The sequence below is a fragment of the Rutidosis leptorrhynchoides genome, chromosome 8 (assembly GCF_046630445.1).
Source record: "Rutidosis leptorrhynchoides isolate AG116_Rl617_1_P2 chromosome 8, CSIRO_AGI_Rlap_v1, whole genome shotgun sequence".
NCBI classification, from domain to species: Eukaryota; Viridiplantae; Streptophyta; class Magnoliopsida; order Asterales; family Asteraceae; genus Rutidosis; species Rutidosis leptorrhynchoides.
In genome coordinates this window covers 65,809,128-65,881,216 of record NC_092340.1, presented here as the reverse complement: position 1 = coordinate 65,881,216, position 72,089 = coordinate 65,809,128, and positions in this window count along the sequence as shown.

Here is a 72,089-nt window from a genome sequence, read left to right as displayed (position 1 = left end):
TCGAATATTAAGATGTTTCTCCGATCCTTTGGGTATTTCATCCTTTAAATTTCCCTCTTTTAAAACTCCTTGTTGCGCCTCCTTTATTTGAGTAGTAAGGTTAGTGTGAATCATTATATTCATAGCTTTTACTCGAATGGGTTCTCTGTCCTTTCTACTCAAGGCGTCGGCTACCACATTTACCTTCCCCAGGTGATAACGAATCTTAAAGTCGTAATCATTCAATAATTCAATCCATCTGCGCTGCCTCATGTTCAGTTGTTTCTGATTAAATATGTGTTGAAGACTTTTGTGGTCGGTATATATAATACTTTTGACCCCATATAAGTAGTGTCTCCAAGTCTTTAACGCAAAAACAACCGCTCCTAATTCCAAATAATGAGTCGTATAATTCTGCTCGCGAATCTTCAATTGTCTAGAAGCATAAGCAATTACTTTCGTTCGTTGCATTAATACAAAACCGAGACCTTGCTTTTAGGCGTCACAATATATCACAAAATCATCATTCCCTTCAGGTAATGACAATATAGGTGCCGTAGTTAACTTTTTCTTCAACAATTGAAACACTTTTTCTTGTTCATCCTTCCATTCAAATTTCCTCCCTTTATGCGTTAATGCAGTCAAGGGTTTTGCTATTTTGGAAAAATCTTGGATGAATCTCCTGTAATAACCAGCTAGCCCTAAAAATTGGCGTATGTGTTTTGGAGTTTTCGGGGTTTCCCAGTTTTCAACGGTTTCAATCTTTGCTGGATCCACCTGAATCCCTTCTTTGTTCACTATATGACCGAAGAATTGAACTCTTCCAACCAAAATGCACACTTTGAAAACTTAGCGTACAGTTTTTCTTTTCTCACCAACTCTAGCACTTTTCTCAAATGTTCTTCGTGCTCTTGATCATTCTTCGAGTAAATAAGTATGTCATCGATGAAAATAATGACAAACTTGTCAAGATATGGCCCACACACTCGGTTCATGAGGTCCATGAACATAGCTGCTGCGTTAGTCAATCCAAATGGCATAACCATAAAATCGTAATGACCGTAACGCATCCTAAAAGCAGTCTTCGGAATGTCATCCTCTTTCACCCGCATTTGGTGATATCCAGAACATAAATCGATCTTCGAATAAACCGACGAGCCTTGTAGTTGATCAAATAAGTCATCGATTCTCGGTAATGGGTAACGGTTTTTGATGGTAAGTTTGTTCAACTCTCGGTAGTCGATGTACCATCTTTCTTCTTGACAAACAGAACAGGAGCTCCCCATGGTGATGTACTTAGTCGAATGAAACCACGCTCTAAAAGTTCCTGTAACTGACTTTGTAATTCTTTCATTTCACTGGGTGCGAGTCTATATGGAGCACGAGCTATTGGTGCAGCTCCTGGTACAAGGTCTATTTGAAATTTAACCGATCGATGTGGGGGTAATCCCGGTAATTCTTTCGAAAATACATCGGAAAATTCTTTTGCGATGGGAACAGCACTGATGTTCTTTTCTTCAGGTTTAACTTTCTCGATGTGTGCTAGAATGACGTAGCAACCTTTTCTTATTAGTTTTTGCGCCTTCAAACTACTAATAAGATTTAACTTCGCGTTGTTCTTTTCTCCGTACACCATTGAAGGTTTTCCTTTTTCACGCATAATGCGAATCGCATTTTTGTAACAAACGACCTCTGCTCTTACCTTCTTCAACCAGTTCATGCCACTTATTACATCAAAACTCCCTAACTCGACTGGTATTAAATCAATCTTAAACATTTCATCACCCAGTTTAATTTCTCTATCCCGACATATATTATCTGCTGAAATTAATTTTCCATTTGCTAATTCGAGTAAAAATTTATTATCCAAAGGCGTCAATGGGCAACTTAATTTAGCACAAAATTCTCTACTCATATAGCTTCTATCCGCACCCGAATCAAATAAAACATAAGCAGATTTATCGTCAATAAGAAACGTACCCGTAACAAGCTCTCGGTCTTCCTGTGCTTCTGCTGCATTAATATTGAAAACTCTTCCACGGCCCTGCCCATTAGCATTCCCCTGATTCGGACAATTTCTAATAATGTGGCATGGTTTTCCACATTTATAACAAACAGCGTTGGTATTACTTGCTCCGACACTATTCGTTCCTGCATTACTTGTTCCGACACTATTTGTTCCTTTAGTTCTATTAAACTTTGATCCATAGACCTCACACTTTGTTGCGCTATGACCATTTCTTTTACACCTGTTGTAAAATGTCGTACAAAACCCCTGATGATTTTCTTCACACCTATGACATGGCTGTTTTTGGTTTTTGTTGTGGTTGTTGTTATTGAGGTTGTTGTTGGGATTGTTATTGTTGTTGAAATGGTTGTTGTAGTAGTTGTTGTTGTTGGGATGTTTGTTGTAGTTATTGTTAGGATTGCGGTTATTATTGCGATTGTTGTTGCAGTTGTTGGGATAGTTGTTGCGATTGGGGTTGTAATTGTTATTGTTGTTGTACTGGTGACTCTTGTCACCATTTTCCTCCCACTTCCTCTTGAGTTGTTTCGTGTTGGCTTCTTCGGCTGCCTGCTCTTTAATTCTTCCCTCAATCTGATTTATGAGTTTATGAGCCATTCGACTTGCCTTTTGTATGGAAGCGGGCTCTTGTGAACTCACATCTTCTTGAATCCTTACTGGTAACCCTTTTACAAACGCGTCGATCTTCTCTTCTTCATCTTCGAACGCTTCCGGACACAATAGGCACAACTCTGTGAATTGTCGTTCATACGTGGTAATGTCGAACCCTTGTGTTCGTAACTCTCTAAGCTCTACCTTGAGCTTATTGACTTCGTTTCTAGGACGGTACTGCTCGTTCATCAATTGCTTGAATGCCGACCACGGTAGTGCGTAAGCAGCATTTTGTCCTACATGTTCAAGATAGGTGTTCCACCATGTTAACGCAGTACCTGTGAAGGTATGCGTATCGTACTTAACTTTGTCCTCTTCAGTACACTTACTTATGACAAACACCGATTCGACTTTCTCAGTCCACCGTTTCAATCCAATTGGTCCTTCGGTTCCATCAAATTCCAAAGGTTTACAGGCAGTGAATTCTTTGTAGGAGCATCCTACACGATTTCTTGCGCCGTTAGCTGCATTGCTAGATTTAGAGTTATTATTGGTATGTAGCGCAGCATGTACTGCGGCTATGTTTACAGCAAGAAAGGTACGAAATTCCTCTTCGCTCATATTCATGGTGTGTCGAGTAGTCGGTGCCATTTCCTTCAAAATAGCCAACTGAATCGAGTTAATCATACAGAATATTAAGAGTAGTCAATAGTATTTCGTTAGCATAATATGAACTCATTTATAAAAGCTTTTTCTTCATATTAGCATTTTATAAGTTTAAATTCGGGTACTACCTACCCGTTAAGTTCATACTTAGTAGCTAATATACAATTCAACTACTACAATTCCATATGAAAAACTGATTATAATAATATATCACATATAAATATTCTTCAAACTTACAACATCACTATATTACATATAACATGAAATATAGTACACTTTGATACATGATACTTTTGAAGATAAATCTAGTTAATACGCAAGTTGTTCATCAAAGGAAATAAAGACACATAATTCATAAGTTCGGAAACAAGTCATGCATTCTGGTTTTACTAAGACGACTTCCCATCCTTGGTCTTTTGGAAAATTACCGTTATGACCATTGGCTAGGCAGCATGTTGTAATGTCGTAAAAGGACGAGGGTTTCGTAATGTCCAACAACCCCGTAATAATCTAAAAAACTTGTTTCTCACCACAACTACTGAATCCGTCACTTGTGGGAAGGTTTTATTTAAAAGTTGCAATCCGATGTTCTTTTTCTCACTTTGGTAAGAAGCGAACATCACTAACCCGTAAGCATAACATGCTTCTTTATGTTGCATGTTAGAAGCTCTTTCTAATTCACGAAATCCTATGTTGGGATATGTTGAGTCAAAATAGGTTCTTAACCCGTAGCGTAAAATTACATTTGGGTTCCCCGCATTTAACACTTTAAAGAAAACATGGCGTAACTTACGGTCTCCCCAATGTGATATACCCCACCTATCAAAGGAAAGCCTTTTATAAACTAAGGCATTTGTGGAAAGTCTTTCAAATGTTTGACAAGTTAATTTCGCCATAACTAAATGTGCTGATGAATTCTGACCGACTCTAGACAAGATTTCCTCAATCATATCCTCTGGTAGGTCTTCTAAAATATTCGGTTGTCTACCCTTAACGTCCATTTTGTTTTTATACTGTAAAATAGACAAGGATTAGATTCGTAAAAGATAATTAACAAACAATACAAGCAATATTTACATAGAACATAAAAGTACAAGCACACTACAATACATATAATACACAACATGATTACAACCCTCTAATTTGAATCACTGGTTTCTTCTTCTTCGGACTTGCTTCGTTTTCCTAATTTTCTAGGAATATATGGTTTTACTCTAATACGAGCCGTCGTTTTCCACAATGGTTTAGAAAAACCTGGTGGTTTAGAGGTTCCCGGGTCATTGTTACATTTTAGGAAATACGGATGTTGCCGATACATATAAAGTTCATCGGGGTTGGAATCGGGTTTCTCTATTTTTATACCTTTTCCCTTATTATTTTCTTTCGCTTTGTTAAATTGGGTCGAGGTAATTTCTATAACATCATCGGAATCCTCATCGGGATCCGATTCATCGGAAAATTGGTAATCTTCCCAATATTTTGCTTCCTCGGCGGAAACACCATTGACCATTATTAACTTTGGTTAGTTGATTGAGGATTTTCTTTTATTTAATCGATTTACTATAGGTATCAATATTTCTTCTTTCGGAACTTCTTCTTCTTCCGGTTCCTCCTCTTCCGGTTCCTCTTCTTCCGGTTCCTCCTCTTCCGGTTCCTCCTCTTCTGGTTCCTCTTCTTTCGGTTCCTCTTCGGGAATTTGTGAATTTTCACAAAATATATTTGACTCTTCATTATTATTAGGTGAATCGATGGGATTTGTACTAGTGGTAGACATCTATCACACAATATCAAATACATTAAGAGGTTAATATATCACATAATATTTACATGTTAATAATATATAGTTTCCAACAAAAGTGTTAAGCAATCGTTTTTAAAGAAAATATGGTCGAAGTCCAGACTCACTAATGTATCCAAACAAACTCGATAAGACACACTAATGCAAATTTCTGGTTCTCTAAGACCAACGCTCGGATACCAACTGAAATGTCCCGTTCATATTGATTATAAACGTTCCATATTAATTGATTTCATTGCGAGGTTTTGACCTCTATATGAGACGTTTTTCAAAGACTGCATTCATTTTTAAAACAACCATAACCTTTATTTTATCTATAAAGGTTTAAAAAACATTACGTAGATTATCAAATAATGATAATCTAAAATATACCGTTTACACATTACCATTACATAATGGTTTACAATAAGAATATATTACATCAAAAATAAGTTTCTTGAATGCAGTTTTTACATAATATCATACAAACATGGACTCCAAATCTTGTCCTTATTTTAGTATGCGACAGCGGAAGCTCTTAATAATCATCTGAGAATAAACATGCTTAAAGTGTCAACAAAAATGTTGGTGAGTATAGGTTTAACCTATATATTATCAAATCATAATAATAGACCACAAGATTTCATATTTCAATATACATCCCATACATAGAGATAAAAATCATTCATATGGTGAACACCTGGTAACAGACATTAACAAGATGCATATAAGAATATCCCCTATCATTCCGGAAAATCCTTCCGACATGATAAAAACGAATTCGAAGTACTAAAGCATCCGGTACTTTGGATGGGGTTCGTTAGGCCCAATAGATCTATCTTTAGGATTCGTGTCAATTAGTAGATCGGTTTACTAATTCTTAGGCTACCAAGCAAAAGGGGCATATTTGGCTTCGATCATTCACCCATATAACGTAGTTTCATTTACTTGTGTCTATTTTGTATAACATTTATAAAACTGCATGTATTCTCATCCCAAAATATTTGATTTTAAAAGTGGGACTATAACTCACTTTCACAGATTTTTACTTCGTCGGGAGTAACACTTCGTCACTGGTCGATTCACGAACCTATAACAAATATATATATATATATATATATATATATATATATATATATATATATATATATATATATATATATATATATATCAAAGTATGTTCAAAATATATTTACAACATTTTTAATACATTTTGATGTTTTAAGTTTATTAAGTCAGCTGTCCTCGTTAGTAACCTACAACTAGTTGTCCATAGTTAGATGTACAGAAATAAATTGATATATATTATCTTGAATCAATCCACGACATAGTGTATACACGTCTCAGGCTAGATCACAACTCAAAGTATATATTTTTTTTTGGAATCAACCTCAACCCTGTATAGCTAACTCAAACATTACTGCATATAGAGTGTCTATGGTTGTTCCAAATAATATATATACATGGGTCGATATGATATATCAAAACATTTGCATACATGTCTATGGTATCCCAAGATTACATAATATATTAGAATACATATATAATACAATATAAGTTAGCTAGGATATGATTTGTATAGAATTGTTACAATATTTCCCGTAGCTACAACAATCAAAAAAATATCCAATCTTGTTTTACCCATAACTTCTTCGTTTTAAATCCGTTTTGAGTGAATCAAATTGCTATGGTTTCATATTGAACTCTATTTTATGACTCTAAACAGAAAAAGTATAGGTTTATAGTCTGAAATATAAGTTACAAGTCTTTTTTGTAAGAGGTAGTCATTTCAGTCGAAAAAACGACGTCTTGATGACCATTTTGAAAAACATACTTCCACTTTGAGTTTAACCATGATTTTTGGATATAGTTTCATGTTCATAAGAAAAATCATTTTCCCAGAAGAACAACTTTTAAATCAAAGTTTATCATAGAATAGAGTTCAATATGAACATGTGTTTTACGGTTTTACGGTTTATCATAGAATAGAGTTCAAACGGGTTTGTTACTACGACGGCGTATGTCCGGTTTTACGGTAATTTTCGTGTTTCCAGGTTTTAAATCATTAAGTTAGAATATCATATAGATATAGAACATGTGTTTAGTTGATTTTAAAAGTAAAGTTAGAAGGATTAACTTTTGTTTGCGAACAAGTTTAGAATTAACTAAACAATGTTCTAGTGATTTCAAGTTTAAACCTTTGAATAAGGTAGTTTTATATATAAGAATCAAATGATGTTATGAACATCATTACTACCTCAGGTTTTGTGGATAAACCTACTGGAAATGAGAAAATTAGATCTAGCTTCAAAGGATCCTTGATGGCGTGAATGTTCTTGAAGCAGAATCATGACATGAAAACAAGTTCAAGTAAGATTTCTGATGGGAAAATAATCACAACGGACAATCTACAAAGAGGAAACAAACCCGTTTGACCAATACTTTCCCGACCCGTATGAACCCGTGAGGAAACTAACAACAAGCTATATCAAAACCAACCCAAATCAGTCCTCAAAAATTTTCCAAATCAGTAGCCAAACAATAATCAAGCACACACTAAAACACGAGACTTTTTACGTGGAAAATCCCTCAAAATCGAGAGTAAAAACCACGGGACTCGTAAGCCACTTAAATTCCACTATCATCAACAAAGAGAGCAATACAATAATCCTTCTCTAGATCAACTAGAGTTATACAACATCATCATACTCTTGAACAACAATAATCAACAAGTATATGAAGAAATTAAAGACAAAAGATGAATGATTCACCCAATAAACTGCCCTCTGTTCCAGCAGCGAGAACACGAGCTACAGGCCTCTTTAGATGAATTCAACAGTTGAAAACCTTGGAACTGATGTCAGGAAGACACAGCCCAAATTTGATGAAGATCCAACGGTTAGATCTCCGGGGATCATCGATTTTCTGAACTGCTGTATTTTTAGACGGAAATTGAGAATCTCTCTTTTTCTTTTTGATCTCTCTGATCTATCTACTCTCTTAATGACCAAAAACTACACACTTTGAGATATTAATGATGCCCTCCAATGTTGACCAGGTCAAACAACATCTTGGACTTATTTTGTTGGGCTTGGGCCATTACTTTCACATAAATGGAAACAACATAATAAACCCAACAAATCTCCCCCTTTCCAATTATGTGGAAGAGTTCGCCATCTCGGCGATCGAGCAACATACCTTGAGCTTCTCACTTGCTAAAGACTTTGTGAACATGTCGGAACCATTATCATCGGTGTGCACTTTATCAAGTTCAAACAGACCATCTTCAAGACGTTCTCTAATTCAATGATACCGCACATCAATATGTTTTGTCCTCTTATGAAACATAGAGTTTCTAGCCAAGTGAATCGCACTCTCATTATCATAAAGAACCACATATCGTGATTGCTTAAACCCAAGGTCTTGTAGAAATCTTTTCATCCACAAAAGTTCTTTGCACGCTTCTGTTGCTGCCATATACTCAGCCTCGGTTGTAGACAATGCAACACACTTTTGCAACCTTGATTGCCATGAAAGCGCTCCCCCTGCGAAGGTCATCAAATATCCAGAAGTGGACCTCATGTTATCTTTGTTTCCTGCCATATCTGAGTCTGTATAACCAACGAGCATCGGCTCTCCTTTTCCAAACGTGATACCCAACTTAGAAGTACCTCTTAAGTATCTCAGAATCCATTTAACCGCTTCCCAATGCTTCTTACCCGGATTTGACATAAATCGACTAACAACACCTACCGCATGAGCTATATCAGGCCTAGTACACACCATAGCATACATCAAGCTACCAACCGCTGAAGCATATAGAACTTTATCCATCTCCTCAACATCCTCCTTTGAAGAAGGGCAATCTCTATCTGTTAGCTTAAAGTTGGTAGTAAGAGGAGAACTAACCACTTTAGCATTCTTCATGTTGAACCTACTAAGCACCTTTTCAATGTATTGCTCTTGTGATATATGTAACGTCTTAGCACCTCTATCTCTAGAAATCCGAATGCCAAGAATCTGTTTTGCTGGCCCCAAGTCTTTCTTAGCAAAAGACTTGCTCAATTCTCGCTTCAACTGCACAATTCTTTTAATATTTTTACCAACAATCAACATATCATCAACGTATAACAACAATATGATGAAATCATCATCACTAAACCTCTGAAAGAAAACACAATGATCTGAAGTTGTCTTTCGGTAGCCTTGCTTTCCTATAACTGACTCAAACTTCTTATACCACTGTCTCGGTGCTTGCTTCAACCCATATAGACTTTTCTGAAGTCTACAAACATAATTTTCTTTACCCTTAACTCGAAAACCTTTAGGTTGCATCATGTAGATTTCCTTATCCAAATCACCGTGAAGAAAAGCAGTCTTGACATCCATCTGTTCAACCTCAAGATCAATACTAGCAGTTAATCCAAGAACCACTCGAATAGATCTCATCTTCACAACCGGTGAGAAAATCTCATCAAAATCAATACCCTTTTTCTGGCTGAATCCTTTAACAACTAACCTAGCTTTGTACCTTGGTTGTGAAGTAAGCTCATCTGTCTTCACTTTGAACACCCATTTGTTTCTCAAAGCTCTCTTGCCTTTAGGTAACTTCACCAACTCATAAGTATTATTCTCATGTAAAGAATTCATCTCATCTTGCATAGCTTCACCCCACTCTTTCTTATGCTCATCTTTCATTGCTTCTGAATAACATTCTGGCTCTCCCCCATCAGTAACTAATACATACTCATCAGCAGAATATCTAACAGAAGGATGACGGTCTCGGGTAGACCGCCTAAGTGGGACAAATGGGGGCACATCTGGTACTTGAATCTCTACCTACTCCGGAGCATCACCAACATCAGTACCATGTTCATCATTCTGAACATCATCTCCAACATGTTGTGGAGTAACTGGATCCAAATCAACAAGATCAGTACTAGGTTGAGGAACTAAATCTGTCTTATCAACATCTTTTAACATCTGATCTTCTGTAAAAACAACATCTCGGCTTCGTACAAGTTTCTTCTGAACTGGATCATATAACCTGTACCCAAAATCATCTTCACCATAGCCGAGGTGTAACACCCGTTTTTCAGTTACACGTTATTTCGAGCATCATTCGAAATACGAGGCATGTAAGTGTATATTTGGATCCCAAATAAAGTTGGAGTTGATGTTCTAAAACCTTACCATTGGATAGTAAATCTCATTACGTTTCCAACGATATTTGATTCGTCGAAAATGGAGTTACGGTTTGAAAGTTACGACCAAAACAAGTTCAGTTTCAGACTCAGTTCATTGGGACTCCGTCCAGACTTTAGGACGCCGTCCAAAAATGAAGGTTAGGACGCCGTCCAAGCTTTTTGGACACCGTCCAGAAGGCCTGACGGGCCAGCAGCTCTATTTTACTCAAATTAAAAGGGGTATTTGGGTCTTTTCACTTGGGGTCGGTTTGGGATCATCAAAAATGATCTAAAACTCCATTTGGAGCTCATTCTCACCCACACAAAACACTCTCATCTTATTTTAGAGAGAGAGGGTTAATTTAGAGTGAGAAAGCTTGGTTTGGTGAAGAAGATGAGCATTTCGGGTCAAAGCTCGAGAGTTAAAGTTGTTCCTTTCGTTCACGGCTACATTTTGGTAGTATTGGTAAGTCTCAACTCCGAATTTCATTGTTAAGATTCTTGTGTACATTTAGGGTTTGAGCTTGTTATTTGTAAAACCCTTTTAGATGATGAAGAGGGTTTATGGAAACCCACTATTTTGATATTTTGCGGGTTTTAGGTTGGTTAATGATTTAAGCATGTTTAAGGTTTGTAAGTGGGGTATAATCACTAGTATTAGCGATTTTAGGAGTGTTGGAACTTGTAAGACCCATTTGGGGGTAAAATGGGTGAATTTGGGTTATGTCGAGATAAGGAAAACCCTAATAGCTATGATCTAGGGTTTGGCCATGTGAATTGAAGTTGTAAGTGTTAAATTGTGTTGATTAGTCATTAATACACTTGTAAATGATGGAAGAATTGTAGATAGTTCATGTTTGGCTAAAATGGTATGTATAAGTGTTGAAATGGGTCAAATAAGTTAAGGTTGACCTAATTGGGTGAAATGGGTATGAAACACCCTAAGTTTGTGCTAATTGGTGTTAGTAGACTTACATCACTAGTTTTAGTAATTAAAGATGAGTCTTGGCCATTTTATGGGCGGTTTTGGGTGTGAGTGAGTATTGTGGTTAATTCCACAAGTTGTGTATTGAATGTGTACTTATGTATTAGGTACCTTGCTCGAAGCATACGGAAGTGCTAAATCACCACCGACGTGATAAGGTGAGTGGAATAATTATATGTGTAGGTATATAATGTATCTATTTGTTGTAGCGTGAAATGTGTAGTGTCGAGGTGCTAAGACACCATGTTTCACGTGAAGAGTGTAGCATCGAGGTGTTAAGATGCCACTCGGGTGTAGCATCAAGGTGTTAAGATGCCACCTAGGAGTGTAGTGTCGAGGTGTTAAGATACCACTCCGTAAAATAATGAGTGTTGCATCGAGGTGTTAAGATGCCACTCGGGGTGATGTGCCGAGGTGTTAAGGTGCCACCCTAGGGGTTAGTGGTGCGAGGTGTTAAGTGCCCTAACAGATGTTATGAACACCGATGGCGTTTTCGCGAGCGCCGTTCCCTTGTACTATTGGTTAACCATGGTTATTTGTGTTGTAGCGTAAGCATATTATATTTGTTCATATTATATATGCTTTTGTTATGCTAGCTTGATTATTGGAGGTTATAGCTTGTAATTGTGATGATAAGCTAATTGTGTTGCTAGCATGTATGCGGTATGTGAGTAAGTGTTTGCAAGTAGGTATATTATATATGTATGTGTATAATTATTGCATTCACTAAGCCTCGGCTTACCCCTCTCGTTGTTTACCTTTTTACAGGTATTGTGTTATTGATGCTAGCTAGTTGTTAGACTATACGTGCAGGAGCGGTTGGGCTTGATGGGGTAGCTTTCGGATAATTGGACGCGGATGGGGGTTTTGGTAGTCCCCGGGATTATGCTCTTGGTATCGGGTTGGGTTGTAGAGTTCTAATCCGTCTAAAGAGATAAATGGGTCGAAACTGCTACTTTATTTATAAAACGGGTCATTGTGAGCCCGGGGTTGTAAAACTTGTTTTTATGGTGGCAATATCTTAGTTTTACTTAATATGTCATATTGTGAAAATGGTTTCGTTGAAAAGTGTCGGGGAGCGAGTTTTTCACTCGCGTGTAAACAAAAACTAATCAGTACTTTTTAGTTCATTGGGACGCCGTCCCAAATCCTTGGACGCCGTCCCAGTTGTAAAGGCTGGACGCCGTCCCGATTTCTGGACGCCGTCCAGATGGGCAGTCACAGATTTTTTTTTTTGTGTCGTGTTTTTGGTAAATCGATGTCGGGTTGTTACAAGTGGTATCAGAGCATAGTCTAAGGGAATTAGGTGACCTTAGAATAGGTGCCTAGTCTTAGACTTATTGACGGTTGTGCGTTATTTGCGGGACTTGTAGGATTACGGGTCGGATTGAGATTTGTTAGTGCCTTAGAGTAGGTGACTAACTAGGACTTGTTTTTGTCCAAAGTGTGATGATGTGGGGCCTTATTTCGTGAGTAAATTAGTGCCTTAGATTGCTAGTGCCTAATGTAAGTAGTCGAACTTGGACGTTGTTTTAGTGATAGTCACCTAGGTTGTAGGTTGACTTGTTGTTGCGGTGTACTTGTGTACATTTATTATTATATTGTATATAGGTGTATATATATATACAGGTATCTATTTCGTGCGGTGTCCTAGGGACGAATCTATTGGAGAGATTCGAATACTTGGTGGTTTGAGTGATCAAGTTCGCGGTAAGGACTTTGGTCATTCGGGTACTAGGAAATATCGCGTGTTATTTTGTGTGAATGTTGCGTCAGTCCGGATAAAGTACTTTGCGTGACCATGTGAAAATGGTAAGGTACGCATTTGTAATAGTGACCGATCACCATTATTATGAAAGTGTATCTTGACACTAAACATGACATGACAAGTACCGAACGGAGGAGACGTGGCATGGTTGGGGTAGAACGGGATGAATTATGAATCTTTTATTGGTTCCTAGGATATAGTAGTCTCGAGTGATGTGCTTGTTATCACATCAGGTTCTTTGTGAGTCGGGAAGTGTACGATGGAATCGGTTAGTTAAGTGAGCGAGCTAATTCACGAGTTTGGTGCGTGCTTAGTCACCCTAAGTAGTGGGTGCATTATTGAGATTGTAATTGGTTTTAGTTACCCATCGTAACTAGGATGACCGATTTACGCTTGCGTGTGTGCGACGAGGACTTGAATTCCGTAATGGAATGCGACAAGTCTAATGGTTGTAGTTTTGAGTTACACTCGGTAGAGTGTGTGGTTAGAGAATCGTGTTAGGATTCTTGTTGTGAGTCGCCTTGGAATTGGCGAATCGAGGAGTCTTCGGGTCGTTAAACTCATGGAAGTGGGACCCGTGTAATGTTGATTACGTTAGTGTGTTGTAGATTATAGGGCAACATTCCTAATGGAATATCCCTTGTAGTAGTGGTTTTATCGAGATGTGGAAGGGTGTAAGACTTGGTGTTCTCAAGCATCTCCTTTGTAACATCCCGCATTTTTCCGTTAAATTATTTTAATGCCGTCTTTTTCTGTTTAAATAATACCCTTCGTATCTAGATTCGTATCCTCTGTTATGTAACATTTTAAATATTCTCGTTATCGGATTCTAATATCTCCCGTACTCCCGTGTAACTTAAAATATTCGTTTGGTCAATTCCCGCACCCGCACCCGAACAAGAGGGACTAGTTTTGCCAAAAAGACAAAGAAGTGACTAGCACTTTGACTAGTCAACTACCTCCCCATCTTCTTTTTCATTTCATTTCTCTTTTTCTTTCATACTTCTCTATTTTCTTTCAATTCTTCAAATCAAAGAATCATCATCTAAATCACATCTAGCAAGCTTCAATCAAAACAAAATACATATTTGGAATCCTCTCTTCATCCTCTTCAATTTGATACCAACTTCATCTCATTTGGGTAACTTTCTAAAATCACTAATTTTATGTGTTCTTGAGATTTTTGAGTTATAAAGTTGTTAATTAGTGTCTATGGCTCATTGTGATGTCGTGTATGTAATTTGTATGCTCGATTCGTTATTTTTGGTGTAACTAGTTCAATATGAAATTACTTGCTAAATCCTTGATTTTGGATGAACAAATGTTGTTAGATTGTTAAAGTGCATGTTTTAAAAGTGTTACTAGTATCATTAGCTTCATTTTGATGTATAGGTTGATTAAGGAAACTCCAAAAAACATGATTATTGATTTTGAGATGTTTAACTAGGGTTTGATAGTTCTTGACATGAATTTTTGGATGCTTGAATGCCATGGAATGTTAATTATTAGTGTTTAGTTGTAATGTATGTTTCATTACCTTCAAAACGGCATATTATATGTGTGAATTGGTTTCCCGAAACTCAAATTGCATTTGAAGAACTTGAAACCTTAAAAATGAACGTTTAATGATCACTTGATGAGTTTTCGGCTATTATAAATGATGTTTTTGTTTGGTGAAACATGTTTAGTTGTGTTCCTTGTCAAAAGAGCTTTCCAACGGTATAAGATACGTCTTCTAGTTGTTTACGGTTTGAGTTTTGCGTTTGTTTGAAAATTGACCAAGTCTTGAACAAGTGAAACAGGCCTGGGACCAGGCCACGGCCATTGTCGCGGCGCGACAGGCCTGGCCGCGGCGCGGCATAAGCCGTGCCCAGCTTCTGTCTCCAATGTCCGTTTCACGTGAAATGTTTGCCATGTTTTAGACTTCCAATTCGCATGCAACTTGTTCTAACATGCTTATATATGAATAACTAGCATAGAAAATTTGTCCGAGACCCGACCCGAACATGTTGACTTTTTCGTTGACTTTGACCAAGTTTGACTTTTTGTCAAACTTAACCAATTAATTATGCAATCTTTCTAACATGATTCTATACTTGTATCTTGCATAAAACTTGACATTTTGACTCACATGCTTCATAATCGAGTCATAACGAGCCATAGGACTAATTGAACATCTTTGACCGTTTGTGTTTACCGTTATTGATATAACCTATATGTTTAGGTCAAGACTAGCTTTGTCTTTGCACGCGTTTACTTGTCGAAGTACTTTATTAACTCTTGCACTCAAGGTGAGATCATAGTCCCACTTTTTCAATCACTTTTATTCTTTACATCGTGGGCTGAGAAACACATACATTTCATACTTATTTACTTTTCATGCTTTTACATTGTGAACAAATACGAATACAAAGATGCATACGAGTTTGAACAAAAGTCCTCAATCCAATTATCATTAGTTCCACTTGCAGGGTGTAAGTGTAAGCGTGTAATTATGTTGTGTGGCCATACGGGTTTAACAAACCCTCATTCAGACGGTTCGCTACCGTTAGTGAATGAAATATAATTTCAACAATGTATAGTGTAAGTTCTAACACTAAATTCAAAATTCAGAGGGAAGATTCGGTTAAGCCTTGATAATTGGGTGCTCGTGATACAAATACTATTTTGGAATGTGAACGATTCTGGTTGAACAATTCTTAAAGAACCTTGTGGTTCAATACAATTTACTTGCTAAACCTATGATTTCACCAACGTTTTCGTTGACAGATTTCTATGTTTTTCTCAGGTTTTGCACGATATGTGATACATGCTTCCGCTCATTATTTGATACTTGCATTGGATGTCGAGTATACATGCTTTTCAGGGAGCGTCTTTTGACTTTACTTTAAACCGTGTCGCCTAGATTTCATTTGTACTTATAACCTTGTAACTTAACTTTTGGTTGAACAATTCTTGTAAACTTTGAAACAATCTTTATTTTGAAATGAAGGCGACATATTTTGGTCAAACGTTATCTTAAAGACTTATAATCAGGTAATGGGACCCACGTAGCCGACGCCGTCACTTGACGATTTGTCGGGGTCGCTACAAGTGGTATCAGAGCCTTGGTTGTAGGGATTTAGAGTTCATTTGTGTCCACCCCGAGTCATAGGGTACATAGGTGAATCTAGACTACAACCGGCATATAGACTGAAGTAGGAATTACTTGACTATTTGTGCATTTATACTCGAACTCTTCTATCATATCTAACTCGTATTCGATCTTGATCTTACGTTAATAAATTTTGTTGACGCGCCACCTTGACTTTATGAAGTAATGTTAAATGCACATGAGAATCAGGGTAATATAATTTCCGGGATTATATTACGGTGATTCACATGGACGTTCCGACATTATGACATAAAGAATTTAAGGCGAGTCAAGGATAATTTTCTCTTTATCTTTATTCCATATCGCGGTTAGTATTATTTAGAATACTAACCAACGATATTCTTGTGTCATGAAGGAACAATGGCTCGTCGACGCGCTCCTCCCGAAACTCCCGAACAAGCCCTCCAACGTATGATAGCCACTGCCGTGGATGCGGCCATGGCCGGTCACTCCTCCAACAACAACAATAACAACAATCATCACAACAACAACAATGGAGCCAGAAATTCCAACGAAGGATGCTCCTATAAGAATTTCATGGGGTGCAAACCTCACACTTTCGATGGAACCGGGGGACCGGTTGTGCTCACCCGATGGTTTGAGCAAACGGAAGCCGTCTTTAGCATAAGCAGTTGTCGAGACCAAGACAAGGTTAGATATTCCACTCACACCTTCGCCGGTATCGCTCTCACATGGTGGAATTCGTATGTACAATCGGTGGGTATCCACGAAGCCCACGCTCTCTCTTGGGCCGACTTAAGAGGAAAGATGATCACCGAATATTTTCCTCGCGAAGAAACCCGAAGGCTCGAACAAGAACTAAGAGCTCTGAAAGCGGTCGGGAACGACCTTAAGGCCTATAATCAACGATTCTCCGAACTTGCTTTGATGTGCCCAAATCTTGTGAACCCCGAATCTTTAAGGGTTGAACTTTACATGGATGGTCTCCCCAAGAGTATCAAACAGGGAGTAATGTCATCCAAACCCGCTAACCACCAAGAGGCTTTGAATATGGCCCGTCAGTTGATTGAAACAGTGGACGAGATTGAAGTGCCGGCACCTAAAGCCGAGGATAAGTCGGGTGACAGCAAAAGAAAATGGGAAGCCCCCCAATCAAGCAATTACAACAACCCCGCCAAGAAGCCCTTCATCCCCAACGACAAGAAAGGTTATACCGGACACCTACCGTATTGTAACGAGTGCTACAAACATCATTTAGGTGAATGTGGCAAACCTTTTTGCTTGAAGTGTCAAAGAAGTGGCCATGTAGCCCACGATTGTAGGAATACCGCTCCCGTCGCTCAAAAGGAGCCCAATGCACCCAAGACGGGTGTTTGTTTTGAATGTGGCCAACCGGGTCATTTTAGGAGTGTGTGCCCAATTAAGAAAATCAACCCCAACGCACGCCGTTAAACTTTCAACATCAACGCCTAGGATGCCCGAGACGACGATGGACTAGTCACGGGTATGTTTCTTCTCGAAATTCTCACGTTTCATGTTTATTCGATTCGGTTACCGTTAGACGTTTTATAAACAAGGCTCTGACTCATACTCTTTGCACTTCACCTTTTTTTTTTTCCCCTAGACATTACTTAGGCAATTTAAGTGACCAACGGAAAATATTGTGTGCCTATAAATTTTATTGGAGGATATACGTTAAGACTTTTGACTTGACACCTATAGAACTAGGGAGCTCGAAACCTATTCGTAAAAAAAAAAAAAAAAAAAAAAAAAAAAATTTGTTTCCCCCTCATCTTGTATAGATTATTGTGAACTGAGTAATTTTCGGTTGGAAAACCGATACCCTCTCCCTCGCATCCATGACCTCATGATTTCTTGCATGAATCCCGTGTGTATTCCAAAACGACCTCCGTTCCGGTTATCATCAATTGGGGGTTAAGTGAGACGATGTCTCCTAAGCCATTTCCGAACTCGCAACGTTAGTTGTAAATCTCTCTTAGTACCGTTTGATTTATTTAGGACTTCGTCCGTATTCATGAACCTCCTAAACCACGTATGCAACTTATCTAGACAAATCTGTTATCACATTTATAGATGACATCTTAACTTATTCAAGTAAAGAAGGCAAACGAACAACATCATCATCTTACGCTCGAACTTTGAGAAAAGAGCAACTCTATACCAAATTCTCCGAGTGAGAATTTCTGTTAAACGAAGTCAAATTTTCTAGACCATGATGTTAATGGTCAAGACATTACAATCAATCTCGAAATCAAGCCACACGTGATCATGAAACTCTCTCAACTCAGACTTGTATTCGTAAAATCTTAGAACTCGCCTGTTATCACCGAAGATTCATTTCTGACTTTTCTCGTGTTACCCGACTTTTAAACTCGTTAACTCACTAAGGGAAAACTTTAAACCTCTCCGTGTTCGAACCTTGAGCGTGATTCTTCACACCAACATTTCTAGTTAAAATCGTATAGCAACAGATGGAACTCAAACATGGAAATATTTCTACATGAACGCCGAAAGGCATACTCTCTCGACTCAAAAATTAACGTAACTAAAATTCGTTATTTTGCACGAAGAAGTCGAATACTAAATTGTGGATCCGATCAATTTTCTCGTCATCACGTACCACACTACATACCTCTGATATTTCACCATTTCCGTCTGATATTACTAGAATTTAAGATAACACACAATCCAATGATACTTCACTCTTCTTTGACTTAACGCCCTTGTGTTTCTGATAATCGGTCAACTATTATTCAACCCCGAACTATACAACTACGTGTACTACCTCGTTTCTCTTTCAGACTTCAACTTTTGACAACTAGAGGCACGTTATGGCAACCTCGAGATGTAAGCTCATCCTATTCAAAGTCCTCATTTCACTCCTATCCTCATCGCTCGCATTTCCGTTTAAGGAAACTCCTTGTAACATTTCTCCATGGATAGATAAACTCCTCATATTACATTAGTATTCGCCACGAGGGTGGATAGTCCTAACGAACATTTTTCGAACCCTAACTGACTTGTTCAAGCATATCTTAAGAGATTCTATTCCAACACGGTGTATCTTCGTCATTTATCCTGTATCGAAATACTCGTTTCACTTCTAGCGTTACAAGAGACCTTGGGAACCCGCTTAGACACATGTACCGTGTATCTCCCACAAACAGACGAACCGAACAAACGAACGATTTACGTCTTCGAAAGACATGTTTCAAACTTGCATGGTCGCTTTTAGTTGATCCCTCATACTACGATAGTTACCGTTCTTGTACTAACGCCGCACTTCCGAAACCCTATATGACCGCAAATGTCATACCCCTATTCGTTGGACCAACGCATGTGGCAAACAAACACCGAAATCTGAACTACATCAGGAAACAACAATTTAGATCGTTCAAGTCCGAGAAGGGCTCGAGGCAACCCATTGTCGCCAGAAGAGTTATACCAAACTTAGATGAAAACCTCACAAAATCCCAGTGTGTAACCGCATAATATTGAGAAACCACACCTTGGAAAGGTGTAATCCATTTTGGGAAATCGAGAAAGGATATATCCGCAATATTGAACTTTATGAAACCTTGGGGCGTATTGGAACCGCTTCCTACCGTTTAGAACTTCCGACTCAATTAAGTTTCCGTTTACCTTACATTTCGAGTAACAAACTTAGAAACGTGTCCTGCGGAACAGGAGCGTGCAATCCTGCTAGATACATCAACTATCGATGACAACTTCTCTTCATAGGGAAAAACCAGTTGAAACCGGGGATCGTAAGACTAAACCCAAATACAACGTAAAACCCTGACTATCCAAATTCATGGGAACACTCAAGGACGTACTTTCACTTATTCATACCATTGACCACGTAAAGTCGCGAGTAAGAGATATCGACTATTACTTCCAACTAAATTTTGGGACGAAATTTCTTTTGAGGTGTGGATAATGTAACATCCCGCATTTTTCCGTTAAATTATTTTAATGCCGTCTTTTTCTGTTTAAATAATACCCTTCGTATCTAGATTCGTATCCTCTGTTATGTAACATTTTAAATATTCTCGTTATCGGATTCTAATATCTCCCGTACTCCCGTGTAACTTAAAATATTCGTTTGGTCAATTCCCGCACCCGCACCCGAACAAGAGGGACTAGTTTTGCCAAAAAGACAAAGAAGTGACTAGCACTTTGACTAGTCAACTACCTCCCCATCTTCTTTTTCATTTCATTTCTCTTTTTCTTTCATACTTCTCTATTTTCTTTCAATTCTTCAAATCAAAGAATCATCATCTAAATCACATCTAGCAAGCTTCAATCAAAACAAAATACATATTTGGAATCCTCTCTTCATCCTCTTCAATTTGATACCAACTTCATCTCATTTGGGTAACTTTCTAAAATCACTAATTTTATGTGTTCTTGAGATTTTTGAGTTATAAAGTTGTTAATTAGTGTCTATGGCTCATTGTGATGTCGTGTATGTAATTTGTATGCTCGATTCGTTATTTTTGGTGTAACTAGTTCAATATGAAATTACTTGCTAAATCCTTGATTTTGGATGAACAAATGTTGTTAGATTGTTAAAGTGCATGTTTTAAAAGTGTTACTAGTATCATTAGCTTCATTTTGATGTATAGGTTGATTAAGGAAACTCCAAAAAACATGATTATTGATTTTGAGATGTTTGACTAGGGTTTGATAGTTCTTGACATGAATTTTTGGATGCTTGAATGCCATGGAATGTTAATTATTAGTGTTTAGTTGTAATGTATGTTTCATTACCTTCAAAACGGCATATTATATGTGTGAATTGGTTTCCCGAAACTCAAATTGCATTTGAAGAACTTGAAACCTTAAAAATGAACGTTTAATGATCACTTGATGAGTTTTCGGCTATTATAAATGATGTTTTTGTTTGGTGAAACATGTTTAGTTGTGTTCCTTGTCAAAAGAGCTTTCCAACGGTATAAGATACGTCTTCTAGTTGTTTACGGTTTGAGTTTTGCGTTTGTTTGAAAATTGACCAAGTCTTGAACAAGTGAAACAGGCCTGGGACCAGGCCACGGCCATTGTCGCGGCGCGACAGGCCTGGCCGCGGCGCGGCATAAGCCGTGCCCAGCTTCTGTCTCCAATGTCCGTTTCACGTGAAATGTTTGCCATGTTTTAGACTTCCAATTCGCATGCAACTTGTTCTAACATGCTTATATATGAATAACTAGCATAGAAAATTTGTCCGAGACCCGACCCGAACATGTTGACTTTTTCGTTGACTTTGACCAAGTTTGACTTTTTGTCAAACTTAACCAATTAATTATGCAATCTTTCTAACATGATTCTATACTTGTATCTTGCATAAAACTTGACATTTTGACTCACATGCTTCATAATCGAGTCGTAACGAGCCATAGGACTAATTGAACATCTTTGACCGTTTGTGTTTACCGTTATTGATATAACCTATATGTTTAGGTCAAGACTAGCTTTGTCTTTGCACGCGTTTACTTGTCGAAGTACTTTATTAACTCTTGCACTCAAGGTGAGATCATAGTCCCACTTTTTCAATCACTTTTATTCTTTACATCGTGGGCTGAGAAACACATACATTTCATACTTATTTACTTTTCATGCTTTTACATTGTGAACAAATACGAATACAAAGATGCATACGAGTTTGAACAAAAGTCCTCAATCCAATTATCATTAGTTCCACTTGCAGGGTGTAAGTGTAAGCGTGTAATTATGTTGTGTGGCCATACGGGTTTAACAAACCCTCATTCAGACGGTTCGCTACCGTTAGTGAATGAAATATAATTTCAACAATGTATAGTGTAAGTTCTAACACTAAATTCAAAATTCAGAGGGAAGATTCGGTTAAGCCTTGATAATTGGGTGCTCGTGATACAAATACTATTTTGGAATGTGAACGATTCTGGTTGAACAATTCTTAAAGAACCTTGTGGTTCAATACAATTTACTTGCTAAACCTATGATTTCACCAACGTTTTCGTTGACAGATTTCTATGTTTTTCTCAGGTTTTGCACGATATGTGATACATGCTTCCGCTCATTATTTGATACTTGCATTGGATGTCGAGTATACATGCTTTTCAGGGAGCGTCTTTTGACTTTACTTTAAACCGTGTCGCCTAGATTTCATTTGTACTTATAACCTTGTAACTTAACTTTTGGTTGAACAATTCTTGTAAACTTTGAAACAATCTTTATTTTGAAATGAAGGCGACATATTTTGGTCAAACGTTATCTTAAAGACTTATAATCAGGTAATGGGACCCACGTAGCCGACGCCGTCACTTGACGATTTGTCGGGGTCGCTACATCCTTAGTGTTAGATGAAGGGTTTCGTTAGGCTATATCGTTTTGGCCTTGCAAAAATTGTGGGTAGCGTGTGATCGCTAGGAACCTTCGATAAGACAATAAACCTTAAGGTTTGTCGGGTATGTATGACTTCGGGTCATTATTATAGAGAGACGGGTGACATCGGGTGTATGGAACCTAAAGATCGAGTTTTAAAATTTATTAGGTTGTGGCGGGAGTCTGTATGACACTGCATCAGGTGCCTTCTTATACCTGCTAGTGTGATGTTCAACTCCGATGATGGTGTGATCACTTTGTGCTTAGGGTGCCGGTGAGATACCCTTGGAAGAAGCGGAGATTATAATAGTGATCGATGGGTGATAGTAATACGACGGTTGCAAAAGTCGAAGTTTAAGAGCATTGTGATGAATACTTCTTATGAAGTGACGGGTGAGCAAATCTTGTTGCTCTTAAGTGATAGACGGGTAAAGATGACCGGTGAGCCGGTGACGGACTTAATGGTCGGTTAGTCCGAAGGGTTTTGATGAAGTGTTGATATTGTGGTGGACGCAATTATGGTGTCAGAATTGGTCACTCTTCTCCATGAGAGTGAGCAATTGTTGATAACGATTCGTCAAGTGGAAGGTCGGGTGATCTCGACTGAGAATCACGACTAAGTAAGCGGTGTGACATATGCCTAGGCTTAGAGGCATATGTAAGACTTTGGTGGAGTTTGCTTTTTGAACGATTAAGGTAGTTAGTTGTGAAGTGTGGTATGAAGGTGCGATTTCATCGCGTGTACGATGTCTCAAGTGATTGTGCATGTCGGCTCTGAGAGCCTAAAGCGAAATTGCGGTGAATTGATGTTTATGACCAACGGTGAGAATGGTCAGGTGTGACGTGGAATTACAATTCCGCGGGATGTTATCATCTTGGCGGTGAGAATAGGGAGATAAATCCTAAGTGGGGGAGTTTTTACTGCCGCCCGAGGAAAACTCCAGTGGTGTTATGTATAGTGAAATGTTGGAGCGTACCATGCTAAGCCTCAATGGGTATTCGGAGCTCCTAACGAGGAAGAGTGACGGGTTGCTAATGTCGACTCGAGATCGTGCTTTACGATTGTGAGTTACAACTCTGGAATGTTATGCGTGAAGATTGTGATGATGGGATCGAAGGAAGTGTAAGACTTCCTATGTAAGGTGGTCGTGTAGTACCAATGTGCGGTATGAGACCAAATATGAAGTTTGAGATTCCGGAGTGAGAGAATGAAGTGTCGTTGCGAGTGCTCCCGTAGTGAAAAATATGGGTTGTCATGAAACCCGGACAGTATAATGGAATGAGAACGAGTTCTATATCGTGGCGAATATCGTATTTTCCCTGTCGGGAAACGCAATCGTGAAGATTGTCAGTGGATTATTCCACTTTATGGACGAATGTGAGGCGGAGAGTGTCGATTTTGACTGTCTCACATCGAGACACGCAGATGTTGTTTGTTTGCGAGAGTGTGCTCCTTAGTGATGCGACTGTTAGTTGCATTGAAATGTTGAGACCATCCTTAACGGACGGTCTAGGTAGGAAAGTTCACCCTGCGTGGTGAATATTTTTGTGAGTCGTGTGGCGAATTGCGGAAATTTTGTGATGATGATTCGCCGTTGACGGGATTTTGGTATACGAATAGCTTCTATGCTAGTACTAGGAAGCCGTATTGTATGGTTCAGAGGAGAAACCCTATGATGATGTGTTGATGTTTCGTCTAATTCGTGGTGTATTATTGTCGTCCTGGATTAATCCAGTGACGTATAGTCATGTGTGGATCGATCGGCGGGAAAGTGGTGCTTCTTAAGTGTTATTGCGGGGTTATTAAAATTTTTTGGTTGAAGGAATGATCCGGTGTAGAGCCGGAGGGAGTTTGGTTCTTGGCCTAAAGAATATTCAGGAATGATCGGTCGAGTAGTACGGTTATGAACCGAATGAGTACGAAATTTTAAGGAAGCATGAATCCTTCTCGATTTGGATTAATGTAAGACTTGGTTCGCGGCGTAGTGAATTTAGAAGATCGCATAGGGCGATATAGTTATGGATGACGCTTGTTGCGTGTTGCAGCCATGAGAACTTGGAGGAAAATGTGGTATTTTTTTCGTATTTCCTAAATGGAAATTCTGGACGTTGAGTGTATGAGATATCGTTTATTGCGGTAGTGCACGCTAGTGATTATTAGCGTGTGGTTAGATCTTCGGATTTGTAGAAGATGTTATGGATGTCGGGCTTGGTTGTGTTTCGTAAGATCGTGAGGCCTGACGACGATGTTTGTCGGCAAATTGTTCTACTCTTAGGACGATTGTGAAGTGTATGGTATGAGTTTGGATACTCGGCGTAGGAGCAACGGTTACGGTTGTTTCGACTCGTGGGTTGATTACCCAATATTGTGGTATTATGATGCGTTAGTGCACGAAGCGAGGATTCGGATGAGTTTACTACTTGTGTGACTCCTCGTTGGAAGCGGAAATGTTCGTGGGAGAAGTGCATAACTTCTAGTGTTTGTGCGGATCACGAGGACGTGATCCAATGTAAGTGGGGGAGAGTTGTAACACCCGTTTTTCAGTTACACGTTATTTCGAGCGTCATTCGAAATACGAGGCATGTAAGTGTATATTTGGATCCCAAATAAAGTTGGAGTTGATGTTCTAAAACCTTACCATTGGATAGTAAATCTCATTACGTTTCCAATGATATTTAATTCGTCGAAAACGGAGTTACGGTTTGAAAGTTACGACCAAAACAAGTTCAGTTTCAGACTCAGTTCATTGGGACTCCGTCCAGACTTTAGGACGCCGTCCAACAATGAAGGTTAGGACGCCGTCCAAGCTTTTTGGACGCCGTCCAGAAGGCCTGACGGGCCAGCAGCTCTATTTTACTCAAATTAAAAGGGGTATTTGGGTCTTTTCACTTGGGGTCGGTTTGGGATCATCAAAAATGATCTAGAACTCCATTTGGAGCTCATTCTCACCCACACAAAACACTCTCATCTTATTTTAGAGAGAGAGGGTTAATTTAGAGTGAGAAAGCTTGGTTTGGTGAAGAAGATGAGCGTTTCGGGTCAAAGCTCGAGAGTTAAAGTTGTTCCTTTCGTTCACGGCTACATTTTGGTAGTATTGGTAAGTCTCAACTCCGAATTTCATTGTTAAGATTCTTGTGTACATTTAGGGTTTGAGCTTGTTATTTGTAAAACCCTTTTAGATGATGAAGAGGGTTTATGGAAACCCACTATTTTGATATTTTGCGGGTTTTAGGTTGGTTAATGATTTAAGCATGTTTAAGGTTTGTAAGTGGGGTATAATCACTAGTATTAGTGATTTTAGGAGTGTTGGAACTTGTAAGACCCATTTGGGGGTAAAATGGGGTGAATTTGGGTTATGTCGAGATAAGGAAAACCCTAATAGCTATGATCTAGGGTTTGGCCATGTGAATTGAAGTTGTAAGTGTTAAATTGTGTTGATTAGTCATTAATACACTTGTAAATGATGGAAGAATTGTAAATGGTTCATGTTTGGCTAAAATGGTATGTATAAGTGTTGAAATGGGTCAAATAAGTTAAGGTTGACCTAATTGGATGAAATGGGTATGAAACACCCTAAGTTTGTGCTAATTGGTGTTAGTAGACTTACATCACTAGTTTTAGTAATTAAAGATGAGTCTTGGCCATTTTATGGGCGGTTTTGGGTGTGAGTGAGTATTGTGGTTAATTTCACAAGTTGTGTATTGAATGTGTACTTATGTATTAGGTACCTTGCTCGAAGCATACGGAAGTGCTAAATCACCACCGACGTGATAAGGTGAGTGGAATAATTATATGTGTAGGTATATAATGTATCTATTTGTTGTAGCGTGAAATGTGTACTGTCGAGGTGCTAAGACACCATGTTTCACGTGAAGAGTGTAGCATCGAGGTGTTAAGATGCCACTCGGGTGTAGCATCGAGGTGTTAAGATGCCACCTAGGAGTGTAGTGTCGAGGTGTTAAGACACCACTCCGTAAAATAATGAGTGTTGCATCGAGGTGTTAAGATGTCACTCGGGGTGATGTGCCGAGGTGTTAAGGTGCCACCCTAGGGGTTAGTGGTGCGAGGTGTTAAGTGCCCTAACGGATGTTATGAACACCGATGGCGTTTTCGCGAGCGCCGTTCCCTTGTACTATTGGTTAACCATGGTTATTTGTGTTGTAGCGTAAGCATATTATATTTGTTCATATTATATATGCTTTTGTTATGCTAGCTTGATTATTGGAGGTTATAGCTTGTAATTGTGATGATAAGCTAATTGTGTTGCTAGCATGTATGCGGTATGTGAGTAAGTGTTTGCAAGTAGGTATATTATATATGTATGTGTATAATTATTGCATTCACTAAGCCTCGGCTTACCCCTCTCGTTGTTTACCTTTTTACAGGTATTGTGTTATTGATGCTAGCTAGTTGTTAGACTATACGTGCAGGAGCGGTTGGGCTTGATGGGGTAGCTTTCGGATAATTGGACGCGGATGGGGGTTTTGGTAGTCCCCGGGATTATGCTCTTGGTATCGGGTTGGGTTGTAGAGTTCTAATCCGTCTAAAGAGATAAATGGGTCGAAACTGCTACTTTATTTATAAAACGGGTCATTGTGAGCCCGGGGTTGTAAAACTTGTTTTTATGGTGGCAATATCTTAGTTTTACTTAATATGTCATATTGTGAAAATGGTTTCGTTGAAAAGTGTCGGGGAGCGAGTTTTTCACTCGCGTGTAAACAAAAACTGATCAGTACTTTTTAGTTCATTGGGACGCCGTCCCAAATCCTTGGACGCCGTCCCAGTTGTAAAGGCTGGACGCCGTCCCGATTTCTGGACGCCGTCCAGATGGGCAGTCACAGAAATTTTTTTTTTGTGTCGTGTTTTTGGTAAATCGATGTCGGGTTGTTACACGAGGAATACACATGGCTTAGTCTTCATATCAAGCTTTGACCTTTCATCTTTGGGAACATGAACAAATGCTTTACATCCAAAGACTCGTAAATGACGGTAAGAAACATCTTTGCTGCTCCAAACCCTGTTAGGAACATCAAAACACAAAGGTACATATGAGGTTAGATTAATAATATGAACTGCCGTATTTAAAGCCTCACCTCAAAAGGAATCAGACAACCCTGCATGTGAAAGCAAACATCTAACTCTCTCAACCAAAGTTCTGTTCATCCTCTCTGCTAAGCCATTCAACTGAGGTGTCTTTGGTGGAGTCTTTTGATGCCGAATACCATTCTCCTTACAATAAGCATCAAATCTGCCAATGTATTCGCCGCCATTATCAGTTCGAATACACTTGAGTTTCTTTCCCGTTTGCCTTTCAACTAGTACATGAAATTCCTTAAACTTCTCAAATACTTGATCCTTTGACTTTAAGGTATAAACCTACACCTTCCTAGAATGATCATCGATGAATGTAACAAAGTAGGAACATCCACCAAGTGTCCTAGTCTTCATAGGCCCACAACCATCCGAATGAACTAGATCAAGTACGTTCTCCATTCGAAAAGGAGAATGACTCTTAAACACAACTCTAGTCTGTTTTCCTGCCAAACAGTGAGAACACTTACTCAAATTAATATCATTAACACCCGACAACACATTCTTCTTAAACAAGATAGACATCCCCTTTTCACTCATGTGGTCAAATCTTTTATGCCACAACTCGGTAGAATCAACATTGTCCACTGCGTTAACAATGTTCTGGATGATCTTCGGACGCATGATGTATAATCTTGAGTCTTTCTTGCCTCTTCCCACTATCATAGAACCAAGAGTTAGTTTCCAAATACCATTACCAAAACCGCTATGATAACCATCATCATCAAGAATGCCTGTTGAAATGACATTAAGTCTCATATCCGGAACATGTTTTACATTATGCAAAACCAACTCCATCCCCGTGTCAAATTTCAAACAAACATCTCCAATACCAACGATTTTTGATAACCCGGCATTACCCATCCTAGCAAATCCATAGTCACCCGGAGTGTAAGATGAGTAGTGGTCTCTACATGTTGCAACATGACATGTAGCACCACTATCAACAATCCAACTCGTGTCATCATGAGTAAGATTAATCATATCATAATCAATACAAACAAAGAATTCATCCGTAATAGTGTTAACTTCAACCTTATCATCATCACCACCATCACTTTTCTTTTGTTTATTCTTGTCATATGCCTTTTTCTTCTCATTCTTCAACTTTGGACAATACCACTTTGTGTGCCCCTTTTCATGACAATTATAACACTCAACATTAGCAAATTTACCTTTGCGTGAGCTGCTACGATGATTGCCTCTTTTACCCTGACCTCTACTATGACTTCTCCCCCGCGCTTCTGTGACCAAGATATCTGACTGTGAAGAAGAACCTTGTGACTTTCTTCTCATCTCTTCATTCAAAATACTACCCTTAGCCAATTCCATGGTGATAGTACCATTCGGTGCAGAGTTGGACAAAGATGTCCTAAAAGTCTCCCAAGAGTCCAGTAATGTACCAAGTAACCAGAGACCCTGAATCTCATCCTCAAACTTGATACCCATACCTGCAAGCTGATTTATAATACCCTGATATGCATTTAGGTAATCTGTAATAGGAGTCCCATCATGATACTTCAAAGCCATCATCTGCTTAATTAAGAATAACTTGTTATTCCCAGTCTTTCGTTCATATAACTGCTCAAGCTTTTTTCATAAGGCTTTTAGCATCAGTCTCCCCAGTAATATGATTCACAACATTATCATCAACCCACTGCCGAATATACCCACATACTTGTCTATGCAAAATTTTCCATTGAGCATCAGATTTTTCCTCAGGTTTATCCTCGGTAAAAACAGGCAAATAATAATCTTTCACATAAAGAAGATCCTCCATCTTGCCTTTCCAAACATGATAATTTGAACCATTTAAACTAATCATCTTACTTGTATTAGCTTCCATCTTTCACACAAGTCAAATCAAATAACCTAGCTCTAGATACCAATTTGATGGGAAAATAATCACAACGGACAATCTACAAAGCGGAAACAAACCCGTTTGACCAATACTTTCTCGACCCGTATGAACCCGTGAGGAAACTAACAAACAAGCTATATCAAAACCAACCCAAATCAGTCCCCAAATCTGTTCCAAATCAGTAGCTAAACAATAATCAAGCACACACTAAAACACGAGACTTTTTACGTGGAAAACCCCTCAAAATCGAGAGTAAAAACCACGGGACTCGTAAGCCACTTAAATTCCACTATCATCAACAAAGAGAGCAATACAATAATCCTTCTCTAGATCAACTAGAGGTATACAACATCATCATACTCTTGAACAACAATAATCAACAAGTATATGAAGAAATTAAAGACAAAAGATGAATGATTCACCCAATAAACTGCCCTCTGTTCCAGCAGTGAGAACATGAGCTACAGGCCTCTTTAGACGAATTCAATGGTTGAAAACCTTCGAACTGATGTCAGGAAGACACAGCCCAAATTTGATGAAGATCCAACGGTTAGATCTCTGGGGATCGTCGATTTTCTGAACTGCTGTATTTTTAGACGGAAATTGAGAATCTCTCTTTTTCTTTTTGATCTCTCTGATCTATCTACTCTCTTAATGACCAACAACTACACACTTTGAGATATTAATGATGCCCTCCAATGTTGACCAGGTCAAACAACATCTTGGGCTTATTTTGTTGGGCTTGGGCCATTATTTTCACATAAATGGAAACAAAATAATAAACCCAACAATTTCCACTCGAAATAAGATTGTTATGGTTATAGAAATTGAATCAAAGTTTGAATATGAGTATTACCTTGTATTAGAAAGATATATTACTGTAAATAAGAAAGATTTCTTGAGGTTGGATGATCACTTTACAAGATTGGAAGTAAGCTAGCAAACTTGGAAGTATTCTTGATTTTATGAAACTATAACTTATAGAATTTATGAAGAACACTTAGAACTTGAAGATAGAACTTGAGAGAGATAAATTAGATGAAGAAAATTGAATAATGAAAGTGTTTGTAGGTATTTTTGGTCGTTGGTATGTGGATTAGATATAAAGGATGTGTAATTTTGTTTACATGTAAATAAGTCATGAATGATTACTAATATTTTTGTAATTTTATGAGATATTTCATGCTATTTGCCAAATGATGGTTCTCACATGTGTTAGGTGACTCACATGGGCTACTAAGAGCTGATCATTGGAGTGTATATACCAATAGTACATACATCTAAAAGCTGTGTATTTTACGAGTATGAATACGGGTGCATACGAGTAGAATTGTTGATGAAACTGAACGAGGATGTAATTGTAAGCATTTTTGTTAAGTAGAAGTATTTTGATAAGTGTCTTGAAGTCTTTCAAAAGTGTATGAATACATATTAAAACACTACATGTATATACATTTTAACTGAGTCGTTAAGTCATCGTTAGTCGTTACATGTAAATGTCGTTTTGAAACCTTTAGGTTAACGATCTTGTTAAATGTTGTTAACCCATTGTTTATTATATCTAAAGAGATGTTAAATTATTACATTATCATGATATGATATATTAATATATCTTAGTATGATATATATACAGTTAAATGTTGTTACAACGATAATCGTTATGTATATGTCTCGTTTCGAAATCATTAAGTTAGTAGTCTTGTTTTTACATATGTAGTTCATTGTTAATACACTTAATGACATGTTTACTTATCATTTATCATGATTAAACATAGTGTATCAATATCTTAATATGATTCATATTTATTTAGTAAGACGTTGTTATAACGATAATCGTTATATATATCGTTTCGAGTTTCTTAATTCAATAAACACAATTTTATGTATATAACTCATTGTTAAAATACCTAATGAGATACTTACTTATCATAATATCATGTTAACTATATATATAATCATATATATGTCATCATATAGTTTTACAAGTTTTAACGTTCGTGAATCACCGGTCAACTTGGGTGGTCAATTGTCTATATGAAACCTATTTCAATTAATCAAGTCTTAACAAGTTTGATTGCTTAACATGTTGAAAACACTTAATCATGTAAATAACAATTTCATTTAATATATATAAACATAGAAAATTTCAGGTCACTACACATCGTGTGTTCATCAATCCCTCTATAGAAAATATGAATTTGTTTTTTCTTGTCCAACCCGTGTTGAAGACAATCTAGTAACATATTTTTCAACATTCCCCATGCATCATATAAGGACTCACCACTTTTTTTTTTAGTAAAAGTGTTGATCTCCGTCTTTATACGTTCGACTTTTGTTGGTGGAAAGTATCTATTGATAAACTTGTCTCGTAATTGTTGGAAAGTAGTTATAGAACCGGACGGTTGAGCTTTTAACCAAGCTTTAGGATTTTCCGATAAAGAAAATAGAAAGTTCTTAACTTGAAAGCATTTTCACTAACATCACTGGTCTTGTAAAGGTCACATAAATCATTATATGATTGTAAGTGCTCGATTTGGTTCTCGTTGACTTTCCCCCCAAATATAATATATTTAAGCATATGCATGAATTGACCTTTAATTTTCCAATGATGCGCATTGGTTGCGGGTCTAGTAATAGAAGGTGGAACGGTTGGTGATGCCGTTAACATTGCACTCCACATTGAAATATTATCCGGATCGGCCATTAACACGTTTTCAAATAAGAATTCAGTCTCCGTGATTGAAAAATAGAGTGGTAACGATTGGAAATTCTCAAATGTGATTCTTTCTATTCTTAAACGATAATGCCTGTCATACGCTTTCTCGGGTTCAGATAATGGATGCAATACCTCTTGTTCATTGTCAGAGCGCAGTTTCAAAAACTAGACCTAAACCTTTAATCACAACACCATACACAAATGTTTTTCCGCACAAAAAATAGCAATATAAGTAACGTTTGTAAGAATGAAATTTCAACAAAAGGATTGAACTCCTAATAGCAATTTAAATCCAAATTAAAAACCGCTCCCTAGCAGCGACGCCAAAAGTTGATTGGTTGTGAACCTATTTATAAATAACTAGCAAAATACCTAACAATTATCACACACAATTGAGCAACTATAACAAGTTCGTATAGCAATTAGCATGTATTCAACGAGTTCGTTCCACAGAGAGTTCCAGATTTCAAAACTAATAATTATCCTAAGTAAAAGTGAAGTTTTTTAGATGAGTTTTGATTTAACTAAATAAAAAGTAAATATAATAACCGAATAAACAATTAAGAGAAACGGTGTCCACTGGAATGATTCACTTTTGATATGGATTTCCCTTTTACAATTATAACCGATTAATGTCCGAAAATATATAGTTTCATGTCAATTTGCCAATCTCTACAAAACCTCAATCAATCAAAGTTCATTAACTCCCGTAGACTTCCCTTAAAAGATTAAACTATATTTGAGAAAACCTTTGAGATTTGATTTTGAATTAAACTCACGTAAAATCCTTAACCAAAACATTCACTTGTAATGATTAACACGACTATGTTGATAAAAAAACCCTTTTGAATCAACAACTAAATCAATGACACAATCATTTGAAATCCCCTTTTTAATTGTTTAGATTACCAAATTGTTGAAACATCAATTGTATCTCAAATCAATTCACAAAGATAGATTTACAACTCATGTGACCGAAATAAAGCTTAAATCAAACATTATAATGGATCTCTCAAAACTCAACAATCATAACTCCTTCAAACATCAATTTCAGTTATTTAGAGCAAATCCAATCATCAAGTTTCACAATCAAGTAAACACAAACAATCTAGCCTAACATAGCTAGATAAACAAGATCAAAACAAGGAAATAAATATGAATTCATCATTACATCTAATTTTGGGAAGAACAAAGTGCCAAAATGAGATTAAACTATAAGGAAAATGGAAAGGATGATGGAATCTTCACTAATCTAGCATCAATCTTCAACTAGCTTCAAGAAATTAGCAACAATCTTCAAAGAATACTCAAAATACCAATTTTAGGGTTTTATTTTGACCCCAATTGCTGCACACTTGAGTCATCTAATCTCTTTTTATTTATAGTGGCTCAACAAAAAGGTTGCTTATAACAATGTAGGTGTGCCACACCATTAAAGAGATGCCCACACCAACTGTTGGTTTTACAAAGGTGCGCCGCACTATATCAATGATGCGCCGCATCAGGAATTGCATTGACCCGAACTTTTCCATGTTTATATATATTTAATGAATTTTATACTTATATGATTAAGTGTTTCCAACATGTTAAGAAATCAAACTCGTTAAGATTTGATTAATTGAAATAGGTTTCATATAGACAATTGACCACCCAAGTTGACCGGTGATTCACGAACGTTAAAACTTCTAAAAACTATATGATGACATATATATGATTATATATATAGTTAACATGATATTATGATAAGTAAGTATCTCATTAGGTATTTTAACAATGAGTTATATACATAAAATTGTGTTTATTGAATTAAGAAACTCGGAACGATATATATAACGATTATCGTTATAACAACGTCTTACTAATTACATATGAATAATATTAAGATATTGTTACACTATGTTTAATCATGATAAATGATAAGTAAACATGTCATTATGTATATTAACAATGAACAACATATGTAAAAACAAGACTACTAACTTAAGGATTTCGAAACGAGACATATATGTAACGATTATCGTTGTAACGACATTTAAATGTATATATATCATATTAAGATATATTAATATATTATAATATCATGATAATATAATAATTTAACATCTCATTAGATATAATAAATATTGGGTTAACAACATTTAACAAGATCGTTAACTTAAACGTTTCAAATCAACATTTACATGTAACGACTAACGATGACTTAACGACTCAGTTAAAATGTATATACATGTAGTGTTTTAATATGTATTCATACACTTTTGAAAGACTTCAATACACTTATCAAAATACTTCTACTTAACAAAAATGCTTACAATTACATCCTCGTTCAGTTTCATCAACAATTCTACTCGTATGCATCCGTATTCGTACTCGTACAATACACAGCTTTTAGATGCATGTACTATTAGTATATACACTCCAATTGTAACGACCCTGGATTTTCCAACGTTAATTATTAATAATTATTATTATTAATACTTGTGATTAAACAAATGTATGTTATTACATTTACATGTTGCCATGATTGCCCGTACTTGACTTTAATTGCCCGAAACGTCTTTGTGACACACGAAACTTTCACGAATAATATTTTTAGAATATTATTTACATTCATGATTGATTTTATTAATAATTTTAATTAACTAAGGTTATTAGTTAATTACTTGGGCTTTAATTGGATTAACTTGTGAATTACTTGAACTTGGGCTTGATTAATGTTATGGACTCATGATTATGGACTTATAAGCCCACCCTACATCTTAAATGGATTCATTAGCCCATGTCTTTCATGTGTAAGTATTATTTATGGCATAACTAGTTAGTTTATTTCATTAAGAATCTAGTTACCACATCTTTCCCATAAAACTACCTCTTTTATCCAACTTTTTAAACCTTTACATGCTAGTGACTAGTGAGCATTTTCCTCCCTCTTGATCCCTCCAAAACCGTCGGCCTTATTGCATAGGTGGAGGAGTTTTGTTTCATTTTATGCATTACTTACTCACTCTCATTCTCACATTCCAAAACACACACACATACTTGCTTTCATTTTTCTCTCTTTTCTCTCTAACTCTTGTAAGTAACTTGAAGCTTTTTCTCCTCTTCTCCTCTTGTAAAAACCGTAACCATGAACACCCCTTTAATCATCATCAATTGCTTGTTGTTACTTGTTCATTGTTAATGTTACTTACTTGTTGTTGTTGTTGTTGTTGTTTACTTACTATTTTCTAAGAAGCAAACTTGTTAGTTTGATTCTTCATTTATCTTGTTCTTACAAGACATGCAAGAACAAAACTCTTTAATTTATGTTCTACATATAATGCTTTAAAAAGATTTAAGTTCATGAGTTGTGAAATCATTACTTGTAAGTCATGTTTGTAAACTTAAAGTTTACATTCTTAAAGATCAAACTTTGGTTTGAATCTTTAAAGTATGAACAACCCATGAACTAGTTACTTGTTTACCTAGCTTGTTTCTTTATATTATGCACTTTAAATTCATGTGTGTTGGTTAAGATTGGTCAAGTGTTACTAGTTAACTTTGATCTCATTAATCTTGAACTAAAATTAACTTTAAAAGTTCAAGAACATGTAAGTAAGCTTTCTTTAATTATAACTTGGTACACTTATGTTAGATCTAGACTTTTGGGTCTAGAATCTTCAAGATCTAACTAAGAACTATGTTCTACAACTTAAGATCTTGATTTTATAAGTTTATTTTCAAGTTGTAACTTAATATTAGTTTTAAAGTTCATGTATGTGTTAGATCTAAGACTTTGATGTAACTTTGGTTCATCAAAACACTTGCAACACTTAATTGAGTTGTGCTACTTATCTTAGACTTACACTTGGGTTATGATGGTCAAAACTTGGTAAAAATGATTTAAACACATCAACGAGTTGTATACTTGAAGCTATATGCATCAAGGATGAGAACCGTGATAAGCATCGAACCCAAGAACCCACTGGAACCTACTGTTTTACTGTTTCTGTGTCTGACCCATATGACCTGGGCTACTGTAAGTATGATTTTCAGATAGCTCTGTTCGATTAGATAACTTTTCATATAGGACTCGTCTTAATCCGAGTTACGGTTTAGGATTTATGGCCCTCCGATCGTCACTATGTCCATTTAACGTTGTGCTGAAAATTCTGATCTACTCGCACTTAGACCGTCGCCACGGTCAAACGAAGACGAGTTTACTTCTGTAATTTTTACCACAACTAAAGGACTCATATACGGAGCCATGGTCACTGGTCTCACCTTATTTCATGTAACAACCCTGATTTTTCCGTTACTTCCGTTAACCTTCCGTTAGTTTATTTAACGGCGATTATTTAACTTTTGGGTGTTTATGTGTAAAAAATGCGTACTTGACCTTTGGAGGGTTTCAATAATTGATATGGGTTAATATTAATTTAAATAAATATTTCGGATAATGAAATACGATAAAAACGATACGATTTTGATAATAGCTTTTTAAGCAACGAAACGCTCGAGTTTATTTTAATAATTAATTTAATTAATTATTAACTTTTTAAAATATTTAATTTATTGGGTTTTTAATAAATTAAGCGATTGGTTGCATTTAACGATCGGATTAACGTTCCGGGCCTTCGGTACGACAAAACGACACTTAAAACGGACCACGAATACACGCTTTTGCAAAACGAGAGCCCGGGAGCCCACCCTATGGGCCATTCGGCCGACCCCTCCCCCATACCCCCTTATATTTTGATTTTTGACAACTTGAGGGACTTATATGCAAATTAGGATTATTAGGGCTACGTATTTAAGGCTTGTGTTTAACCTAAATAGCATTAATAAAAATATAACGTAGTTTTCTTCCCTCCTGCTCCCTCCCATCGTCGACCAACACCATCACCACCATACCTTCATCTTTCAAAATTAGCAAAAGTGTTATACACGAATCGCGTTCATCTCCTCGTTCTCTACGCGTTGGTATAAACAATTTTGTGATCAAAGGTATAATTGCATGAACCCTAATTCTTAAAAATCTGATTTTTATAAAAGTTTCATAGTTATGTTGTCAATTGCTCAAGTCTATACGCGTACGTGTTAATTGTAATCGTTATTTTGATTGTTTGATGCGCTAGGGTTTAAAAACGAATTTGTATTTGTTTGAACAGAAAAATTAAGTTTTTCAAATATTAATTATTATGTTATAATCAGATTCCTTGCGAAAAACTATTGAGTTTAGGCTTTGGATTCGCTTGATTTCATTTCCGTATGATTAAGTTATGTCGATTTGAATTATCGTTGTGTTTATGTTGCTTGATCAGAAATATGGTATTGATAGAAAATGAATTGGCATGTGAGACTTATACCACTGGAAATATAATTTAAAAACACTCAAGTTAGACTAGGATATCATGTCGTTTGCTTATGTATAGCCCAAGATATGCTAGAATTAGTGTAAATGTAGTTTTATACAGCACTTGCATGAAAATAACCTTGTATGATAAAATGTGTTAACTTCTGTGATTAAAGCTTTGCATATTTGAAAATTAGACAAAAATTACTTCATATTTAATGTAGATATCATAGGCTAATTGTATATATATCTTCGGATAATCGTATGCGAATGTGACTAACGAAATGAGAATCGAATCTGTAAATTGAACACGGTTTTGTACTTTGTGAATTTTTTATATTGATTGAGCATGTATGCTTCTGGAAAATAAAACTTAACATGATATGTGACTTATTTTTAGTTTATGTCAATCTCTGAAACCTTATGAATTGGGCACAATAGAGCCATACTTTATGTGAATTCTGATTTGAGCTGAAAACTGAATGATCAACTTGCACGAATAAACTGTACAAATTGGCTAAACAAAAGTGGCTATATTTTTGATATGTGTTACTTTGATTTGTCATTGAACTATTTCCACTTGTCTTGTATCAATTGCATGTTCCTACCTCCGGTTATAGCCGAAATGAAATCAGTGCGCGGTCAGAAACTGACCTGGAAAACCCCAAATGTATTCCTTCTGATTCCTGACTTTTACTTGTCGTACGAGTCCCTGGCTAGACTTTTTTGAATCGATTTTAAGTCTAATTATGATCTGGAGTTTTTCATATTTACTTGAATTTTGTAGTATGAGATAATATGCTAAGTATGCTACGTGTTCGTAAATTTTGTGCATGACGATAAACTGGAATTGTGAGAATGATTATTCATGACCTAAAACGTATTGTTTGACTTAGGTTTGACATGTTGACCAATATTTGACATGAACCTACTGATGTTGACTTTAGTTGACCACATTGACCAAGTTTGACTTTCGGTTTGACTTCGGTTGACTTTGTTTGACTTGCATGATATAGTTGACTTTTACTTTAAATCGCGTCGAGTCGAGCAATAAGACAACGTACACTATGAAACCACACTTATATAAGATACATATATTGAACAACCTACATACGTATACTTAGGTTGCATTACTCGTAAACCGTACAAGTCATTTGTCTTTCATTCCGAGCTTATTCAAAGGTGAGTCTACAGTCCCGCTTTTTACATGTTTTCAGGGATGGGAATACACGCTGTTATATTTACATTTCCAATTGCTTTTATATTGACATGAGTACTACACATATGCATAATGAATTTGTTCAAAAAGCCTCTAGCTTGAATACTTTTAATACCATTGGTAAGCACAATTTAGATGGACGGATCCGTTAGGTTGACAACCTCACCCACTATAAAAGCAGTGGTGCATTTATTTTGAACATTTAATACATCTGAACAATGTATAACATTTTACGAGGTAAGGTGGGTATAGTGGCTATACTCGGGTCTTTGCTAGTATTCAGGTGCTCGGTTTATGCTTGCGATAGAATCTTGTGGTCAATGAAATTAAACTATTTTTCTGATAACTATTTTTCAGATATTGTTACGTTACTTTAAACCTGTAGATTCACCAACATTATTTGTTGACCTGTTTTTGCGTGTTGTTATTCTCAGGTCCTTAAGAGGTATGCTTCCGCTGTGTTTGCTGCATGTCTGGTCGTGGAGTTAGCATTTGATTTTAAAGAACATTATTTACTTTCGCATTTAAAACTTTTATACTGTTTAAATAATGTTGGCTTGTGGTTACGATCACAACAGCGTTTCCATTTTGGGATTTCTGACTTTTGTTTTTGAAAGTTATTAATTTAAATAAAATTAAATGCGATTGCTTTAAACATCTCATATAGAGGGCGTAACTGTTAACTGTGGGACCGAAATTAACACGCCATCAGATGGTAATTTGGCGGGGTGTTATATTTCAGTAAGTATAGAGGCCGTGGTGACTGACCGAACTCAGTCTTTGTTTTAAACTCTTTTCATGAACGAAACTTACTTTACACCTTTTGTTTGATGATGAATGATGATGACCCTTAAGACCTTATTTACATACTTTTAAACCTATTGGGACGATTTACTGACTTAGTACTATTTGACTTAGGTTGAGGACTTTCCGGACCTACGTACTTGCTTATTTCCCGACTCGACTTTACCGATACTTTATCATTGTGAGTTATAGCATTCCCTTTTTACTTTAACTTATTTTGGGAACTGAGAATACATGCGGATTTTATGTTTTACATACTAGGCAGGAGTACTTAAACTTATATATGTGTGGGTTATACAACGGCATAAACATTCCCTTTAGCTCGGTAACGTTTAGTCATTGGTTTTTGAACCGGTGAACGCGAATCTTAGATATGGATCCATAGGGTTTGACATCCCCACTCGGGCTAGTCGCGCTAGCATTTAACGAGTGTTTAATACTTCGTAAACATACGCACTTGCCAAGTGTACTTTCAGGGGGTATTAACGTTAAGTTAGTTACCAAGTGCCCACGGTTAACATATACTTTATCATACTGTTTTGAAACGCTCTTTGTAGCACTGAAATCTCGTGGCCTACCTTACATTACTGTTATACTTAAACTATAGCTCACCAACCTTTGTGTTGATGTTTTTAAGCATGTTTTTCTCAGGTGCTTAAGATTGCTTCCGCTGTGTACTAGTCTTGCTGTAGACACCCACTGCTCTAGAGTTGTCACTGCATGAACTACTTTATCTTGCATTCAAACTTAATTACTTTTGAACTATGATTTGTAACGACCTAAGGGTCATGCACTATTATATTTGCTTCCGTTCATTGAAGCATACTTTTGGATGTAAAACATTTGACGTTGTTTATGATGTCACCTTTTATCATGAATGCAAACGTATTTTGAGATAGCATATAGTGTTTGACCTTTTAATGATCCTGTTATTGATGATTCGTACACGATGGTTTTGTACGGGGCATCACATTTGGTATCAGAGCATTGGTTGTAGGGAATTAGGTTGCATTAGTGAGTCTAAGACCGACCCGAGTAGGATTCACTAATAGGACTAATCTACAACTTGCTAGTTTACTTGTTTCCGCTGAACTTACTGCATGCTGCTGCTACTTTTACTGCTATATGCCGTATGCTATTACATGATTTCACTACTGTATGATGTTACTTGCTTTCGATTGCATGCTACTTCTGTACGATTCGTTATTATTACCATGCTACTTATTGTTATACATAATTTAAACTGTTGGCCTAATACGTGCTTGCTTTATGACTTACTGACATGGAAAAATTTATTTTTCCTTGTTCAGATGTCGGATACTCCACCTTCTATCATTTTGGGCAGTTCAGACTCGTCAGCCACCCCACCTGCTGCTGCCGACACACCGATCCCGCTACCCACGAGTGACCCCGGCGCTTCATCTTCCGGGACTAGTAGCCAGGAGCCTGCCCCAGTGGTTACTTCTAGCGGAGCCCAGGACCCTTCGGAGATTCCAGCTCCATCTGCCCCCGGACCCTCAGGATCACAGCCCCGCTCCGGTGAGATTGTGATTCCCGCGGAGTTCGGGAAAGGTCCGTTCCGTAACCGGTATCGCCATTGGTGCCGACGCGCCCCTGATGGACGTCTCATTCCGATCGGACCCGCTAGGTACAGACAGATGATGGCCACTCGAGGAGAGCCAGTTCAGTCACCAGTGCAGCCACCACCGCATGATTCAGATGATTCTTCATCCGATGATTCATCTACAGACGGCTCTAGTGATGATGGCTCCGACGAGGAAGACCCCGATGCACCTGTTCAGCCACCCTCCACCCCGCCGAAGAAGCGGTATCGCTTCGACGGTACCATCATTCCGGGGATCAACGGAGGACGAGCATTCACTGACGCATTTGGACGGTGTCGTAGGGTTACCGCCCGTAAGCGGCTTGTGCCGTACCCTGCGGATCCCTTCATCTGTAAGCCTTACCGCCTTGCAGCCTCTACGTCTGGAGCCGGACCCTCTGCACCACCTGCACCACCAGCACTACCCGCCCCACCAGCTCCCACTGTCGAGGAATTGACAAGGGAGGTGGAAACCCTCCGTGCTCGGGTAGCTGAGCTAGAGGACCAGATGTCCCATGTTATGGATATCCTACACCCACCTTCACTATAGGGCTTTTGTATGTAGATTTTATTATGTAATCTAGTTGTAGTTTTATGTTTCACTTATGTATTGTACGAACTTATTCAGATGTATGCAACTTATTATTATTAATGGAACTTTGCGTTATTTAATTCTTGCACGATGTTCTATTTACGTTACTGTATGATTCTGTGGTATTTGTACCTGGATTGCATTACTTAATAAACATGTGATGTTTTGATTCCATGTTGGTTACCATATACTGTATTATTACTAATTGCATACTGGATTTTGACTTGAGTCAAAATTTTTGTTTAGAACACCATGGCCAACGGACGATCAACACCTACCACTGCCCAAATCGAAGAGATGATTGCCGAAAGGGTAGCCGCAGCCATTGCGAAAATGCAACCCCAAGCTCCACCGCCACCACCACCGGTTATCCCACCCGTTCGAAATGGGTGTACTTACAAGGAATTCCAGAGCTGTAAACCACATAACTTCAGCGGCACTGAGGGACTGGTTGGTCTCACTAGATGGTTCGAAAAGCTAGAATCAGTATTCCGAGTTAGCAACTGTTCAGAGGATAGCAAAACCAAATTTGCTTCTTGCACACTGTCTGACGGCGCGCTCACGTGGTGGAACACAATGGCACAGGCACAAGGCATTGATGAGGCGTATGCTACGCCATGGGAAAAATTTAAGTGTGCCATTATTGAGGAGTATTGTACGAGAACCGAGATACAAAAGATGGAGATGGAATTCATGCAGTTAAAGGCCATTGGGAACGACCTTGATGGTTACAACAGGAGATTTTTAGAACTAGCCCTGATGTGTCCGACAATGGTCACCCCAAAATTCAAGTGTATGGAATGATACTTCTGGGGACTTCCTAAGAGCATTAAAGGAAACGTCACCTCGTCCAAGCCACCAAATGTCCCGAAAGCAATGCGCATGGCGCATACTTTAATGAATCAAATTATCATCGATGAACCAGAGAAGGCTAGGTCTGAAGTTGGTAGTAGTGAGAAGCAAAAATGGGATAACAACAGGGGAAGGACCTATGAGCAAAACCCGGCAAAATGACATGAGGGTTTTAGGGGAAACAACAACGGTGGAAACCCCAATCCGAACACCAACTCAAACCCGGACTACAAAGGAACCTTACCACAATGCAATCGGTGCTACAAGCACCATACTGGGTATTGTAACGTTGTTTGTGAAAAGTGCCAACGGACTGGGCATATCGGGAAGGACTGCAAGGTCACCACTTTGAATGGGAAGCCGAACACCAATGGACCTAAAAAGTGCTACGAATGCGGACAAATGGGCCATTTCAGAAATGCGTGCCCAAACAAGCGAAAAGACGGCGGACCACCCCGTGGTAGAGCTTTCAACGTTAATGCAAGGGCTGCACGCGAGAATCCCGACTTGGTGACAGGTATATTCACTATCAACAATCTATTAGCTTCTGTCTTATTTGATACTGGTGCGGATAGAAGTTATGTATGCAGACATTTTTGCGATAAGATTAATTGGTCGTTAGTCCCGTTAAAAGAGAGTATGCTTGTCGAGGTCGCCTACGATAAACTTGAAAAAGTTGACCACATTAGTCGAGGAGCTATTATCAACATAGCTGGTGCGGAATTCGAAATTGATTTGATACCCATCAAACTGGGAAGTTTTGACGTGATCGTTGGTATGGATTGGCTGATGAAAGTAAGGGCTGATATTATTTGTGGAGATAAAGCCATTCGTATACCACACGGAGACGGTGAGCCACTGATCATCTATGGAGAGAGATGTACCTCGAAGTTGAACCTCATTAGTTGCGTGAAAGCGCAAAAGATTATGAAGAAGGGACGTCTTGCTGTCCTAGCACATGTGAAAACGGTAGAAACTGAGGTGAAGAGCGTGAACGATGTTCGAGTTGTGAACGAATTTTACGATGTCTTCCCCGAAGAATTGCCTAGATTACCACCGCCAAGAGCCGTAGAGTTTCAGATCGACTTAGTGCCAGGAGCTGCACCTGTAGCTCGCGCACCTTATAGACTCGCACCTTCCGAGATGCAAGAATTACAAAGCCAACTACAAGAACTACTTGATCGAGGATTTATCTAACCAAGCTTCTCGCCTTGGGGCGCACCTGTGTTGTTTGTGAAGAAGAAGGATGGATCCTTCCGTATGTGTATCGACTACCGTGAGCTCAACAAATTGACTATCAAGAATCGGTATCCTCTTCCACGAATTGACGATCTTTTTGATCAACTACAAGGATCGAGCATTTACTCAAAGATCGATTTGCAATCCGATTATCACCAGTTGAGGGTGAAGGAAAGTGACGTGATGAAAACTGCATTCAGAACCCGTTATGGTCATTATGAGTTTCTCGTGATGCCATTCGGTTTGACAAATGCACCTGCCGTGTTCATGGATCTCATGAATCGTGTCTGCAAGCCGTACTTGGATAAGTTTGTTATCGTCTTCATAGATGATATCCTCATATACTCTAAGAGCGAAGAAGAGCATGAGAAACACATCCGATTAGTACTTGAACTCTTGAGACAAGAGCAACTTTACGCCAAATTCTCCAAGTGTGAATTTTGGTTGAAGGAAGTCCAATTTCTGGGTCATGTTGTGAGCGACCAGGGTATCAAAGTTGATCCCACCAAGATTGAAGCTATCAGCAAGTGGGAGACCCCCACTACTCTGATGCATATTCGCCAATTCCTAGGTCTCGCCGGTTACTACCAAAGGTTTATTGAAGGATTTTCTCTGATTGCGCGTCCTTTGACCGCACTGACTCACAAGGGCAAGAAGTTCATTTGGGAACCCGTACACGAATCAGCATTCCAAACTTTGAAGAAAAAGTTGACCACCGCACCTATCTTATCTCTTCCTGAAGGCAGTGACGATTTCGTCGTTTATTGTGATGCATTGAAAAGTGGTTTTGGTTGTGTATTGATGCAAAGATCAAAGGTTATTGCCTATGCTTCCCGTCAACTGAAGATTCACGAACGGAACTACACTACTCATGATCTCGAACTGGGAGCCGTTGTCTTTGCGCTAAAATTGTGGAGACACAATTTGTATGGGACTAAGAGCACTATTTTCACCGATCACAAGAGCCTCCAACACATCTTTGATCAGAAGCAACTGAATATGAGACATCATCAATGGATCGAGACGCTAAACGACTATGATTATGAACTTCGCTATCATCCTGGCAAGGCCAATGTTGTAGCTGACACTTTGATCCGAAAGGAGAGGATGGCACCTCTTCGTGTTAAGGCACTGAACATCACCATTCATTCGAACCTCAACAGCTAGATCAGAGTAGCCCAAGATGAGGCTCTCAAGGAGGAGAAAATATCTCATGAACATTTGAACATTCTTGTCTCTCGATTCGAGGTTAGGGAGTCTGGACTCCGATGTTATGCCAGAAGAATTTGGGTACCTCGTTATGGAGATCTACGGAACCTTATACTTGATGAAGCACACAAATTGAGATATTCGATTCACCCGGGAGCGGGAAAAATGTACCACGATCTTAAGGAATAGTATTGGTGGCCGAATCTTAAGAAGGACGTTGCGACTTATGTTGGTAAGTGTTTGACTTGCTCGAAGGTTAAAGCCGAGCATCAGAGACCTTTTGGTTTACTTCAACAACTGGAAATCCCACAATGGAAGTGGGAAAGGATAACGATAGATTTTATCACCAAGCTACCAAAGACGGTGGGCGGATACGATACCATCTGGGTTATCGTTGACCGTCTTACCAAATCTGCACACTTTCTAGCGATGAAGGAAATGGATACAATGGAGAGACTTGCTCAACTATACATCAAGGAGGTTGTATCTCGTCATGGTGTACCTTTATCGATCATCTCCGATCGCGATCTCCGTTTTGCTTCTAGATTTTGGCGTTCTTTGCAAGAAGCCATGGGAACTCGTCTTGACATGAGTACTGCTTATCACCCTCAGATTTACGGGCAAAGTGAATAAACGATTCAGACCTTGGAGGACATGTTGTGTGCATGTGTCATTGATTTTTGAAAGGCTTGGGAAAGGCATTTGCCGTTAGCCAAATTCTCGTACACCAACAGTTATCACTCAAGCATTAATGCCGCACCTTTTGAAGTGTTGTATGGCCGCAAGTGTCGATCTCCTATTTGTTGGGCCGGAGTAGGGGAAAAGCAAATCACCGGACCTGAGGTAGTCCATGAAACATCGGAGAAGATTGCTCAGATTCAAGAGAGACTTAAGACTGCCCGTGATCTCCAAAAGAGTTATGCCGATCTTAAACGTAAAGACTTTAAATTCAACGTTGGTGACCGTGTAATGTTGAAGGTTGCAACTTGGAAGGGTGTGATTCGCTTTGGAAAACGCGGAAAGTTAAACCCACGATACATTGGTCCTTTTGATATATTGGAACGTGTTGGACCCGTTGCTTATCATTTGGATCTACCAGCACAATTGAGCTCAGTTCATCCTACCTTCCACGTGTCAAACTTGAAGAAGTGTCTTACTGCACCCGAACTTATCATACCACTTGAAGAACTTACTATTGATGACAAACTCCACTTCGTGGAAGAACCTGTCGAGATTATGGACCGTGAGGTCAAGACTTTGAAATGCAACAAGATTCTGATCGTCTGGGTATGATGGAATGCCAAACGAGGACCTGAGTTTACTTGGGAACGAGAGGATCAAATGATGCAGAAGTATCCTCACCTTTTCCCGACTCCTCCATCTACCTCAGCTTAAAATTTCGGGACGAAATTTTCTTTAACAGGTGGGTAATGTAACGACCCTGGATTTTCCAACGTTAATTATTAATAATTATTATTATTATTACTTGTGATTAAACAAATGTATGTTATTACATTTACATGTTGCCATGATTGCCCGTACTTGACTTTAATTGCCCGAAACGTCTTTGTGACACACGAAACTTTCACGAATAATATTTTTAGAATATTATTTACATTCATGATTGATTTTATTAATCATTTTAATTAACTAAGGTTATTAGTTAATTACTTGGGCTTTAATTGGATTAACTTGTGAATTACTTGAACTTGGGCTTGATTAAATAAATGGACTCATGATTATGGACTTATAAGCCCACCCTACATCTTAAATGGATTCATTACCCCATGTCTTTCATGTGTAAGTATTATTTATGGCATAACTAGTTAGTTTATTTCATTAAGAATCTAGTTACCACATCTTTCCCATAAAACTACCTCTTTTATCCAACTTTTTAAACCTTTACATGCTAGTGACTAGTGAGCATTTTCCTCCCTCTTGATCCCTCCAAAACCGTCGGCCTTATTGCATAGGTGGAGGAGTTTTGTTTCATTTTATGCATTACTTACTCACTCTCATTCTCTCATTCCAAAACACACACGCATACTTGCTTTCATTTTTCTCTCTTTTCTCTCTAACTCTTGTAAGTAACTTGAAGCTTTTTCTCCTCTTCTCCTCTTGTAAAAACCGTGACCATGAACACCCCTTTAATCATCATTAATTGCTTGTTGTTACTTGTTCATTGTTAATGTTACTTACTTCTTGTTGTTGTTGTTGTTGTTTACTTACTATTTTCTAAGAAGCAAACTTGTTAGTTTGATTCTTCATTTATCTTGTTCTTACAAGACATGCAAGAACAAAACTCTTTAGTTTATGTTCTACATATAATGCTTTAAAAAGATTTAAGTTCATGAGTTGTGAAATCATTACTTGTAAGTCATGTTTGTAAACTTAAAGTTTACATTCTTAAAGATCAAACTTTGGTTTGAATCTTTAAAGTATGAACAACCCATGAACTAGTTACTTGTTTACCTAGCTTGTTTCTTTATATTATGCACTTTAAATTCATGTTTGTTGGTTAAGATTGGTCAAGTGTTACTAGTTAACTTTGATCTCATTAATCTTGAACTAAAATTAACTTTAAAAGTTCAAGAACATGTAAGTAACCTTTCTTTAATTATAACTTGGTACACTTATGTTAGATCTAGACTTTTGGGTCTAGGATCTTCAAGATCTAACTAAAAACTATGTTCTACAACTTAAGATCTTGATTTTATAAGTTTATTTACAAGTTGTAACTTAATATTAGTTTTAAAGTTCATGTATGTGTTAGATCTAAGACTTTGATGTAACTTTGGTTCATCAAAACACTTGCAACACTTAATTGAGTTGTGCTACTTATCTTAGACTTACACTTGGGTTACGATGGTCAAAACTTGGTAAATATGATGTAAACACATCAACGAGTTGTACACTTGAAGCTATATGCATTAAGGATAAGAACCGTGATAAGCATCGAACCCAAGAACCCACCGGAACCTACTGTTTTACTATTTCTGTGTCTGACCCGTACGACCTGGGCTACTGTAAGGATGATTTTCAGATAGCTCTATTCGATTAGATAACTTTTCATATAGGACTCGTCTTAATCCGAGTTACGGTTTAGGATTTATGGCCCTCCGATCGTCACTATGTCCATTTAACGTTGTGCTGAAAATTCTGATCTACTCGCACTTAGACCGTCACCACGGTCAAACAAAGACGAGTTTGCTTCTGTAATTTTTACCACAACTAAAGGACTCATATACGGATCCATGGTCACTAGTCTCACCTTATTTTAGTAAGTATAGCGGCCGTGGTGACTGACCGAACTCAGTCTTTGTTTTAAGCTCTTTTCATGAACGAAACTTACTTTACACCTTTTGTTTGATGATGAATGATGATGACCCTTAAGACCTTATTTACATACTTTTAAACCTATTGGGACGATTTACTGACTTAGTACTATTTGACTTAGGTTGAGGACTTTCCGGACCTACGTACTTGCTTATTTCCCGACTCGACTTTACCGCTACTTTATCATTGTGAGTTATAGCATTCCCTTTTTACTTTAACTTATTTTGGGAACTGAGAATACATGCGGATTTTATGTTTTACATACTAGGCACGAGTACTTAAACTTATATATGTGTGGGTTATACAACTGCATAAACATTCCCTTTAGCTCGGTAACGTTTAGTCATTGGTTTTTGAACAAATGAACGCGAATCTTAGATATGGATCCATAGGGTTTGACATCCCCACTCGGGCTAGTTGCGCTAGCAGTTAACGAATGTTTAATACTTCATAAACATACGAACTTTCCAAGTGTACTTTCAGGGGGTATAAACGTTAAGTTAGTTACCAAGTGCCCACGGTTAACATATACTTTATCATACTGTTTTGAAACGCTCTTTGTAGCACTGAAATCTCGTGGCCTACCTTACATTACTGTTATACTTAAACTATAGCTCACCAACCTTTGTGTTGACGTTTTTAAGCATGTTTTTCTCAGGTGCTTAAGATTGCTTCCACTGTGTACTAGTCTTGCTGTAGACACCCGCTGCTCTAGAGTTGTCACTGCATGAACTACTTTATCTTGCATTCAAACTTAATTACTTTTGAACTATGATTTGTAACGACCTAAGGGTTACGCACTATTATATTTGCTTCTGTTCATTGAAGCATACTTTTGGATGTAAAACATTTGACGTTGTTTATGACGTCACCTTTTATCATGAATGCAAACGTATTTTGAGATAGCATATAGTGTTTGACCTTGTAATGATCCTGTTGTTGATGATTCGTACATGATGGTCTTGTACGGGGCATCACACCAATGATCAGCTCTTAGCAGCCCATGTGAGTCACCTAACACATGTGGGAACCATCATTTGGCAACTAGCATGAAATATCTCATAAAATTACAAAAATATTAGTAATCATTCATGACTTATTTACAAGTAAACAAAATTACACATCCTTTATATCTAATCCATATACCAACGACCAAAAACACCTACAAACACTTTCATTCTTCAATTTTATTCATCTAATTGATCTCTCTGAAGTTCTATCTTCAAGTTCTAAGTGTTCTTCATAAATTCTATAAGTTCTAGTTTCATAAAATCAAAATACTTCCAAGTTTGCTAGCTTACTTCCAATCTTGTAAAGTGATCATCCAACCTCAAGAAATCTTTCTTATTTACAGTAAGATATCTTTCTAATACAAGGTAATACTCATATTCAAACTTTGATTCAATTTCTATAACTATAACAATCTTATTTCGAGTAGAAATCTTACTTGAACTTGTTTTCGTGTCATGATTCTGCTTCAAGAACTTTCAAGCCATCCAAGGATCCTTTGAAGCTAGATCTATTTTTCTCATTTCCAGTAGGTTTATCCATAAAACCTGAGGTAGTAATGATGTTCATAACATCATTCGATTCTTATATATAAAACTACCTTATTCGAAGGTTTAAATTTGAAATCACTAGAACATAGTTTAGTTAATTCTAAACTTGTTCGCAAATAAAAGTTAATCCTTCTAACTTGACTTTTAAATTCAAATCAAAACATGTTATATATCTATATGATATGCTAACTTAATGATTTAAAACCGGAAAACACGAAAAACACCGTAAAATCGGATATATGCCGTCGTAGTAACACCGCGGGCTGTTTTGGGTTAGTTAATTAAAAACTATGATAAACTTTGATTTAAAAGTTGTCCTTATGGGAAAATGATTTTTCTTATGAACATGAAACTATATCCAAAAATCATGGTTAAACTCAAAGTGGAAGTATGCTTTCCAAAATGGTCATCTAGACGTCGTTCTTTCGACTGAAATGACTACCTTTACAAAAATGACTTGTAACCTGTATTTCCGACTATAAACTTATACTTTTTCTGTTTAGATTCATAAAATTAAGTTCAATATGAAACCATAGCAACTTGAAACACTCAAAACGGATTTAAAACGAAGAAGTTATGGGTAAAACAAGATTGGATATTTTTGCTTGTTGTAGCTACGTGAAAATTGGTAACAAATTTATATTAATCATATCCTAGCTAACTTATATTGTATTATACATGTATTCTAATATATTATGTAATCTTGGGATACCATAGACACGTATGCAAATGTTTTGACATATCATATCAACCCATCTATATATATTATTTGGAACAACCATAGACACTCTATATGCAGTAATGTTGGAGTTAGCTATACAGGGTTGAGGTTGATTCCAAAAATATATATACTTTGAGTTGTGATCTAGCCTGAGACGTGTATACACTGGGTCGTGAATTGATTCAAGATAATATATATCGATTTATTTCTGTACATCTAATTGTGGACAACTAGTTGTAGGTTACTAACAAGGACAGCTGACTTAATAAACTTAAAACATTAAAATATATTAAAAATGTTGTAAATATATTTTGAACATACTTTGATATATATGTATATATTTGTTATAGGTTCGTGAATCGACCAGTGGCCAAGTCTTACTTCCCGACGAAGTAAAAATCTGTGAAAGTGAGTTATAGTCCCACTTTTAAAATCTAATATTTTGGGATGAGAATACATGCAGTTTTATAAATATTTTACGAAATAGACACAAGTAATTGAAACTAAATTATATGGGTGAATGATCGAAGCCGAAAATGCCCCTTTTGCTTGGTAGCCTAAGAATCAGTAAACCGATCTACTAATTGACGCGAATCCTAAAGATAGATCTATTGGGCCTAACGAACCCTGCTTTAGTACTTTGAATTCTTTTTTATCATGTCCGAAGGATTTCCCGGAATGATAGGGGATATTCTTATATGCATCTTGTTAATGTCGGTTACCAGGTGTTCACCATATGAATGAATTTTATCTCTATGTATGGGATGTATATTGAAATATGAAATCTTGTGGTCTATTATTATGATTTGATAATATATAGGTTAAACCTATAACTCACCAACATTTTTGTTGACGTTTTAAGCATGTTTATTCTCAGGTGATTATTAAGAGCTTCCGCTGTTGCATACTAAAATAAGGACAAGATTTGGAGTCCATGCTTGTATGATATTATGTAAAAACTGCATTCAAGAAACTTATTTTTGATGTAATATATTCTTATTGTAAACCATTATGTAATGGTCGTGTGTAAACGGTACATTTTAGATTATCATTATTTGATAATCTACGTAATACTTTTTAAACCTTTATCGATAAAATAAAGGTTATGGTTATTTTAAAAATGAATGCAGTCTTTGAAAAACATCTCATATAGAGGTCAAAACCTCGCGACGAAATCAATTAATATGGAACGTTTATAATCAATATGAACGGGACATTTCAGTTGGTATCAGAGCGTTGCTCTTAGAGAACCAGAAAATTGCATTAGTGTGTCTTACCGAGTTTGTTAGGATGCATTAGTGAGTCTGAACTTCGACCGTGTTTTTCTTCAAAAACGATTGCTTAAAATTTTTTTTTGTTGGAAACTATATATTATTAACATGTAAATATTATGTGATATATTAATCTCTTAACGTGTTTGATATTGTGTGATAGACGTCTACCTCTAGTACAAATCCCATTGATTTACCTAATAATAATGAAGAGTCGAATATATTTTGGGAAGATTCACAAATTCCCGAAGAGGAACCGGAAGAGGTGGAACCGAAAGAGGAGGAACTGGAAGAAGAGGAACCAGAAGAGGAGGAATCGGAAGAGGAGGAACCAGAAGAAGAAGAGGTTCCGGAGGAAGAAATATTGATACCTATAGTAAATTGATTAAATAAAAGAAAATTCTCAACCAACGGACCAAAGTTAATAATGGTCAATGGTGTTTCCGCCGAGGAAGCAAAATATTGGGAAGATTACCAATTTTTCGATGAATCGAATCCCGATGAGGATTCCGATGATGTTATAGAAATTACCTCTACCCAATTTTGTTGGGATTTAACAAGTTCATATATCTTAAAACCTTTTAAGAATCATAATAAGCGGAAGCGTGTGTTAATCAATTTTACTTGTCATCTTTAAACCAATTAAAGCCAAATCCCACAAGGATGAAGTTGTGAATATTATGCTTACTAATTAACAAGAAAAGATAGAGTGTTATACCTCCTTAATTAAGTTTAAGGGCTGTCCAAAATGAGCAGAAAGTTTGAAGGAGATGATGATGAAATGAGCCCCTAACTTGAACCTTCAAGTGTATAGAACCCTAAGCTCTTGTGCTCCACCACCACCCTTAATCTTGGCTATACTTTGGAACCTTTAAACCCTTGTTAACTAACTTGAAAAACCACTTTTCTGCCTTGTAAAAATCGGACAGCAGCTGCAGTTTGTGAGCTGAAAATGATGAAGAAAATGATGGCAAATAAGCTTCTAACTTGAAGCCTCAAGTGTAGCATACCCCAAGCTTTCAATTACCAACACCTTCCTTAATATGGTTAGGCTTTAGAGACACTTGAATGACCAAAAAAAAAACAAGCTCAAATACCCTTTCTTGCTGCCCAAAAAATGGAACAGCAGCAGCAATATTGGACAGAAAATGTGAGCCTCTTTAACACTTGAAATGTTGTATTTTTCTAAGTAGAAGTCAAGGAATATCTTGGTCTTTCAATTACCCATGCACCTTTGGAATGGAGTCACCTTAAAAGTTACAAATATGCTTGCATGTGTGTCCTCATGGGGCTTCCAAAATTCAGCACATGAGTGGGTATTATTTTTTTTATAAAAGACCATTGTTTTATAAAACTTGTAGAATATAAACTTTGTTATATCTAATTCCTTGCATTTGTTACTTACATATTTTATAAACTAAGTTATAAAATATAACACAACATAATTATTTAAACCTATAAATAATTAAATATAAATTATCCAAATAATTTATTTCAAGTGATATTAGAAAACCGATTTTCTAAAGTTCAAGTGACGCGTATTTATTTAACGAACCAATCGTTAAGATTAAATACGTATAAGGTGTTGGTAAGCTTGTTATTGGGTATGACCCGACTTGGATCATAACATATTTGCCACATTAATTTAATATATCTCTCGGGCATACGAATACCTTCAATCTCCCACTTGCACGAGAAACATAAGAAATTAATGCAAGTGATGGATACAGCCTAACACACCGTCCATCACCCCCAATATGTTATGACTTTGTGCCATTCAATAACATCATCCCTTTCGAGTCCCATCTCGAATATGAATAGGTGAATCTTTCATTATATCCTTTCGTCCTAGATGTCATGTTAAATCCAAGAGATACAGAGTGATCACTCTCTTATAGATTTAACTTTATCAGGCCTTAGACATCTGACTCTCAACAAATAAGAGGGACAAATTCCATCTTGACTACATACGTCCTAGATATACATTTTGCATTATACCTGAGCTCTTCCTTATGTACTACCATATTTCAGAATAGCGAAGGAAAGAATCAAGGCACAATACTTAGTGAATATCCGAACCCAATATGTATCTCAGGTCAGAGGATACAATGATATTCGCCTTTACTCAAGATTACATGTGATCAACCACAAAGGCTCCATTTAGTAAATCTTGAGAGCGGGTCTTCCAATATTTGTGTCCTACAAATATCTATGAACCTTGGTAGCAACCTTGCCCCACATTCAGTCCGTGAATGTATACCAATCCAAGTTCATAATAGCCTAAACCTCACACTTGTTCCCACAAATGTGATCGACTACGGAAATTTAGAATAATTGCTTATTCATGGATGAAATATGCAAAATAGGAACATAACTCAAATAAATTAACACCATAGTTATATTAATGAGTTTGAATAATTTCGTTCCGGTACAATACTTATAACAGATCATGACCAATCACTAGAATATCGAAGCCCTAATGCACAAACACGTTCCTCATGTTTTGGCCCATGTAAGAGCTTCGTGAGTGGATCCGCTATAATATGATCTGTGTGAACTTTGTGGATACATATCTTTCCTTTTTCAACTTCATCCCTTATGTAGCTGAATCTCCGCTCAATGTGACGGGTCTTTTGATGAGCACGAGGTTCCTTGATTTGAACAATCACACCTTCGTTATCACAAAAGATCTCAAGAGTGTCCTGAATGGTAGGGACCACTCCTAAGTCGTCGATGAATTTCTTCATCCTTGCAGCTTCCTTAGCTGCCAATGAGGCGGCGATGTACTCTGATTCTGTAGTGGATAAAGCAACAACATCCTGGTTTTAACTCTTCCAAGAGACCGCATCTTCATTTAAAATGAAGACATAACCGGATTGTGACCAAGATCCATCTCAATAAGTTTGGAAGCTCGCGTCCACGTAACCTTTTACAGCGAGTTCCTCCTCACCAGACCCGTACATATGAAACATATCCTTAGTCATTCTAAGGTATTTCAATATACTTTTAACAGCAATCCAATGACTGTTTCCTGGGTTATACTGGTATATACTTGTCAAGCTAAGAGCGCATGACACATCCGGTCTAGTGCATATCATTGCATACATGATTGACCCAATGGCAGACGCGTATGGGACATTCTTCATTCTCACTTGTTCATCTTTTGTGGTAGGGCACTGAGATGAACTGAGAAGTGTTCCTCTTTGAATAGGTACCAAACCTTTCTAAGAGTTTCCAACTTGAACCTTTTCAAGCCCTTTTTAATGTATGCGCTTTGATACAAACCTATCAATTTCTTGGATCTATCCATGTAGATCCCAATCCCCAAAATGTATTTTGCATCTCCAATATCCTTAATGGAGAAGCAACTATTTAGCCAAGTCTTAACTCCTTGCATTTGCGGAATATCATTTCCAAATAATAATATATCATCCACATATAGTACAAGGAATATGATAGAGCTCCCACTAGCTTTCTTGTATACACAAGCTTCATCTCCATTTTTAATGAAGCCAAATTTCTTGGCTTCCTCATTAAAACGATGATTCCACATTCTAGAAGCTTGTTTCAGTCTGTAAATTGACTTCTTTAGTTTACATACTTTGTCAGGATGTTTTGGATCGACAAAACCTTCAGGCTGAACCATATAGACATCTTCCTCAAGATATCCATTTAGGAAAGCGGTTTTGACATCCATTTGCCATATCTCATAATCATAATGTGCAGCAATGGTAAATAATATCCTGATAGACTTTAGCATTACTACAGGTGAAAAAGTTTCATCATAATCAACCCCTTGAGTTTGAGTGAAACCTTTTGCTACAAGTCTAGCTTTGTATGTATCTAAGTTTCCATGTATGTCGGTTTTCTTCTTAAAAATCCATTTACAATCAACTAACTTAGAGCTAGTAGGTTGTATAACCAATTCCCAAACTTGGTTGTCATACATGGATTGCATTTCAGCTTTCATGGCTTCCTGCCATTTATCTTTATCAATCCGTGATAAAGCATCTTGGTAGTTTGTTGGTTCATCCAAATCAACCGTATAGCAACCATCTATGAGATACCCATATCTCTCAGGAGGGTTACTAATTCTACCAGATCTACGAATGTTTTGTATACCTTGATCACCCATGTGATCATTCTCAACATTTTCATGTTGAGTGCTAGTGTCAACCAATTGTGTATCATCCACTTGATCTTGAACCTCTTAAAGATCTATCTTCCTTTCACTATTTCCTTCCAGAAGGAACTTAGTTTCAAGGAATTCAGCCTTCCGAGCAACAAATACATTCTGCTCGAATGGATCATAGAAATAATATCCCATATCATCCTTGGGATATCCTATGAAGATACACTTCGTGGATCGAGCATTCAACTTATTAGGGACGTAATGCTTAGGATAAGCTTCACATCCCCATACCTTTAAGTATGATAGATATGGAGGTTTACCAAACCATATCTCATGAGGTGTTCGTTCCATTTTCTTGGTTGGAGCCATATTTAGAATACGAGCCACGGAGCATAGACAATAACCCCAAAATATATTGTTGAGTTGATTAAGTACTTCATTTGATATACTTTGAATGCTTCAAATGTTTCGTCCTTGTGTCTTAATAAGTAGACATATCAGAAACGACTGAAGTTATCAATGAAAATAATGAAGTATCCTTCACCATTCCTAGTCATGGACTTAAAGGGTCTACATACATCCGAATGTATTAATCCCAATAAGTCCTTAGCCCTTTCATAGGTCCCTTTGAAAGGTGCTTTAGTCATTTTTCCTTGTAAACAAGATTCACATACATCTAGTTCATTTGATTTCAAAAGGCCACTCTTTTGAAGTGTATGCATTCGATTCTTGTTTATGTGACCAAGGCGACAATGCCATAAGTAGGAATCACTCAAATCCCTTTTGAGTTTCTTGGTGCTTGCTTGGTATATTGAGCTATCGAACGATGTGTTATCATGAACCAATTCATAAATACCATTCAAAGGCGAGGCCTTAAAATAGAACATATCATTCAAAAAGACATGGATATCATCATTAATAAAATTAAGATTAAAACCTCAATGTCTTAAACGGGAAACAGAAATAATGTTTCGTGTTAAATCAGGTGCATACAAAACATTTTTCAATATAAGCTCCAAACCACTTGGTAGCTTTAAAACAAAGTCTCCTTGAGCTTTTACGTGCACCTTTGCACCATTTCCCATGTAGAGACTTGTTGTTCCCGCATTTAGTTTACTTCTTTTGAACCCTTGCAATGAATTGAAAATATGAGTTCCACATCCTGTGTCTAGTACCCATGTATTAGAAGAAGTAATACTAAGCTCAACGTATATCATGTATACATTACCTGAGGTTTGCCCTGCATCCCTCTTTGCATTCAACTCCTTTAGGTAGACCGGGCAGTTGCGTTTCCAGTGACCTATCACACCGCAACCAAAGCACGGATCTTCCTTGGGGTTTGCTTGTCTGGCACCCTTTTGCCATTTAGTGTTGTTGGTTGGGGCAACCATCTTCCCTTTTCCTTTGCCCTTGTAGGTGGGTCCTTTCTTCTTAGCCACCTTTGGCTTAGAAGAGGATTTATCCTTGGATCCACCTTCTTTGATCATGAGCATGGGTGAAGCCCTTTTACCCATGCTTGATTCATCCGTCCTTAGCATGACATATAAATCGTCAATGCTCTTATCCCAATCATTCATGCTGTAATTCAACACGCATGTGTCAAACCTTTTTGACAAAGAGTTGAGGATAAGGTCCGTGGTTAATTCATTAGACACGGGACTGTTGAGACGGTGCAATCGATCAATGAGGCTTTTCATCTTTAGTGCATTAGATGAAACAGATTGGGAGTTATTTTCTTTTCTGAGGATGGACCTCAATGATAGGTTATTAAAGTGGATTGGTGCGTTTGGAATGTTGTTGTTATTGGCGGCCATCTACAAAATTTAACAAAGTTCGTTTAAGTATCGATTTTAATTTAACATTCAATACCCTTTTAATCCAATTGATATATTAAATTTTAGAATCTAACGGTAAACCAAATTTCGGTTAGGTGACCTTTATCCCGTTGTTTGATTTAGCTAGGTAGTCATTATATGACAATTGCAATCCTTTTGCAACTTCTAATGTATGGGATCATGCAATCCTTTTGCATGGCATATTTATCCCATCAACGCCTATTTGTTCCTCATGCTTCGGTGACCCTAAGTTCATGATTCCCAAATCAAGTCGTCCTACTTGTGTAAACGTGTAAATTTAACATACAAGTGGTTAGGTGACCTTTATCCCACAAGTATGTCAAATTCACCTTAACCACATTAGTTTGTTCATGATGGTTAGGTGACCTTTATCCCATCATGAGTTCCCTAACATGCTTAAGTGTCACACAAAAGGATGGCGTTAAACTTGTTGCCTTGTTTAGTAAAAGGCATTTTAAGTTTTCGTTAATTCTAGTTTGAGAAAACTTTTATGTCATACACCAACATGCATTTAGTGTATGGTACATATGAAAAAAACCAATTTCATGTCTTGTAATTGAGCCAATTACTTGATATAAACCAATTTATATTTGTTATCCTTTTCTTGTTCCTAATAACCATTTATTAAGGTCTTTAGTTGCCTTTTCAATTTAACCATTTAAATTGCCGTTTTGCATGTCGTTAATACGTCTAATTTAACCGATTAAATAGTCGTTTTGCTTGTTGTTATCTAGTAATTAATTGTATCATCCAAATCACACAAACATAATAAACATACAAGCAACCACACATGCAAAATAAGTATGTTCACAATCTAGCCATTTTGGTAGACATTTGTTTAGCCGAAAACAAATGTCACCGGGTAAGGGTTAATCATACAAAGTAGGAGATTTCAAATCTCCCACTTATTCTTGCATCCATATGCTCCTTGTGTTCTTCAAGTCTTCATCATCTTGTATCTTCATTTTTACAAAATATGTATCCTAATACATTTTTATCTAGAAAATGAAAATACAACCTATTCTATTTTACATACCAAATATAAAATGAATTACATAACCAAATGAATTATTACATGCCAAATGAATAAATATTATTACAAACCAATTGAATAAATATCAATCAACCATGCATGCAACCAAACACAAGGTCAAGGCATAGATTGTGAACTTTAACTACATAAGAGATAGGCAATACAGAATCACAAGTGATTGGCAGTACAGAATCACAAGTGATCGGCAGTTCAGAATCACAAGTGATTGGCAGTACAGGATCACAAGTGATTTGCAGTACAGAATCACAAGTGATTGGCAGTACAGAATGCAGAATCACAAGTGATTTTGGCCAAAATGACAACCACCCAAAACCGAAAATTTTACATTCTACTTCATGCATGTTCATAGAATGCAAAATTATAGTGGGTTTAATAACCATCTAGAAGCATATTTCAACAACTTCGGCTCTAGATACCATTGTTGGGATTTAACAAGTTCATATATCTTAAAACCTTTTAAGAATCATAATAAGCGGAAGCGTGTGTTAATCAATTTTACTTGTCATCTTTAAACCAATTAAAGCCAAATCCCACAAGGATCAAGTTGTGAATATTATGCTTACTAATTAACAAGAAAAGATAGAGTGTTATACCTCCTTAATTAAGTTTAAGGGCTGTCCAAAATGAGCAGAAAGTTTGAAGGAGATGATGATGAAATGAGCCCCTAACTTGAACCTTCAAGTGTATAGAACCCTAAGCTCTTGTGCTCCACCACCACCCTTAATCTTGGCTATACTTTGGAACCTTTAAACCCTTGTTAACTAACTTGAAAAACCACTTTTCTGCCTTGTAAAAATCGGACAGCAGCTGCAGTTTGTGAGCTGAAAATGATGAAGAAAATGATGGCAAATAAGCTTCTAACTTGAAGCCTCAAGTGTAGCATACCCCAAGCTTTCAATTACCAACACCTTCCTTAATATGGTTAGGCTTTAGAGACACTTGAATGACCAAAAAAAAAACAAGCTCAAATACCCTTTCTTGCTGCCCAAAAAATCAAACAGCAGCAGCAATATTGGACAGAAAATGTGAGCCTCTTTAACACTTGAAATGTTGTATTTTTCTAAGTAGAAGTCAAGGAATATCTTGGTCTTTCAATTAACCATGCACCTTTGGAATGGAGTCACCTTAAAAGTTACAAATATGCTTGCATGTGTGTCCTCATGGGGCTTCCAAAATTCAGCACATGAGTGGGTATTATTTTTTTTATAAAAGACCATTGTTTTATAAAACTTGTAGAATATAAACTTTGTTATATCTAATTCCTTGCATTTGTTACTTACATATTTTATAAACTAAGTTATAAAATATAACACAACATAATTATTTAAACCTATAAATAATTAAATATAAATTATCCAAATAATTTATTTCAAGTGATATTAGAAAACCGATTTTCTAAAGTTCAAGTGACGCGTATTTATTTAACGAACCAATCGTTAAGATTAAATACGTATAAGGTGTTGGTAAGCTTGTTATTGGGTATGACCCGACTTGGATCATAACATATTTGCCACATTAATTTAATATATCTCTCGGGCATACGAATACCTTCAATAAAACGAAAGAAAATAATAAGGGAAAAGGTATAAAATAGAGGAACCTGATTCCAACCCCGATGAACTTTATATGTATCGGCTGAAATGTCCCGTTCTTATTGATTAAAAACGTTCCATATTAATTGATTTCGTTGCGAGGTTTTGACCTCTATATGAGACGTTTTTCAAAGACTGCATTCATTTTTAAAACAAACCATAACCTTTATTTCATAAATAAAAGTTTAAAAAGCTTTACGTAGATTATCAAATAATGATAATCTAAAATATCCTGTTTACACACGACCATTACATAATGGTTTACAATACAAATATGTTACATCGAAATCAGTTTCTTGAATGCAGTTTTTACACAATATCATACAAACATGGACTCCAAATCTTGTCCTTATTTTAGTATGCAACAGCGGAAGCTCTTAGTATTCACCTGAGAATAAACATGCTTTAAACGTCAACAAAAATGTTGGTGAGTTATAGGTTTAACCTATATATATCGAATCGTAACAATAGACCACAAGATTTCATATTTCAATACACATCCCATACATAGAGATAAAAATCATTCAAATGGTGAACACCTGGTAACCGACATTAACAAGATGCATATATAAGAATATCCCCATCATTCCGGGACACCCTTCGGATATGATATAAATTTCAAAGTACTAAAGCATCAGGTACTTTGGATGGGGTTTGTTAGGCCCAATAGATCTATCTTTAGGATTTGCGTCAATTAGGGTGTCTGTTCCCTAATTCTTAGATTACCAGACTTAATAAAAAGGGGCATATTCGATTTCGATAATTCAACCATAGAATGTAGTTTCACTTACTTGTGTCTATTTTGTAAATCATTTATAAAACCTGCATGTATTCTCATCCCAAAAATATTAGATTTTAAAAGTGGGACTATAACTCACTTTTACAGATTTTTACTTCGTCGGGAAGTAAGACTTGGCCACTGGTTGATTCACGAACCTATAACAATATATACATATATATCAAAGTATGTTCAAAATATATTTACAACACTTTTAATATATTTTGATGTTTTAAGTTTATTAAGTCAGCTGTCCTCGTTAGTAACCTACAACTAGTTGTCCACAGTTAGATGTACAGAAATAAATCGATAAATATTATCTTGAATCAATCCACGACCCAGTGTATACGTATCTCAGTATTGATCACAACTCAAACTATATATATTTTGGAATCAACCTCAACCATGTATAACTAACTCCAACATTCACATATAGAGTGTCTATGGTTGTTCCGAAATATATATAGATGTGTCGACATGATAGGTCGAAACATTATATACGTGTCTATGGTATCTCAAGATTACATAATATACAATACAATTTGATTAAGTTATGGTTGGAATAGATTTGTTACCAATTTTCACGTAGCTAAAATGAGAAAAATTATCCAATCTTGTTTTACCCATAACTTCTTCATTTTAAATCCGTTTTGAGTGAATCAAATTGCTATGGTTTCATATTGAACTCTATTTTATGAATCTAAACAGAAAAAGTATAGGTTTATAGTCGGAAAAATAAGTTACAAGTTGTTTTTGTAAAGGTAGTCATTTCAGTCGAAAGAACGACGTCTAGATGACCATTTTAGAAAACATACTTCCACTTTGAGTTTAACCATAATTTTTGGATATAGTTTCATGTTCATAATAAAAATCATTTTCCCAGAATAACAACTTTTAAATCAAAGTTTATCATAGTTTTTAATTAACTAACCCAAAACAGCCCGCGGTGTTACTACGACGGCGTAAATCCGGTTTTACGGTGTTTTTCGTGTTTCCAGGTTTTAAATAATTAAGTTAGCATATCATATAGATATAGAACATGTGTTTAGTTGATTTTAAAAATCAAGTTATAAGGATTAACTTTTATTTGCGAACAAGTTTAGAATTAACTAAACTATGTTCTAGTGATTACAAGTTTAAACCTTCGAATAAGATAGCTTTATATGTATGAATCGAATGATGTTATGAACATCATTACTACCTCAATTTCCTTGGATAAACCTACTAGAAATGAGAAAATAGATCTAGCTTCAAAGGATCCTTGGATGGCTTGAAAGTTCTTGAAGCAGAATCATGACACGAAAACAATTTCAAGTAAGATTTTCACTCGAAATAAGATTGTTATAGTTATAGAAATTGAATTAAAGTTTGAATATGATTATTACCTTGTATTAGAAAGATAACCTACTATAAGTAACAAAGGTTTCTTGATCTTGGATGATTACTTGGAATGGATTTAGAAAACTTGGAAGTAAACTTGCAATCTTGAAAGTATTCTTGATTTTATGAAACTAGAACTTTTGGAATTTATGAAGAACACTTAGAACTTGAAGATAGAACTTGAGAGAGATCAATTAGATGAAGAAAATTGAAGAATTAAAGTGTTTATAGGTGTTTTTGGTCGTTGGTGTATGGATTAGATATAAAGGATATGTAATTTTGTTTTCATGTAAATAAGTCATGAATGATTACTCATATTTTTGTAATTTTATGAGATATTTCATGCTAGTTGCCAAATGATGGTTCCCACATGTGTTAGGTGACTCACATGGGATGCTAAGAGCTGATCATTGGAGTGTATATACCAATAGTACATACATCTAAAAGCTGTGTATTGTACGAGTACGAATACGGGTGCATACGAGTAGAATTGTTGATGAAACTGAACGAGGATGTAATTGTAAGCATTTTTGTTAAGTAGAAGTATTTTGATAAGTGTCTTGAAGTCTTTCAAAAGTGTATGAATACATATTAAAACACTACATGTATATACATTTTAACTGAGTCGTTAAGTCATCGTTAGTCGTTACATGTAAATGTTGTTTTGAAACCTTTAGGTTAACGATCTTGTTGAGTGTTGTTAACCCATTGTTTATTATAACAAATGAGATGTTAAATTGTTATATTATCATGATATTATGATATATAATATATCTTAGTATGATATATATACAGTTAAATGTCGTTACAACGATAATCGTTACATATATGTCTCGTTTCGAAATCATTAAGTTAGTAGTCTTATTTTTACATATGTATTTCATTGTTAATACACTTAATAATATATTTAATTATCATTTAACATAATTAACCAAGTGTATCAATATCTTAATATGATTCATATGTACCTAGTAAGACGTTGTTATAACGATAATCGTTATATATATCGTTTTCGAGTTTCTTAAATTAATAGTCTCATTTTTATGTATATAACTCATTGTTAAAATATCTAATGAGATACATACTTATAATAAAATCATGTTAACTATATATATAACCATATATATGTCATCGTATAGTTTTTACAAGTTTTAACGTTCGTGAATCACCGGTCAACTTGGGTGGTCAATTGTCTATATGAAACCTATTTCAATTAATCAAGTCTTAACAAGTTTGATTACTTAACATGTTGGAAACACTTAATCATGTAAATAGCAATTTCATTTAATATATATATATATAAACATGGAAAAGTTCGGGTCACTACAGTACCTACCCGTTAAATAAATTTCGTCCCGAAATAAATGCAGGTATTTCTTCTTCATCTGATCTTCACGCTCCCAGGTGAACTCGGGTCCTCTACGAGCATTCCATCAAACCTTAACAATCGGTATCTTGTTTTGTTTAAGTCTCTTAACCTCACGATCCATTATTTCGACGGGTTCTTCAATGAATTGAAGTTTTTCATTGATTTGGATTTCGTCCAACGGAATAGTGAGATGTTCTTTAGCAAAACAATTCTTCAAATTTGAGACGTGGAAAGTGTTATGTACAGCCGCGAGTTGTTGAGGTAGCTCCAGTTGGTAAGCTACTGGTCCGACACGATCTATAATCTTGAATGGTCCAATGTACCTTGGATTTAGTTTCCCCCGTTTACCAAATCGAACAACGCCTTTCCAAGGTGAAACCTTAAGCATGACCATTTCTCCAATTTCAAACTCTATATCTTTTCTTTTACTGTCCGCGTAGCTCTTTTGTCGACTCTGGGCGGTTTTCAATCTTTGTTGAATTTGGATGATTTTCTCGGTAGTTTCTTGTATTATCTCCGGACCCGTAATCTGTCTATCCCCCACTTCACTCCAACAATTGGAGACCTGCACTTTCTACCATAAAGTGCTTCAAACGGCGCCATCTCAATGCTTGAATGGTAGCTGTTATTGTAGGAAAATTCTGCTAACGGTAGATGTCGATCCCAACTGTTTCCAAAATCAATAACACATGCTCGTAGCATGTCTTCAAGCGTTTGTATCATCCTTTCACTCTGCCCATCAGTTTGTAGATGATAGGCAGTACTCATGTCTAGACGAGTTCCTAATGCTTGCTGTAATGTCTGCCAGAATCTTGAAATAAATCTGCCATCCCTATCAGAGATAATAGAGATTGGTATTCCATGTCTGGAGACGACTTCCTTCAAATACAGTCGTGCTAACTTCTCCATCTTGTCATCTTTTCTTATTGGCAGGAAGTGTGCTGACTTGGTGAGACGATCAACTATTACCCAAATAGTATCATAACCACTTGCAGTCCATGGCAATTTAGTAATGAAATCCATGGTAATGTTTTCCCATTTCCATTCCGGGATTTCAGGTTGTTGTAGTAGACATGATGGTTTCTGATGTTCAGCTTTGACCTTAGAACACGTCAAACATTCTCCTACATATTTAGCAATATTGGCTTTCATACCTGGCCACCAAAAATGTTTCTTAAGATCTTTGTACATCTTCCCCGTTCCAGGATGTATTGAGTATCTGGTTTTATGAGCTTCTCTAAGTACCATTTCTCTCATATCTCCAAATTTTGGTACCCAAATTCTTTCAGCCCTATACCGGGTTCCATCTTCCCGAATATTAAGATGCTTCTCCGATCCTTTGGGTATTTCATCCTTTAAATTTCCCTCTTTTAAAACTCTTTGTTGCGCCTCCTTTATTTGAGTAGTAAGGTTAGTGTGAATCATTATATTCATAGATTTTACTCGAATGGGTTCTCTGTCCTTTCTACTCAAGGCGTCGGCTACCACATTTGCCTTCCCCGGGTGGTAACGAATCTCAAAGTCGTAATCATTCAACAATTCAATCCACCTACGCTGCCTCATATTCAGTTGTTTCTGATTAAATATGTGTTGAAGACTTTTGTGGTCGGTATATATAATACTTTTGACCCCATATAAGTAGTGCCTCCAAGTCTTTAATGCAAAAACAACCGCGCCTAATTCCAAATCATGCGTCGTATAATTTTGCTCGTGAATCTTCAATTGTCTAGACGCATAAGCAATCACCTTCGTTCGTTGCATTAATACACAACCGAGACCTTGCTTTGATGTGTCACAATAAATCACAAAATCATCATTCCCTTCAGGCAATGACAATATAGGTGCCGTAGTTAGCTTTTTCTTCAATAATTGAAACGCCTTCTCTTGTTCATCCTTCCATTCAAATTTCTTCCCTTTATGCGTTAATGCAGTCAAGGGTTTTGCTATTTTGGAGAAATCTTGGATGAATCTTCTGTAGTAACCAGCCAATCCTAAAAATTGACGTATATGCTTCAGAGTTTTTGGGGTTTCCCACTTTTCAACGGTTTCGATCTTTGCCGGGTCCACATGGATACCTTCTTTGTTCACTATGTGACCGAGGAATTGAACTTCTTCCAACCAAAATGCACACTTTGAAAACTTAGCGTACAGTTTTTCTTTCCTCAATACTTTTAGCACTTTTCTCAAATGTTCTTCATGCTCTTGATCATTCTTTGAGTAAATAAGTATGTCATCGATGAAAACAATGACAAACTTGTCAAGATATGGCCCACACACTTGGTTCATAAGGTCCATGAACACAGCTGGTGCGTTAGTCAATCCAAACGGCATAACCATAAACTCGTAATGACCATAACGCGTCCTAAAAGTAGTTTTTGGAATATCATCCTCCTTTACTCGCATTTGATGATATCCAGAACGTAAATCAATCTTCGAATAAATCGACGAGCCTTGTAGTTGATCAAATAAGTCGTCAATTCTCGGCAGTGGATAACGGTTTTTGATGGTAAGTTTGTTCAACTCTCTGTAGTCAATACACAACCTAAATGTACCATCCTTCTTCTTGACAAACAAAACAGGAGCTCCCCATGGTGATGTGCTTGGTCGAATGAAACCACGTTCTAATAGTTCTTGCAGTTGGCTTTGCAGTTCTTTCATCTCGCTGGGTGCGAGTCTATAAGGAGCACGAGCTATTGGTGCAGCTCCTGGTACAAGATCTATTTGAAATTCAACAGATCGATGTGGAGGTAGTCCCGGTAATTCTTTCGGAAATACATCGGGAAATTCTTTTGCGACGGGAACATCATTGATGCTCTTTTCTTCAGTTTGAACTTTCTCGACATGTGCTAGAACAGCATAGCAACCTTTTCTTATTAGTTTTTGTGCCTTCAAAATACTAATAAGATGTAGCTTCATGTTGCCCTTTTCTCCGTACACCATTAAGGGTTCTCCTTCTTCTCGTACAATGCGAATTGCATTTTTATAACATATGATCTCTGCTTTCACCTTCTTCAGCCAGTCCATGCCAACTATTACATCAAAACTCCCTAACTCTACTGGTATCAAATCAATCTTAAATATTTCGCTACCCAGTTTAATTTCTCGATTCCGGCCTATATTATCTGCTGAAATTAATTTACCGTTTGCTAATTCGAGTAAAAATTTACTATCCAACGGCGTCAATGGACAACTTAATTTAGCACAAAAATCTCTACTCATATAGCTTCTATCCGCACCCGAATCAAATAAAACGTAAGCAGATTTATTGTCAATAAGATACGTACCCGTAACAAGCTCCGGGTCTTCCTGTGCCTCTGTCGCATTAATATTGAAAACTCTTCCGCGGCCTTGTCCATTCGTGTTCTCCTGGTTCGGGCAATTTCTAATAATGTGGCCCTGTTTTCCACATTTATAACAAACTACATTGGCATAACTTGCTCCGACACTACTTGCTCCGCCATTACTCGTTCCGACACCATTTGTTCCTTTCGTTCTGTTAACCCCTGGTCCGTAGACCTCACACTTCGCCGCGCTATGACCATTTCTATTACACTTGTTACAAAATTTGGTGCAGAACCCCGAGTGATACTTTTCACACCTTTGGCATAGCTGCTTCTGATTGTTGTTATTGTTGTTGCAGTTGTTATTGTTGTTGGGATGATTGTTCTAGTTGCTGTTGTTATTATTGTTGTTGTTGTTGTTGTTGTTGTTGTTGGGCCGTTTGTTGTAGTTGCGATTGATGTTGCGATTGTTGGGATAATTGTTGCGATTATTATTGTAATTGCTGTTGTTGTTGTATTGGTGATTCTTATCACCGTTTTCCTTCCACTTTCTTTTGACTTGCTTCACATTGGCCTCTTCAGCCGTCTGTCTTTAATTCTTTCCTCAATCTGTTTCACTAGTTTGTGAGCCATTCTACATGCCTGCTGTATGGAGGCGGGCTCGTGTGAACTTATATCTTCTTGGATTCTTTCTGGTAATCCTTTCACAAACGCGTCGATCTTCTCTTCCTCATCTTCGAACGCTCCCGGACACAATAGGCACAATTATGTGAATCGTCTTTCATACGTGGTAATATCAAATCCTTGGGTTCGTAACCCTCTAAGTTCTGTCTTGAGCTTATTGACCTCGGTTCTGGGACGGTATTTCTCGTTCATCAAGTGCTTGAATACTGACCACGGTAGGGCGTACGCATCGTCTTGTCCCACTTGCTCTAGATAGGTATTCCACCATGTTAACGCAGAACCTGTGAAGGTATGCGTAGCGTACTTCACTTTGTCCTCTTCAGTACACTTACTTATGGCAAACACCGATTCGGCCTTCTCGGTCCACCGTTTCAATCCGATCGGTCCTTCGGTTCCATCAAATTCCAAAGATTTGCAGGCAGTGAATTCTTTGTAGGTGCATCCTACACGATTTCCTGTACTGCTAGATCCAAGGTTATTGTTGGTATGTAGCGCTACCTGTACTGCGGCTATGTTTGAAGCTAGAAAAGTACGGAATTCCTCTTCATTCATATTCACGGTGTGTCGAGTAGTCGGTGCCATTTCCTTCAAAATAGTCAAATGGAACAAGTTAATCATACAGAATATTAAGAGTAGTTAATAGTATTTCGTAGCATAATATGAACTCATTTATAAAAGCTTTTTCTTCATATTAGCATTTTATAAGTTTAAATTCGGGTAGTACCTACCCGTTAAGTTCATACTTAGTAGCTAATATACAATTCAACTACTACAATTCTATATGAAAAACTGATTATAATAATATTTCACGTTCAAACTTTTATACAATATTTTACAAACTTACAATACCGCTTATTTTACATAAAGCATGAAATATAGCACACAATAACTTTGATACAAGATAGTTGTAAAGATAATTCTAGCTAGTACACAAGTCATTCAGCAAAGGCAATAAAGACACGTAATTCATACGTCCAGAAACAAGTCATGCATTCTGGTTTTACTAGGACTACTTCCCATCCTTGGTCTTGTGGAACATAACCGTTATGGCCATTGATAGGACAACGTGTTGTAATGTCGTCAAAGGGACGAGGGTTACGTAATGACCAACAGTCTCGTAATAACCTAAAAACCTCATTTCTTACCCCAATTACCGACTCCGTCACTTGTGGGAACGTTTTGTTTAATAGTTGTAGCCCGATGTTCTTTTTCTCACTTTGGTGAGAAGCGAACATTACTAACCCGTAAGCATAGCATGCTTCTTTATGTTGCATGTTAGCTGCTTTTTCTAAATCATGAAGTCCTATATTCAGATACATTGAGTCAAAATAATTTCTTAACCCGTTGCGTAAAATAGCATTTGGGTTCCCCGCAATATATGCGTCAAAGTAAACACATCGTAACTTATGGGTTTCCCAATGTGATATCCCCCATCTTTTAAACGAAAGTCTCTTATAAACCAAGACATTCTTGGAACGTTCTTCGAATGTCTTACAAACTGATTTCGCCGTAAATAGTTGTGCCGAAGAATTCTGACCGACTCTAGACAAGATTTCATCAATCATGTCTCCGGGTAGGTCTCTTAAAATATTGGGTTGTCTATCCATTTTGTGTTTTTATACTATAAAATAGACAAGAGTTAGATTCATAAAAAAAAATACTTATTAATACAAGCAATTTTTACATATATCATAAAGCATAAGCACACTATATTACATATATTACACCACACGAATACAACTACCTTATTCCGACTCGCTCATTTCTTCTTCTTCAATTTTGGTTCGTTTTGCCAAGTTTCTAGGGATATATGATGTTCCCCTAATACGAGCTGTCGTTTTCCACAACGGTTTAGAAAAACCTGATGGTTTAGAGGTTCCCGGGTCATTGTTACAACTTAAGGGCTTCGGGGGTTGACGATACATATAAAGTTCATCGGGGTTGGAATTAGATTTCTCTATTTTTATGCCCTTTCCCTTATTATTTTCTTTTGCCTTTTTAAATTCAGTTGGGGTAATTTCTATAACATCATCGGAATTCTCGTCGGAATCCGATTCATCGGAGAATTGGTAATCCTCCCAATATTTTGCTTCCTTGGCGGAAACACGATTGACCATAATTAACCTTGGTCGGTTGGTTGAGGATTTTCTTTTACTTAACCGTTTTATTATTTCCCCCACCGGTTCTATTTCCTCCTCCGGTTCCTCCTCTTCCGGTTCTGATTCTTCTTCCGGTTCTGATTCTTCTTCCGGTTCTTCTTCGGGAACTTGTGAATCAGTCCAATATATATTCGACTCTTCGTTATTAATAGGTGAGTCAATGGGATTTGTGTTAGAGGTAGACATCTATCACACAATATCAAACATGTTAAGAGATTAATATATCACATAATATATACATGTTAATAATATATAGTTTCCAACAAAAATGTTAAACAATCATTTTTAAAGAAAACACGGTCGAAGTCCAGACTCACTATTGCATCCTAACAAACTCGATAAGACACACTAATGCAAATTTCTGGTTCTCTAAGACCAACGCTCGGATACCAACTGAAATGTCCCGTTCTTATTGATTAAAAACGTTCCATATTAATTGATTTCGTTGCGAGGTTTTGACCTCTATATGAGACGTTTTTCAAAGACTGCATTCATTTTTAAAACAAACCATAACCTTTATTTCATAAATAAAGGTTTAAAAGCTTTACGTAGATTATCAAATAATGATAATCTAAAATATCCTGTTTACACACGACCATTACATAATGGTTTACAATACAAATATGTTACATCGAAATCAGTTTCTTGAATGCAGTTTTTACACAATATCATACAAACATGGACTCCAAATCTTGTCCTTATTTTAGTATGCAACAGCGGAAGCTCTTAGTATTCACCTGAGAATAAACATGCTTTAAACGTCAACAAAAATGTTGGTGAGTTATAGGTTTAACCTATATGTATCAAATCGTAACAATAGACCACAAGATTTCATATTTCAATACACATCCCATACATAGAGATAAAAAACATTCATATGGTGAACACCTGGTAACCGACATTAACAAGATGCATATATAAGAATATCCCCATCATTCCGGGACACCCTTCGGATATGATATAAATTTCGAAGTACTAAAGCATCCGGTACTTTGGATGGGGTTTGTTAGGCCCAATAGATATATCTTTAGGATTCGCGTCAATTAGGGTGTCTGTTCCCTAATTCTTAGATTACCAGACTTAATAAAAAGGGGCATATTCGATTTCGATAATTCAACCATAGAATGTAGTTTCACTTACTTGTGTCTATTTTATAAATCATTTATAAAACCTGCATGTATTCTCATCCCAAAAATATTAGGTTTTAAAAGTGGGACTATAACTCACTTTCACAGATTTTTACTTCGTCGGGAAGTAAGACTTGGCCACTGGTTGATTTATGAACCTATAACAATATATACATATATATCAAAGTATGTTCAAAATATATTTACAACACTTTTAATATATTTTGATGTTTTAAGTTTATTAAGTCAGCTGTCCTCGTTAGTAACCTACAACTAGTTGTCCACAGTTAGATGTACAGAAATAAATAGATAAATATTATATTGAATCAATCCACGACCCAGTGTATACGTATCTCAGTATTGATCATAACTCAAACTATATATATTTTGGAATCAACCTCAACCCTGTATAACTAACTCCAACATTCACATATAGAGTGTCTATGGTTGTTCCGAAATATATATAGATGTGTCGACATGATAGGTTGAAACATTGTATACGTGTCTATGGTATCTCAAGATTACATAATATACAATAAAAGTTGATTAAGTTATGGTTGGAATAGATTTGTTACCAATTTTCACGTAGCTAAAATGAGAAAAATTATCCAATCTTGTTTTACCCATAACTTCTTCATTTTAAATCCGTTTTGAGTGAATCAAATTGCTATGGTTTCATATTGAACTCTATTTTATGAATCTAAATATAAAAAGTATAGGTTTATAGTCATAAAAATAAGTTACAAGTTGTTTTTGTAAAGGTAGTCATTTCAGTCGAAAGAACGATGTCT